Source organism: Impatiens glandulifera, chromosome 3, assembly GCF_907164915.1.
Source record: "Impatiens glandulifera chromosome 3, dImpGla2.1, whole genome shotgun sequence".
Taxonomy (NCBI): Eukaryota; Viridiplantae; Streptophyta; class Magnoliopsida; order Ericales; family Balsaminaceae; genus Impatiens; species Impatiens glandulifera.
In genome coordinates this window covers 10,810,439-10,871,582 of record NC_061864.1, presented here as the reverse complement: position 1 = coordinate 10,871,582, position 61,144 = coordinate 10,810,439, and the positions used below count along the sequence as shown (strand labels likewise).

General features: G+C 27.6%; 8 protein-coding genes across 8 annotated transcripts; 2 read left to right on the top strand and 6 right to left on the bottom strand.

Annotated features, from left to right (window-relative positions):
- The first annotated feature begins 26,630 nt into the window (after positions 1 to 26,630).
- On the top strand, positions 26,631 to 28,836 carry LOC124932219 (THO complex subunit 7A-like). Its single transcript, XM_047472837.1, has 3 exons — positions 26,631 to 26,884; positions 27,047 to 27,664; positions 28,515 to 28,836. The coding sequence occupies exons 2-3, from the start codon at positions 27,071 to 27,073 to the stop codon at positions 28,647 to 28,649; spliced, it is 729 nt and encodes a 242-aa protein (XP_047328793.1). The 5' UTR covers positions 26,631 to 26,884; positions 27,047 to 27,070; the 3' UTR covers positions 28,650 to 28,836.
- Positions 28,837 to 29,078: 242 nt separating this feature from the next.
- On the bottom strand, positions 29,079 to 31,000 carry LOC124931919. The gene is made up of 5 exons (XM_047472503.1): positions 30,750 to 31,000; positions 30,602 to 30,672; positions 29,835 to 29,940; positions 29,446 to 29,578; positions 29,079 to 29,314 (listed from the first exon to the last, which is right to left on the bottom strand). Exons 1-5 carry the CDS (start codon positions 30,824 to 30,826, stop codon positions 29,201 to 29,203), a joined length of 501 nt encoding a protein of 166 aa, XP_047328459.1. The 5' UTR covers positions 30,827 to 31,000; the 3' UTR covers positions 29,079 to 29,200.
- A 450-nt stretch (positions 31,001 to 31,450) lies between these two features.
- LOC124931925 (aspartic proteinase 36-like) lies at positions 31,451 to 34,219 on the bottom strand. The gene is made up of 10 exons (XM_047472508.1): positions 33,928 to 34,219; positions 33,655 to 33,784; positions 33,331 to 33,578; positions 33,006 to 33,230; positions 32,693 to 32,852; positions 32,546 to 32,619; positions 32,321 to 32,411; positions 32,156 to 32,231; positions 31,870 to 31,941; positions 31,451 to 31,689 (listed from the first exon to the last, which is right to left on the bottom strand). Exons 1-10 carry the CDS (start codon positions 34,182 to 34,184, stop codon positions 31,517 to 31,519), a joined length of 1,506 nt encoding a protein of 501 aa, XP_047328464.1. The 5' UTR covers positions 34,185 to 34,219; the 3' UTR covers positions 31,451 to 31,516.
- Positions 34,220 to 35,151: 932 nt separating this feature from the next.
- Positions 35,152 to 36,297, bottom strand: LOC124931456 (thioredoxin F-type, chloroplastic-like). The gene is made up of 3 exons (XM_047471920.1): positions 35,962 to 36,297; positions 35,573 to 35,672; positions 35,152 to 35,495 (listed from the first exon to the last, which is right to left on the bottom strand). The coding sequence occupies exons 1-3, from the start codon at positions 36,276 to 36,278 to the stop codon at positions 35,361 to 35,363; spliced, it is 552 nt and encodes a 183-aa protein (XP_047327876.1). The 5' UTR covers positions 36,279 to 36,297; the 3' UTR covers positions 35,152 to 35,360.
- An 840-nt stretch (positions 36,298 to 37,137) lies between these two features.
- LOC124932563 (biotin carboxyl carrier protein of acetyl-CoA carboxylase 1, chloroplastic-like) lies at positions 37,138 to 47,920 on the bottom strand. The gene is made up of 7 exons (XM_047473213.1): positions 47,681 to 47,920; positions 38,731 to 38,784; positions 38,490 to 38,647; positions 38,075 to 38,399; positions 37,883 to 37,954; positions 37,568 to 37,633; positions 37,138 to 37,458 (listed from the first exon to the last, which is right to left on the bottom strand). Exons 1-7 carry the CDS (start codon positions 47,840 to 47,842, stop codon positions 37,435 to 37,437), a joined length of 861 nt encoding a protein of 286 aa, XP_047329169.1. The 5' UTR covers positions 47,843 to 47,920; the 3' UTR covers positions 37,138 to 37,434.
- Positions 47,921 to 48,842: 922 nt separating this feature from the next.
- Positions 48,843 to 53,916, top strand: LOC124931255 (protein TRIGALACTOSYLDIACYLGLYCEROL 3, chloroplastic). The gene is made up of 11 exons (XM_047471683.1): positions 48,843 to 49,045; positions 49,130 to 49,367; positions 49,695 to 49,823; positions 50,246 to 50,341; positions 50,473 to 50,550; positions 50,641 to 50,702; positions 50,812 to 50,887; positions 52,622 to 52,729; positions 53,196 to 53,371; positions 53,450 to 53,534; positions 53,688 to 53,916. Exons 2-11 carry the CDS (start codon positions 49,143 to 49,145, stop codon positions 53,727 to 53,729), a joined length of 1,077 nt encoding a protein of 358 aa, XP_047327639.1. The 5' UTR covers positions 48,843 to 49,045; positions 49,130 to 49,142; the 3' UTR covers positions 53,730 to 53,916.
- Positions 53,917 to 54,004: 88 nt separating this feature from the next.
- Positions 54,005 to 56,307, bottom strand: LOC124931254 (cytochrome P450 CYP72A219-like). The gene is made up of 4 exons (XM_047471682.1): positions 56,046 to 56,307; positions 55,519 to 55,736; positions 54,805 to 55,446; positions 54,005 to 54,624 (listed from the first exon to the last, which is right to left on the bottom strand). The coding sequence occupies exons 1-4, from the start codon at positions 56,278 to 56,280 to the stop codon at positions 54,196 to 54,198; spliced, it is 1,524 nt and encodes a 507-aa protein (XP_047327638.1). The 5' UTR covers positions 56,281 to 56,307; the 3' UTR covers positions 54,005 to 54,195.
- A 720-nt stretch (positions 56,308 to 57,027) lies between these two features.
- On the bottom strand, positions 57,028 to 59,863 carry LOC124930965 (cytochrome P450 CYP72A219-like). The gene is made up of 4 exons (XM_047471344.1): positions 59,554 to 59,863; positions 58,442 to 58,659; positions 57,718 to 58,365; positions 57,028 to 57,631 (listed from the first exon to the last, which is right to left on the bottom strand). The coding sequence occupies exons 1-4, from the start codon at positions 59,831 to 59,833 to the stop codon at positions 57,203 to 57,205; spliced, it is 1,575 nt and encodes a 524-aa protein (XP_047327300.1). The 5' UTR covers positions 59,834 to 59,863; the 3' UTR covers positions 57,028 to 57,202.
- Between the last annotated feature and the right edge of the window lie 1,281 nt (positions 59,864 to 61,144).

Genomic DNA, 61,144 nt, shown 5'->3' with positions numbered 1-61,144 from the left:
TTCTCCTAAACTTCATGCCATCTATATTTTTCTAATATTTTGGGCAATTGTAATTTTTTTAATTTATCAATCTGCAGATTTTCTCATATATTTTGTATATTACTTTTTAATCTTTAATCACTATTGTCTCTTAAATTTGGTATTGTAACTTATAGTTCCTCCATAAATGTACAATTTAATCATATTCATATGAATCAAATACAAAATACAGTACGATAGTAATATTAATAAAGCATGTAAAATAGAAATTTAACATATATAATTATTTTATTTTATTCTTTTTTAAATAAAGGAGAGTTAGCCTGACACCCCACCGTTATGACTTCACTTAAGTATGAAAAATAAACATTTAAGAATTTAAGAATACATCTTGAAGACCGCAAAGTTCTTTTATACAAGGTGAGTGAAAGTCAAAAGATATAGTCGAATGTTTTGAGCTAATAATGCATTATTCAAAAGATAATTTAGATGATATATATGGGTGCAAAATATTTTAATAATGCATATTTTAGTATTAAATTATTAATTAATTATATATAGAGATATATAATTGAATGTTTAATAATGCACCTTCAAGGCCACACACTTTTTTTAAATATCTATATATGTATATACATTAATTTTAAATATTTGTTCAATTATCTATTATATTAATTTATTTATTTTTAAACAATTAATTATATTCAATTTATTTATTTTTCTATTTTTTTTTTGATAAATATCAATTCTTACTAAAATAATTGGTTATTAAATAATCAAAACTGTTATAAATATAAAAAATTTATATGTGTTAGTTAGATGATTTTTTAATATATTTAATTTTCAAATAATTTGTATAATAATAAAAAATATTAAATATAAATAAAACTTTAATTTTATTGATAATTTGATTCAAAATTCAATGATATCTTTTTCTAAACTAAGTTTCTTCTTCTTACTTAATGGAAGTTGTTAATTTATATGATTGATCTACATGCATTATATTTTTTTTTAAATGTTTTCAAACTTTATATACTTGATGAATTTTAAAAAATAAATAAACATTAAATTTGGATTGAATTTAATTTTACAAATTCAAAATTTTTAATAATATTATTTTTATTTAAAATATTTATATATAAATAATATTTTGTTTATATATTTATTCACGCATCATACTCGTTTAAATAAAAACAAGTGTTTCGTTTTACTTTCCATTCAATTTTGTTTTACTTTCCATTCAATTTTGTGCATTTTAATACTTAAGCTTAAACCATTATCCTTTTTAATAAGATATAATTAAGATCTTCATAATATATTGCTTATTAATAAAAGTTTAACCTTTATGAAAAAAAATGTTATTCATTTCTAGTAATGAGCACTTAATTAGAAGTGAAGAGTAATCAAATTAGAAATTTGTGGTTTTTAATTATTAAATGTAGTTTATGTGTAAATTTGTATGATCTATTGAAATATTTTTTTATTTAAATAGTAAGCAATGGTACTCCATCTAAGAAATAAAATTGATTAATGAATATAAATACTAAAACCAATGTTTGGAAAAACAAATTACACATAAAATTGATATATAAAAAGACAACACAATCAATAGGATAATTTAAAATAAGGGAAAACTCAATCATTTGTCGACCTCCTCCATCATAAGCATCAAAGTTAAATCGACCTCCATCTCAGAGCTTCAAAGTTAGATCGAGCTCTTCATCCATACTCTTTTTATTACTCTCTCCGATGACAATCTTTGTTATAGGCAAGATGTTCAAAGTTAAATCCAGCTCATCCTCTCTACTCATATTATCAATATTTGTTATATGATCATGATCCATGAACTCATGTGAATTTTGAAAAGCATTCGGAATATTCATCCTGACGATAACTTCTGTTTCAATCGACACTTATAATTTCTGAACTTTTTGGCATTTCTATGAACTGAAATTGAGATTTTTTTTTCTTGGAAAAATTGAGAGTTTCTAGATATTATTTGGTGAAAGATGTTGTAAAGTGTAGTATGATATGTGTTGACATATATATAAATATATATATATATATATATATATATATATATATATATTATGGGGATAGAATTATTTATTATTCTTATACATGGAAACCAATATATAATATTAAATATTTATTTATAAAAATAATATATATATATATATATATATATATATATATATATATATATATATATATATATATATATATATATATATATATATATATATATATATATATATATATATATGTCTATAATGTGTTTTCTCTCCATATTTATCTATTTAATGATAATTGTTTTTACAAATATGCTTTATGATTGATTAGGTATCAAATATAAATAATTAATTGATTTTATAATCTAACTAAATTTAGTTAAAGCCAATTCAAATGTGCCCAAATATTATAATATATTATTGTTGTTATTCTTATATATATGGTTCATGAGATATTTTACTATTAATAACATGTGAAATTAATTTAACATTATTTTATTATAGTAAAGGTTTGTTTTACCAATTAAGTTTATTGAATACATTAATATTTGTTAATATTTGTATTATTGAGCAATATGTTTAAGGTAAAAAAAGTAAATCAACAAAATGATAAACTTACCAAGTCCAATACAAATAAATAAAAGTTTTTCAACGTGAACAAAAAAACGTTTACAGCATTTGCGATAAATCTTGCTGCGCATACAAATCTTGCAGCATATACATCTTTGATTCCGAAAAGTTTTGCAGAATCGAATAGACATTGCAACACAAATTTGGTAACCAAAATTGCAGCCTTTTATATTATGTTACATTAACAACAAATTTGAGAGTATTTATTTATTTCAAGGCAAAAAGTAATTAGTTCGCAACACAATTAGGAACTACGTATTTTGTTATTATTTTTCAACTTTTGAGTTTAATATTTGGCCAAACTATTTTGTACAAGATCCACAGAATACATGAGCTTATTTATTTTTTTTATCGAAATAAATAATTATTAAACTTAATAATTAATAACCAATAGTTTTAAAATATATAAAGAAATATGCAATATCTTAAAAATTTATAAAAAAAATTATAATTTCAATTAAAAAAAATATAAAGAATAAATTCAAAAATTTAGTGTAACCATAATAGAAAAAAAGTGTTTATTCGGTCAAATAATTATATAATTAATTTTAATATTAAGTTAAAATAATATTTTATCTTTCAAATTTAAATCATATTTTATTTTTATTAATATACTGTTAATTTACAAATTATTATAATTAAACTAAAATTGACATATAATATAACTTAAAATATAACCTTTAAACTATAATTGACCTTATAGTTTATCAATATATATCGGATGACGAATATATGAAAAAATGGTGCAATATGGTTAGTCGATTCAGAATATGTTGTGAAAAAATGAAGACGACACATCACTTGTTTTTATATTTCAAATGAGTGTTTGCGATCTGTAGCCTACTTTGGAACATAATTGAAATTGAGTGGGTGATGACCTAGTTAATCGTCAATTGTTAGGATGTTTGGATAGAAACTGTGAGCTCGATTGGATTAAGTCGATGAGTTCCTATATTGATTATTTTTTGATTGACTAATTGACTCGAAAGAAACCGTAGAAAATTCAGTGATCGGGGTCGACTAATCCGTTTACTCCACAAAGCTATTATTACGAAGATACGAGAGATCTTTTCTAAAAAACCGGTAGAAGCGTTCGGTTAACTAATTGATCTTCTTGAAGATATTTGAGCTCGTTAATGTTTGAGTTTATGTTTTGTTTTATTTGTTGGTGAACATTTTTTGTTTATGTTTTCTTTGTTGCGTTCATTGATTAATTTCGTTGTTTTTTTGTGTGTGTTTGGTGACAAAGTAAACACTTGTGTATTTATATTGTTTTTGTCGTTATGATTAAACTACTATTATTTATATCATATTACATTAATTATTTCTAAAAAAAATTAACAGTATAATTTATTATTTTTAAATAATAATTCATATTCTATTTAAAATTTTAAAATCAATATTTTTAATTTGTTATTTTAAAAGTTTTTAATAAATTTATATATATATATATATTATTTTAAATATTTTATATGACTATATTAATTGGTTAAAACGATGTTTTAAATTAATAGTTATTCTGCTTGTAAGTAAGTGATAGTGTTTTAATGCACCAGTGGATGCGTTTGAATCAGTTAGTGATTTTCTTTATAGACAGCATAATCGACGGAGTTGAGTTCATAAATTTTTTAATCTTATATATAAGAATATAAATTCATAATTCTAATTTACTAATACTAAATAATTTAAGCTCTTTTCTGTTTATATGACTATGTTAATTAATTAGTTATATATTCTATTTTATTAATTAATTTTATTATAAATAATATTAGTTAATTAGAATTATAAAGCTATAATTATATACAATTTTTTTTATGAAATTTGAATTATCTTATCACATCGATAATTAATTTAAAATAATATATATATATATATTAAAATTTAAAATAATATATATAAATTTATTAAAAACTTTGTAAATATCACATTACAAATATATTATTTAAACTATTTATTTTATAAATTTAAATAGATTAACGAATTATTTAAAAATAATAAATTATATTATTTAAAAATTATTTTAGTTATTGTTGAAATATTATATTTTATTATATTTATTAAATAATTTTGTTATGAGTAGTTCAACTATTCTAATTCTTGATTATCATGGGAGCAATTAGATAAGGTGATTTATATTTTTAAGTTGTGTATAGATGTAGAATGAGTACATTGATCCACTCACATGTAAGCATCTGTCAATCAATAATTAAATATTATATTAAGTTTGAAATTATTTATTTTCAAATTTTAATATAACATTTGGCTAAACTATTATTTTGTAAGTAATTTTTTGAAAATAAATTAACATCTTTTAATATCTAAATGATATTAATATCTGACAAAAGAAACTGACTATATTATTATAGACCCAGAATCATTAAATCAAATATATATATATACCTCCTCTAACTCCTCTAATCTAACTTAATGTAAAAAAAATAAAAAATAAAAAATAAAATAAAATGGATACTAAGTTTCTGGGTTTGAGTATGTAAGTTTGGGTATCTCAAATTTTTTTGTTATTGGTTCATCTAAGTTACTCAAGAAATAATATATAAATGAAAAAACATTTGCATTCATCCTCAAATCATTTAAATTGAGTAAATGGGTTCGGTTGAAAAGCTTGGTAATGACTCTGCTTAGCTAACATTGGCCCAATAAATACCTGAGGAAGATGAGTGTATCCCGAATTTACATGAGATGAGCAGTATTCAAATGCAAAATTGCATCAAAATCATTCATAAACATCTTATTGCGAACCTTACATGACTTAATTTCTGAACTTTTTTCTATTCTATGAAATGAGACAGAGTTTCTAGACATTGTTTGACAAGAGAAGATATGCTAATATATGTTATGTGTTGATATTACCACCTAGTTGTTATGTCCAAAAATTAAACATTATAGTAAATTTGAAACTACTTGTTTTCAAACTATTTTTCATATTTTAATATAACATTCGGCTAATCTATTCTAAATTGCAACTAAATTAGTAACTTTTTGAAAATAAATTAATATTTTATGTATATGGATAATAAATGTATTATAAATTTCGTAAGTAAGTTCTAATACTAAATGTGATCATATTTGTACGTATTCATAAATATTTAAATGAGATCGTTATTTGACAAAAATAATAAATTTGTTTTCAAACAATAATTACTAACTATATTATAATATCAAATAAGGATTACTAACTATACTAATATAAACTAAAAATTATTAAATCTTAAAATTATTGATTTATATTTTAATTTTGTGTGTAGATTTATAATTAATTGATATGAACGAATTGAATTGATCAGTATTTTGATCAACCTGATTTTACACTCATATAATGATATCAATCAATTCAATGAATATGATAACTAATAATTATAATAAATTATAAACTACTAGTTTTCAAATTTAGTGTAACATTTGGCCAAACTATTATTTTGCAACTAAATTAATAATTATTTGAAAAAATAATATTTTTATATATGGATAATAAATGGATTGTACAACTAAGTTCTAATATTAAACGAAAGGTGATCATATATGTATTAATAATATCCTGATGAAATTGATATCCAACAAAAAAAAAAAAATAATAATAAATTGGACATATGATTTTTGAATCTATTTGGAAATGTTAATATTTTTTTCATTTTCAGACTTATATCAATATTAGTACCAATAAACATATATTAATTTTTTTTAAAGATTTGGTTAATATAAGTAGTCCCGACAAAATAGAGTTACAACACAAATTGTATGTTCTATGAGAGAGTAGTGTGAAGTTTCATTCCATACTAGCTACTAACAAGACTTTCACTTTCCAACCATCATTGGAAACTTTATCTAGGTATACAATAAAAAGAGTTTACTCACTAATTCGATCGCGATTTAATATCATGTTCTAGTTGCGCTTCTATTGTTCTCTCTTTTCATGGAATTCTTCATTGAAACTAAGTGCTAATATTAAAAGAATCTATAAATCGTGATCATATATGTATGTATCATAATATCTAGATGATATTGATATCCGACAAAAAAATAAAATAATAAATTGGTTTCTAAACAAGGATTACTAACTATTTCCCTATGACTTGTGAATTTATATAGAGATGTTAATATTTTATTCATTTTGAGACTTATATCAATATTGATACCATAAAACATATTATATTTTTTAAAGATCATATAAGTAAATTGTCCGGACACAACAAAGACACAACACAAATTGATTGTTCTATAAGAGAATATATAGTATGAAGTTTCATTCCATTCTAGGTATTAACGAAACTTTCACTTTCCAACAATCATTGAAAACTTTATCAACATATACAATAAAAAGAGTTCGCTCACTAATCTTATCACCAGGGGCGGAGCCACATGGTGGGCTCCAGCCCCACCTAAATTAAAATATTAAACTAAAACATTTTATATATGTCTTTGATATAGGATTCTTAGCCCAGTTGGCTAAGTATTTAAACTATAAATGTGAGGTCAGTTGATCAAACCTTGACTCACACTTTTAATGTTATATTTTTAAACTAATTCTTAATTAGATTATTAATATTTTATTTTATACTAACAATATTTTCTAATATAAAATTTATTTATATAAAAAATTATATATAAAATAATATAAATCATATAATAATATTATAATTAATAATACAAATTATTAATATGGATAAAATATATAAAATAATATAAATCATATAATAATATTATAATTAATAATACAAATTATTAATATGGATAAAATATAAAAATTAAAATAATAATAGTGTTTTATATTTCTTAATTTTAAACTATTTCAAAATTTTATAAGAAAATATAAATTAATATTAATAAACAAGTTAAAATAGTTACATTGGTTTGTTCGGTATTTAAATAAAGAATTTGATATCCCTGCTCAAGAACTTAACAAATCTCCTAGAATTGATGTTGATGTAAGTTCTCTTAAACTTGATCCAGCATCACGTATTCTGATATGAAAATATCATTTTAATCAAAGGGATGAAATTAGACGAGCTTATATTAAGATGGGTCATATCAACCTATTAAGGATAAGTACCCGTCGACCAAATTTGGAAATCAAAATCGACGGTTCCAAAATCATTGGTTTAAGAAATTTACTTGGTTAGAATACTCTACTTTGAAAGATGTTGCTTTTTGTTTCCCATGTTTCTTATTTGAACATAAGCAACCCCAAAAACCTACATTTACAATAGATGAATTCAAATATTAAAAGTGAGTTAATGATGGGGATATATGCTCTTTTGTTATGTATATATGATGTAATATTTCACCACATAATATGGCAGTTGAATATCTTGATAATCTAATGAATATCCTTGTCATATTCACAAAGTACTGAATGCACAGTCTTCAGATTAAAAACAAAATAACAAATTACGGTTTACAACAACTATTGAAAGCACTCGGTGACTCACTTTGCAAGCTTGTACATTGAGAGGGCATGACGAGTCTCCATCTTCTAATAATCGTGAAAATTTTATTTAAAAAAAACGAAGTATAGAAAGTTAAATCTGAGATGCAAGTTGGAATCAGCCCCAGGTAATTTTTCATTCTGGCTCCGCCCTACTTATCACGATTTAATATCATGTTCTATATTGCGCTTCTATTGTTCTCTTCCCCCATGAAATTCTCTATTGAAACACCTAAATCATTAAGTATATAATTATATATCATGTACTTTTATTATTTTTTGTTTGCAATTATTCTTTTTTATACAATGAATATTTGAATATAAAAAAAAAGAACCACTACTGCTTGATATCATTGAAGATATTCTTATAACTATAAAGCTTAGAGGGAAAAATACTTTGATATAGATTGTTGTTAATTTCACTCTTTAAATAATTTATTGATACATTTACTCAAACTACATTATACAATCATTTCAATAAACAAATGTTTCATTTTGTTTTTTCAATTAATATTATGCATTTTAATACTTAAGCTTCAATTATTATTCTTTCTCAAAAGAATATTAATTTTTTTATAATATAGTATTTATTAATACAAGTTTAAATTTTATAAAAAAAAAATGTTATTCATTGTATAGTAATCATCAAACACTTAATAATTAGAAATTAAATTATAATTAATTGGTGTTTTGATTATCAAAATTTATATTATAAAATATTAGCATTGATGTGTAAATGTATTTGATATAATAAAACAATCTCTTATTTAAACATTAAGCAACTATTCATCCAAGAAATAAAACGAAGTAATTAATAAAAATACTATTATTATTGTCCAGAAAAGAAAAACACACATAAAATTGAAATACAATAAACAACACAATCATAAATAGAAACATAAAATAAGGGGAAACACAATTCATTTGTCGTTCTTCATCTTAGAGCTTCAAAGTTAGATCCAACTTTTTCATACACGACTCATCGTCATTCTCGTTTCTCTTGAAAATCTTTGGTATAGGTTGATCTAAGTTACTCAAGAAATCATATGTAACTGGAAAAACATTTGCATTCATCCTCAAGTCATTTTTCAATTGAGTAAATGGCTGCGGTTGAAAAGCTGGGTAGTTACCTCGTGTAGTTAACATTGACCTGAAAGATAGCTGAGGAAGATGAGAGTATCGCCCAACTCTATTCCCTTGCTCATAACTGGATGAAGACGTGAGATGAGCAGTATTCAAATGCAAAATTGCATCAAAATCATTCATAAACATCTTATTGCAAACCTTACATGACTTCATTTCTGAAGACTGAAAGTTTCTAGACATTGTTGGACAAGAGAAGAGATGTTAATATATATGCTGTGTTGATATATACACATTATATATAGTACAACAATGGGGGTGTGTAGATACCATTATTTAATTGTAATTACTGTAAATTCCAATAGCATTAAAATTACATAAATATTATATTGTAAAAATAATATCACATACTATATATATTAATTATGTGAGATATGACTATTATTTTTTTTTCTCCATATTTATTTATGATATTAATACTAATTAAGATGTTTAATTGATTGATTGGATATCAAATATCATGGTAATATAAAAGATTAATTGTGCTTATAATCAAATTAAATTTAATTAAGCCAGTTCATGTATGCCCGATTACAGTATATTATTTTTAATGCTCTTTAATGATTCCTTGATATTTTACTATAAATACCATGAAATTAATTTATAATAAATATTTATTTTACCAAGTTTACTGAATTGCATTAAAATTAATTAATTTTATTTATTGAGCAATATTTTCACAAAAAGTAAAAAGAATATTATTTAGCCCTTACATTTAAGGTAAAAAATCAAAAAAAAACTTTTGGATAAAGAGTTAACGTTTTTATTTTTATTTTTTTATTTTATTTTTTCCTCGTGTAAATAATTAAGTAACGTAATAATAAAAAAATGATACATTCAATGTTTTTAATTTATTTTTTTATAATAATAAATAAGTCTTAAATATATTTCTCCATAAATTTAAAATTTAACCTATTTAATTAAATATATTTTTAATTTAAATATTTTTATAAATTTGTTTTACAGTTATTATTTTTATTTTATTTAGCAAACATTTTTTTTCAGTTTTTTTAATTAATAATATACTAAATATATATAAAATAATTATTTTTTATCAAACAATAATTGTTATTTTTAGTGTCTTAATTTATTTATTATAATAATAAATAAGTTTCAAATAACTTTTTAAAACATTTTAATGTTTCTTTTATGAAATATTTTTTATTTATTTTATTTTAATATTTTTATTTGACAATATATTTAAAAATACATAATAATTAATTTTATTAAAAAATAATATTTATTTTTATTTTTATTTAATAATAATTTAATATTATAATATTTTTTATAAAAATATTATAAATTAAAATAAAGAATATTTAGTAACTATTTAAAATATGTCAAAATATAATATTAAATATAGTTTTATAATTTTATTATTTGGATATATATATATATATATTAATAAAATTAAAAGAAAAAAAAATAGTAGGTTAAATATATTAATTTTTTATTTAAATATTTATTAAATAATTAATTTAAAATATGATTTTAATTAATAATTATTTATTATAAAATATCTTATATTATTAAAAAATAATATTAATAATGATTAAAAATAAATTATTAAAATATTTATTTTAAAAATATTAATATTAATTAGCTAATCATATTAATATGCACGTCTTCTAATCACCAATATTATTTTTTCTAAATTACCTCTCATATTATTTATTTTATATTTCTAACATTGATTTAACTTCTCAAATTTTATTAATTTTAATATATATATATATATGAGGAGTGATAATCCCTTGTTGAAAAAATGATAAAAAGGTGAGGAGAGGGAAGATAGAAAAATTTTGTTGTTTTTTTACTAATTAAATTGCACCACATCATTTCTCTCAATTCTCTCCCTCAAATTCTCTCTCTCAATTATTTCTCATATATATATATATATATATATATATATATATATATATATATATATATATATATATATATATTAATAATAATTAAATATAAAAAATATAAAGTAATTTATAATTTCTTTTTATATTTTCAATAAATTCTAAAATATGATTTCAAGTATATAATAATTCATTTTGTTTTTTATTATAATAAATAAATTTAAAATAATTTTTCAATTACTTTAAAACTTAACATATTTATTTAAATATATATTTTTTCTAGTTTAAATTATTTTTTAAATATATAGATAGATACATTAAAAATTATTTAAAGCATGTCAAAAATATTTTATACTAAAAAAATATTAAAATATTAATTAGTACATTGAATAATATTCACTATTTTTTAAAATTTTTTTACTAGGATATTATTTTGGACAAACCAACTCATTTTATTTATATATTTTAATCATCAATATTATTTTTCTGAACTTTAATATTATTAATTTTCATCTTAAACATTATCAATCTTTTAATATATATATATAATTAAATATAAAATATGATAATTAATAAAAAAAAATTAAAATTATTCGTTAATTATAAAATATTATTTCAAGTATGTAATGTATTATTTTATTTTTTTAATAATAAATAAATAAATAAAAATTTGAATCACTTTAAAACCTAACCTATTTAGTTAATTATATTTTTAAAAATATATATATATAAATAAAGTAAATATTATAAAAATATTTTTTTATATTCTATGGATTTATATATATATATATATATATATATATATATATATATAAATGATTGGGAAAGAGAATTTGAAAAAATGAATTTGAGAGAGGATGACGTGGCACAAAATTTTTCTCTCTTCTCTCTTCACTTTTATCATTTTTTTAAGCGAGTGACATATTTTCTCTCCTCACTCTTTATAAATTTTTTAGTCAATATAGTGACACGTTATTCTCTCATTATTCCCTATTGCAATTTCTCTACTTAATTTCCTATTGCAATTTCTCTACTTAATTCCCATCCTACTTAAAAGCATTTGACTATTGTTATTGATTGACATTCTTTTTTAAAAGATATTTTTTTTAGAGGAATTCTTAGTTTTTCTCACTAATATTTATATTTAGTTTACTCAAATCTGATATTAAGACATTAGGAAGAATATAACATTATATATAATATATATAATATAAAATGTTAACACTTTTAACTTCTAATAATTAAAATAATTTTATTATTATATATATATATATATATATATTTATTTGGAAGTTAATTTTATATTATATTTTTTTTATATTAATATTATACATAAAATTTTCTATTAATAATGATATAACATTATATATAATAAAAAATAATTAAATTTATTATTCTAATTTTTTAATATATTATATAAATTTATTAATAAAAATATTTTTAATTTTTTCCACTTATATATATTATTTAAATATTTATTTTAATTTATATGTATATAATATTCTGATTTAATAGGTTAAGCTTATATTTATATATAAAAATAATAAGAAAATAAAATATTTATATAAAATTAATGATGATTGAGATTATTTTTTACTCTTATTATATATTTTTTAATTAATTTTTTTTTATTAAATATATATATATATATATATATATATGTATATATATATGTATATATATATATATATATATATATATATATATATATATATGTATATATATATATATATGTATATATATATATATATGTATATATATATATATATGTATATGTATATGTATATGTGTATATGTATATGTATATGTGTATATGTATATGTATATGTGTATATGTATATGTATATGTGTATATGTATATGTATATGTATATGTGTATATGTATATGTATATGTATATGTATATGTATATGTATATGTATATGTATATGTATATGTATATGTATATGTATATGTATATGTATATGTATATGTATATGTATATATATATATTAATTATATTAATATATTAAATTAAATATTATATTATTATATGATATAAAAAATAAAAAATAAATTAATTATAAAAAAGAGAAATTATTAATATATTAATATATTTATTTATATATATATATATTAAAAAAATAATTAAAAAAATAAAAATAGGAATAGAAATTACCTTAATTTCATATTTTAAATTTTCTTAGTATTATATAAATTTATTAACAACAATAATATTTATTTTTTTCTTTTATATATATATATATATATTTTACTCTAATTAAAAATATTTTTCGCTTAATTTATTTTTCAACATATAATAATTATATAATTTTATATATTTATATATTAATTTATTTAATTATATAAATAAATATTATATCATATTTTTATTAACTAAAACAAATTAAAAATAATAATAAATAAGTTTTTGTGTTTTTTCTATCATATATATATATATATATATATATTTATTTTTTAAAAAAATTATATGTATATAGTATTATGATTTATTATGTTAAAATTTTAATTATATATAAAAATAATAAGAAATTAAAATATTTATATAAAATTAATAATAATAGAGATTATTTTTTATTTTCAATATTTTTTTTATTTTTATATATTTTCTATATTATATATTTAATTTAATATATTTATATGATTAAAATATATATATATATATATATTATCACATAAATTAATTATTAAAAATAATTAGGAAGGATAAATTATTTAAATTTGAAATTAAATATTATTATATATATAAATAAATATTTTATGTAATATTATATATTATAATATAAAAATTGTTGATGAAAAAAATTATATTATTAATGTGAATATATATATATATATATATATATATATATATATATATAAATAAAGTTAAAAGTATACAGTTTTCTTCACAATTATTTACCTCTTATTTTTTTTCTAATTTATTTATCTTCAATATTCATTACACGAGTATAACTATCCAATATTTATAGAAATTTAAAACTACTTGTTTTCAAACTATTTTTAAAATTTTAATACAACATTTGACTAATCTATTATAATATGTAGATAAGTTAATAAGTATTTTAAAAATTAATTAAAATACATGTTTTACTACATTTATAATAATAAATTATAATTTTTACTAAACTCGTAATGTATTTTTTTTTCTTATATCTAAAAAGCATTGATTTTGTGAATTTTCTAATTAAAATTGTGTTCAAATCACAAAAAATCTAACCTAGATATGGCGTTGCTCATTTTTGTAATATATTAATGAATTTTAGAGGAAAAATATTTTGATATATATTATAGTTAATTTCACTCTTTAAATAATTTATTGATACATATATTCAAACTATACTATACAATCATTTCAATAAATGAATGTTTCATTTTATTTTTTCATTTAATTTTATGCATTTTATTATTTAAGCTTCAATTATTATCTTTTTATCACTGGAATATTAAGATTTTCATAATATATTGTTCATTAATACAAGTTTAAATTTTACAAAAAAAATGCTATTCATCTTGTAATCATCAAACACTAGTATTTGATAATTAGTGTTTTAATTATCAAATATTTATAAAATATTAGTATTGTTGTAGAAGTGTTTGATCTAATAAAACAATCTTTTATTTAAACAATAAGTAATGATTCATCTAAAAATTATATCTAAATAATTAATAGAAATACTAAATGTTAAAAAAAGAAATTCAAACATCAAATCAAAATCAAAATAAAATACAATCATAATTATATAACATAGAATAAGGAGAAACACAATTTATTTACCGTTCTCTATTTTAAAGCTTTAAAGTTAAATCGAACTTTTTCATACATAACACATCACCATTACGATCTAAGTACTCAAGAAATCAAACATAAATGGAAACCATTTCCATTGATCCTCAAGCCATCTTTCAAGTGAGTAAAATAGAAGTTGAAAAGCTTGGTAATGACTTCGTTTAGCTAACATGCATGGACCCGGAAAATATCTGAGGAAGATGAGTGTATGCCCCCAATTCTATTCCCTTGCTCATAATAGGATGAAACATAAGATGAGCAGCATTTAAATGCAAAATTGCATCAATATCATTCATAAACATTTTATTGCAAACCTTAGGTGACTTAATTTCTGAACTTTTTTCTATTCCTATGAAATCAGACTGAAAGTTTCTAGACATTGTTGGACAAGAGAAGAGATGCTAATATATGCTAGGTGTGATATTACCACCTAGTTGAACTGTTCAAAAATTAAACATTATAGTAAATTTGAAACTACTTGTTTTCAAATTATTTATCAAATTTTAATATAACATTTGGCTAATCTATTATAATTTGCAACTAAGTTAGTAATTATTTAAAAATAAATTAATATTTTGTATATGGTTAATTATTAATGTATTATGATTCTGTAAGTAAGTTATGATATTAAATGTGATCATATCTGTATGTATTCATAATATCTAGATGAGATAGATATCCAACAAAAATAATAAATTTGTTTTCAAACAATGAGTACTAACTATATTATAATATCAAATAAGGATTACTAACTATACTAATATAAACTAGGAATTATTAAATTTTAAAATTATTTATTTATATTTTAATTTTGTGTATAGATATATAATTAATAGATATGAACGAGTTTGATTCGTATTTTGATCGACTAGATTTTACACTCCTATAAAGATATCAATCAATTCAATGAGTATGAGATAACTAATAATTAACTATTTTTTTTTATATATGGATTATGCAAATAAGTTCTCATATTATTAAGGTAAGGCTAAATTTGCCCGTTCTGCTATAAACCGTGATCATATATTATGTAGCTATAAATCGTGATCATATATTATGTATTCATAATATCTAGATGAAATTGATATCCGACAAAAGAAAATAATTAATTGGTTTCCAAACAAAGATTACTAACTATTTCCCTATGATTTGTGATTTTATTTGGAAATGTTAATATTTTATTCATTTTGAGACTTATATCAATATTGGTACCAATAAATAAATATATCTATATATATATATATTTTTAAAGATCAGGTTAATATAAGAACTCTCCTGACACTAGGGTTGTAAATGAATCAAATACTTTTGATTCGATTCGGTATTCGTATTCGAATTTTGATATTCGTATTCGTAATTTTGTGATTCGAATTCGAATAAAAATATTCGATTCGATTCGACTAATAAACGAATACTAATACAAAATCAAGATATTCGATTCGATATTCGCTAATATTCGATTAAATATTCGATTACTATTTTATTAATTTTAATTTTATAAATATTATTTATTCTAAAACCTAGTACATATATACATTTCTTAGGTTGAAAACTTGAAACTTACATTTAGTCATTCTACTGCTAATCACTCAAAACCTATGTTTTAAAAAAAATCGAATCGAATACTCGAATCGAATCGAATACTCGAATCGAATCGAATAATACGAATATCAATTTCAAATCGAATACGAATCACATTAATTATTCGAAAAAAATTCGAATACGAATACGAATATTCGAATAGTTTCACGAATACGAATCGAATACAGTAATATTCGCTTCGATTCGATTCGTTTACAACCCTACCTGACACAACAAAGACACAACAAAAATTGTTTGTTCTATAAGAGAGTAGTATGAAGTTTCATTCCATACTAGCTACTAAGGAGGCTTTCATTTTTCAACAATCTTTGTAAACTTTATCTACATATACAATAAAAAGAGTTTGCTCACTAATCCGATCGCGATTTAATATCATGGAATTCTCCATTGAAACTCCTAAATCATTAAGTATATAATTATTTATCATGTACCCTTATTATTTTTGCTTGCAATTATTCTTTTTAGTACAATGAATATTTGCCGAAAAAAAACAACTTCTCAATCTCATCGAAGATATTCTTATAACTATAAAGCTGAGAGGAAAAAAATACTCTCATATATATTGTTGTTAATTTCACTCTTTAAATAATTTATTGATACATTTACTCAAACTACACTATACAAATACAATCATTTCAATAAACAAATGTTTCGTTTTGTTTTTTCAATTAATATTATGCATTTTATTACTTAAGCTTCAATTATTATCCTTTCTCACAAGGATATTAAATTTTTTTATAATATATTATTTATTAATACAAGTTTAAATTTTATCAAAATAATGTTATTCATTGTCTAGTAATCATCAAACAATTAATAATTAGAAGTTTAATTATAATTAACTGGTGTTTTAATAATCAAAATTTAAATTATAAAATATTAGCATTGATGTGTAGAAGTGTTTGATATAATAAAACAATCTATTGTTTAAACAATAATCAATTATTCATCCAAGAAATAAAACTAAGTAATTAATAAAAAATACTATTATTATTGTTCAGAAAAGAAAAACACACATAAAATTGAAATACAATAAACAACACAATCATAAATAGAAACATAAAATAAGGGGAAACACAATTCATTTGTCGTTCTCCATCTTAGAGCTTCAAAGTTAGATCCAACTTTTTCATACACGACTCATCATCATTCTCGTTTCTCTTGAAAATCTTTGGTATAGGTTGATCTAAGTTACTCAAGAAATCATATGTAACTGGAAAAACATGTGCATTCATCCTCAAGTCATCTTTCAATTGAGTAAATGGTTGCGGTTGAAAAGCTGGGTAGTTACCTCGTGTAGTTAACATTGGCCTGAAAGATAGCTGAGGAAGATGAGAGTATCGCCCAACTCTATTCCCTTGCTCATAATTGGATGAAGACGTGAGATGAGCAGTATTCAAATGCAAAATTGCATCAAAATCATTCATAAACATCTTATTGCAAACCTTACATGACTTCATTTCTCCATATTTATTTAATTATGATATTAATACTAATTAAGATGTTTAATTGATTGATTATATATTAAATATCATGTTAATATAAAAGATTAATTGTGTTTATAATCAAATTAAATTTAATTAAGCCAGTTCATGTTTGCCAGAATATAGTATATTATTTTTAATGCTTTTTAATAATTCTTTGATATTTTACTATTAATACCATGAAAATAATTTATAATAAATATTTTTTTACCAAGTTTACTGAATTGCATTAAAATTAATTAAGTTTATTTATTGAGCCTTTACATTTAAGGTAAAAAAATTAATAAAAAAAAACTTTTGAATAACGTTCTATATTTTTTTAGTTTTTGTTTTTTAATTTTTTATTTATTTTCTCTTCATGTAAAAAATTAAATAAAAATATTTGATAATTAAGTATCAAACAATAAATTTTAAAGTTAACATATTTAATTAAATATATTTTTAATTTACATATTTTTATAAATCTGTTTTACAGTTATTATTTTTATTTAATTTTGTAAATATTTTTTTATCTGTCTTTTTAATTAATAATATATTAAATATTTATAAAATAATTATTTTTTATTAAACAATAACATTAATTATTAGTTTTAGGGTTTTTATTTATTTATTATAATAATAAATAACTTTCAAATATGCATATCTTTTAATCACCAATATTATTTTTTTCAAAATTACCTCTCATATTATTTATTTTGTACTTTATTTCAAACATTTTTTTTACATCTCAAACATTATTAAATTTAATATATATATATATATATATTAATAATTAAATATTAAAAAATAAATTGTAATTTATAATTTTTTTTTATATTTTTAATATATTCTAAAATATTATTTCTAGTATATTATATTTTGTTGTGTTTTTTATTATAATAAATAAATCTAAAATAATTTCTCAATTACTTTAAAACTTAACATATTTAGTTCTATATATATAATTAAAAAGAAAATGTGATAATTAATATTTTTTAAATTCTTCGTTAATTATAAAATATTATTTCAAGCATATAATGTCTTATTTTGTTTTTTTAATAATAAATTAATTAAAAAAAATTCTCGATTACTTTAAAACTTAACATATTTAGTTAAATATATTTTTATTTTTTTTATAATATATATTTTTAATATATATATATATATATAGGAATATTATAAATTAAAATAATATATATTTTTATATTTTATGAATTTTTGTATATATATATATGTAAATAATTAATAATTATAATATTATAAAAAGATACATTATTAAAATTTCTTACACCTCACTCTATATATTTAATAATTTAATGATGCATTATCTATATATATATATATAATAATGCTTAATTTTTAAAGTGTCCGGATTGCCGGGTCGAGAGCTGTGGTTAATTTGGATACTTGGGTCGGATTGTGGGTTGACCCGCCTTTAAATTTAAAACGATTAAAAATAAAATTAAAAATGATAGAGGTATGTTTTGAACTTACAACCTAACAATACAAGTACAACTGTTTAACCAACTAGGCTACTAAGACTTTATATTTTAAAATCAACACCAAATTTGATAAACGCGGGACGTTTTAACATTAATATAAGTTCAACATTTTAACTAACTAATCTATACATATATAATGATGCTTAATTTTTAAAGTGTCCAGATTGCCGGGTCGAGAGCTGTGGTTAATTTGGATACTTGGGTCGGATTGTGGGTTGACCCGTTTTTAAATTTAAAACAGTTAAAAATAAAATAAAAAATGTTAAAAGTATGTTTTGAACTTACAACCTAACAAAATAAGTACAACTCTTTAACCAACTAGGCTACAAAGACTTTATATTTTAAATTCAACACCATATTTGATAAACGGGGGACGTTTTAATATTAATATAAGTTCAACTTTTTAATTAAGTAATATATATATATATATATATATATATATATATAATGATGCTTAATTTTTAAAGTGTCCGGATTGCCGGGTCGAGAGCTGTGGTTAATTTGGATACTTGGGTCGAATTGTGGGTTGACCCGCCTTTAAATTTAAAACGGTTAAAAATAAAATTAAAAATGCTATAGAGGTATGTTTCGAACTTGCAACCTAACAAAACAAGTACAACTCTTTAACTAACTAGACTACAAAAACTTTATATTTTAATTTCAACATCAAATTTGATAAATGCGGGACGTTTTAATATTAATATAAGTTCAACTTTTTAACTAACTAATATATATTGATGTTGAGTAAATGGATACTTGGTTCGAATTGTGGGTTGACCCACACATAAACTTAAAACGGTTAAAAATAAAATTAAAAATGTTATCCGTAATTTTTTTCACGGTTTTTTATATTATTACTCGTGCAAATGCACGGACTAAATGCTAGTTAATATAATCATTCTCAATTCTCAACATAATTAGAAGTATTTGACTATTTATTGATATTTCTTTTGTGGGAGGAACCCTTAGATTTCTCACTAATGTTTACTCATTATTCAAACCGACACTAAAATAGATTCAAACCTGGTTTTTTTTCATATTAACACTTTAAAAGCTAGATAACTTATAATTGTTAAAATAGTTTTATAATTTTGTGTATATGTATATATTTTGTAAGTTAAATTTTTAATAACTATATATTTTATAAATTTTACATATTCATATAAACAAATAAAATAAAAATAATTATATCTCTTATACTTATATTAAATACAAATCTATTTATTTAAAAGATATAACATTATATATAATAAAAATAATTATATTTATTATCTTAATTTTTTTAATATATTATATAAATTTATTAATAATTTTTTTCTACTTATATATATATATATATTCTAAATAAAAATATTTCTTACCTCATTTATTTTTCAATATAATAAAGTTACATATTTATTTATTTAATTTTATATATAAATATTTTTATCATAATATATATATATATATATATATATATATATATCTTATTTTAATTAAAAATATTCCTCTCTTAATTTATTTTTCAACATATAATTATAATTTTATATATTTATTTATTTAATTTTATATAAAAATATGTATATCATATTTTTTATTAACTAAAACAAATTAAAAGTAATACTAAATAATTTTTTTTTATTTTTTCTATTATATATATATATATAGGAGTGATAAGGAGAAGAAATACACATCATTAAGTAAAATGATAAGGGTTAAAATGATAAGGGTGAAGAGAGAATAGAGAAAAAATTATTATTCATCCCTCTTAAATTTCTTTTTCTCAATCATTTTTCATATAAATATTTTTTTTAAGTTATATGTATATAATATTATGATTTAATAGGTTAAATTTTAATTTTATATAAAAGTAATAAGAAAATAAAATATTTAAATTAAATGAATGATGACGGAGATTATTTTTTAATTTTAATTTTCTTACTAATTAATTTTTACTTTATTTTTATATATATTATATATATATAATGTAATATTTAATTCAATATATTTATATGGTAAGAATATATATATATATATATATATATATTATGTGAGATAAATTAATTATTAAAAAAAATTATGAAGGAGAAATTACTTATATTTTAAATTAAATATTATATATATATATATAAATATTATGTAATATTATATATTTTAATATAAAAATTGTTGATGAAATTAAATTATATTATTAGTTTGAAAATATATATATATATATATCACATCTTCTTTTTATTAATTTATTTATCTTATATTACACCTATAGTTGAACTGTACAATAATTATAGAAATTTGAAACTACTTGTTTCCAAACTATTTTTCAAATTTTGATATAACATTTGACTAATCTATTATAATTTACAGATAAGTTAGTAACTATTTAAAAATATTAATAATAAATAAATTATGAATTATGTAAGTAAGTTATGTTATTAAATGTGATTGTACTATTTATAATATCTAATATTCATAATATCTAGATGAGTTTTGATATCCGACAAAAATAATAAATTTATTTTCAAACAATGATTACTAACTATATTAATATAAAAAAATATTACTAATTATAAACAAAGAATCATTAAATCTTAAAATTATTGAGAAGCCGACATATTAAGCACACATTATTTTTTAATATATTTGATTTATTTTTCCTTCACAAGTGTTATACTTTTGTCGTGTTAGTTCGATGTTACCCATTCAGTTAGTGCCTATATCTAAAAATGCATCGCCACCCTATACAAAAAGAAAAAAATTAACAAATAGGGAGGGTGGTGATTCACTTTTGTATATAGATGTCATTTTATGAGTGGAATACATGTACTACCTGTATGGTTAGCATCGAAATAATCTTTTTGTCGTTATGTTTAAACGATTATACATTTCATAATATAATTGTCTTATCATTAAAAATAATAATAATTTTTTTTTTCTATTGTGATTTATATTTTTAAGTTTTGTAGAAATATATTAAAGAGTTCATTATTCACTCATATGAAAATATAAATTAATAGGAATTATATGCAGGTAAATTAATCAATAACTAAACATTATAATAAGTTTGGAATTATTTATTTTTAAATTTTAATATAGCATCTGTCTAAACTATTATTTTGTAACTAATTAGTTAGTAATTATTTGAAAACAAATTAATATTTTTATATATTGATAATAAAGAATTATGTAGTAAGTTTTGTCATCTTATTTTTTTTATATATTTATAATATCTAGATGAGACAATATTCGATAACAAAAAATAATTGTTTTCAAAGAAGGTTACTGACTATATTACTATAAACTAAGAACCATTAAATCAAATAAAATTTGGCTTACATTTTAATTTATATATATATTAATACCAACTAGTTGAAATGTCCAATAATTAAACATTATAGTAAATTTGAAACTAATTTTTCAAATTATTTTTCAAATTTTAATATAATATTTGACTAATCTATTATAATTTGCAACTAAGCTAGTAACTATTTGAAAACAAATTAATATTTTTGTATATGTATAATAGATTGATTATGGATTCTGTAAGTAAGTTCTTAGAGTAAACGTGATCATATATGTAAGTATTGATAATATATCCAATCAACAAATAATAAATTTGTTTTTTTACAAAGATTACTTATATTAATAACAAATAAGGATTACTTATATTAATAACAAATAAGGATTACTAAGAATTATTAAATCACTTAAGATTATTGATTTATATTTTAGTTTTGTTTATAGATATATTAATCAATATGACTCGTTCCGTAAATTGATTAGTTCCGTAAATTGATTAATGTGATTTTAAACTCATATAGAGATATAAATCAATGAGTGAGTATACGATTAAATAACTAATAATTAAACATTATAATAAATTTGAAATACTAGTTTTCAAATTATTTTTTCAAATTTTAATATAACATTTGGTCAAATTATTATTTTGCAACTAAGTTAGTAACTATTTGAAAATAAATTAATATTTTTGTATATAGATAATAAATGTATTATGAATTCTATAAGTATGTTCTGATATTAAATATGATCATATCTGTATGTATCCATAATATCCAGATGAGATCGATATCCGAAAAAAAAATAATTTGTTTTCAAACAATGATTACTAATTATATTATAACATAGATAAGGAATACTATATAACTATACTAATATATAAACTAGGAATTATTAAATTTTAAATAATATATAACTATACTAATATATAAATTAGGAATTATTAAATTTTAAAATTATTTATTTATATTTTAATTTTGTGTATAAATATATAATTAAGTGATATGAACGAGTTGGTCATTATTTTGATCAACTTGATTTTACACTCATATAAAGATAAATCAATTCAATGAGTATGACTCATATAAAGATATCAATCAATTCAAATGAGTATGAGATAACTAATAATTAATAATTAAATAAATTTGAAACTAAAATAATATTTTTTTATTTATGGATAATAAATGGATTATGCAAATAAGTTTTGATATTAAACGAAAGGCCAAATTAGCCTAATTCTATAAGTCGTCATCATATGTATGTATTTATAATATCTAGATGAAATTGATATTGAAACAAAAAATAAATAATAATAAATTGGTTTCTAAACAAGGATTATTAACTATTTCCCTGTGATTTTATTTGGAGATGTATGTTAATATTTATTCATTTTGAGACTTATATCAAATTAATTTTTTTAAAGATCAGATATAAGTCTCCGACACAACAGAGACACAACTGAGACCCAACACAAATTGTTTATTCTATAAGAGAGTAGTATGAAATTTCATTCCATACTAGCTACTAATTAACCGAGACTTTCACTTTCTAACGATCATTGGAAATTTTATCTACATATACAATAAAAAAGCGTTCGCTCACTATTTCGATTGCGATTTAATATCATTTCTAGTTGTGCTTCTATCGTTCTCTCTCCATGGAACCATTGAAACTCCTCAATCATTAAGTATATAATTATTTATCATGTGAACCATAACTACTCCATCTCATGGAAGATATTCTTATATATATAAAGCTTAGAAGAAAAAAAAAATACTTTGATATATATTGTTGTTAATTTCACTATTTAAATAATTTATTGATATATTTACTCAAACTACACTATACAATCATTTCATTAAACAAAATGTTTTGTTTTGTTTTTTCAATTAATATTATGCATTTTATTATGTAAGCTTAAATTATTATCCTTCCTTACAAGGATATTAAATTTTTTATAATATATTATTTATTAATACAAGTTTAAATTTTATAAAAATAATGTAATTCATTGTCTAGTAATCATCAAACAATTAATAATTAGAAGTTAAATTAGAATTAATTGATATTTTAATTATCAAAATTTAAATTATAAAATATTAGAATTGATATGTAAATGTGTTTGATATAATAAAACAATCTCTTGTTTAACCAATAAGCAATTATTCATCCAAGAAATAAAAGTAAGTAATTAATAAAAAATACTATTATTATTGTTTCAGAAAAGAAAAACACACATAAAATTGAAATACAATAAACAACACAATCATAAATAACAATCATAAATAGAAACATAAAATAAGGGGAAACACAATTCATTTGTCGTTCTCCATCTCAGAGCTTCAAAGTTAAATCCAACTTTTCCATACACGACTCATCATAATTCTCGTTTCTCTTGAAAATCTTTGGTACAGGTTGATCTAACTTACTCAAGAAATCATATGTAACTGGAAAAACATTTGCATTCATCCTCAAGTCATCTTTCAATTGAGTAAATGGTTGCGGTTGAAAAACTGGGTAATTACTTCGTGTAGTTAACAGTGGCCCAAGAGATAGCTGAGGAAGATGAGAGTATCGCCCAACTCTATTCCCTTGCTCATAATTGGATGAAGACGTGAGATGAGTAGTAGTCAAATGCAAAATTGCATCAAAATCATTCATAAACATCTTATTGCAAACCTTACATGACTTCATTTCTGAAGACTGAAAGTTTCTAGACATTGTTGGACAAGAGAAGAGATGTTAATATATACGCTATGTGTTGATATATACACATATATATAGTACAACAATGGGGGTGTGTAGATACTATTATTTAATTGTAATTACTGTAAATTTCAATAGCATTAAAATTACATAAATATTATATTATAAAAATAATATCACATACTATATATATTAATTATGTGAGATTTGACTATTATTTTTTTTCTCCATATTTATTTATGATATTAATACTAATTAAGATGTTTATATATTTGATTGATTAGATATCAAATATCATGGTAATATAAAAGATTAATTGTGTTTATAATCAAATTAAATTTAATTAAGCCAGTTCATCATGTATGCCCGAATATAGTATATTATTTTTAATGTTCTTTAATGATTCTTTGATATTTTACTATTAATACCATGAAATTAATTTAAAATAATATTTGTTTTACCAAGTTTACTGAATTGCATTAAAATTAATTATTTTTTTATTGATCAATATTTACACCAAAAAGTAAAAAGAATATTATTGAGCCTTTACATTTAAGGTAAAAAAATCAATAAAAAAAAACTTTTGAATATGAATGAGAAATTGATCTTGAGTGAACTTGGACAATAAATTATTAATAAAATTTTAAATTAGATCTCATTTTATTCTCTATATGCATAAGAGTGAATTTGTTAGGAATTAATATTTTTCATTCTTTCAATTAAATTAAAATATAATACTTTTTCATTTTATTAAAATTAAAATTAAAATTAAAATTAAAATTAAAATTAAAATTAAAATTAAAATTAAAATTAAAATTAAAATTAAAATTAAAATTAAAATTAAAATTAAAATTAAAATTAAAATTAAAATTAAAATTAAAATTAAAATTAAAATTAAAATTAAAATTAAAATTAAAATTAAAATTAAAATTAAAATTAAAATTAAAATTAAAATTAAAATTAAAATTAAAATTAAAATTAAAATTAAAATTAAAATTAAAATTAAAATTAAAATTAAAATTAAAATTAAAATTAAAATTAAAATTAAAATTAAAATTAAAATTAAAATTAAAATTAAAATTAAAATTAAAATTAAAATTAAAATTAAAATTAAAATTAAAATTAAAATTAAAATTAAAATTAAAATTAAAATTAAAATTAAAATTAAAATTAAAATTAAAATTAAAATTAGTCGGTTCACTAAACTGCCATTCTCAGTTTGCCTCAGACCGACAAACATTGGCCGACAACCTTTTAATGTCGGACGTCCGATCGCAATTTCGCGACCTCGTTTCTATTGTTCTCTCCTTCGTCCTCCCATGGATTTCTCCGATTGAAACCCTAACAAATCTTTATCTACGTTTTGAAATCCAGTCTGTGGCGGAAATTCATGAACTTGAAGGAACCCTAGATTGAGAATCTGTATTCTCCTCCTGGGTGTTTTGCGCGTTAAGGCACTTAGAGATCTCCTAAAGACGAGTGTCTGTACAAGGTGATGGTCATTTCTCATATGTTTAATTACCGCAGAATCTCCATAGATTATACTAATTGATATTTAAGTTCGTCATTTTGATTGTTCTAGAATTTATAAGTTCGATAAAGTTCATGAACATAGATAGAGATGCTGATTTGTATGTAATCTCTTATTTCATAGGATTGGGTCACAATAGCTGTCAAGATGTTGGCGAAAACTAGAAAAGTTGCAGCTAAGGGAGAAGCAATGGTCTCACATTATGCTTTTGCTCCGCTTGAAGACGATATCATAATAAAACATCGGCTTCTAACACGAACTACCACCACTAGGGGTGAACCTCCATTGAAGAAGCTTCAAAAGAAGTTCACTTCTTTTGTTCTTGAGATCGAAAAGGACACGAATAACAATCTTGATTGTGAAAAACTTGCAAAAGCTTTCTTGCAGGAATTAGCATCATTTGAGCTCCCACTGCTCAAGAGCAAAGCAGTTGTGGATTCTAACTTGAGGGAGAAGGAGAACTTTAACGAGTTAGAAGACGAGATAAACAGACAGATTCTTCAGGCGCAGGCTGATATAAAAGATCTGAAGGAAGAACTAGAAGTGGCTAAAATCGAAAGGAAGCACAAAGAAGAGTGTGAATCAATCAGGAAATTGATTGCTTTACAACCACCAAGGTCGGATACCCAAAAGATAATAACTGAATTAGAGAAGGAGATTGTAAGGATGGAAGCTGAGAATGTTGCTAGTTCAAGGACCTTGGAACTCCGCAAGAAACAGTTTGCTCTTCTATTACAAGTGGTATGCAATAGCTTCTCAAGTGAAAGCATTATTTCTTTAGATTCATAGTCTTTATGAAAGATCGATCCTAAGAGTTGTTTTTATGTTACAAATGGACTATAGATATTAGATATGGTCATATGGATTATTCTCGAGTGGCTTGTTGTTTTTCAAGTTCAAATGAAATCATTCTCAGCGTGTGAATTCAAATCCAGTCTAGGTCCTCTAGGAAATCCTTAACCATTTCTAGATAAACAGACCGAACTTTTTTGGAAAGTGGTATTTTGTCACCATTACAATCACAATCACTTTTGAAAATTGGCAAAATTGCCAATGTAAGAAGTGAAAGTCACTTTATATGCATTTAGTATGAAAAATGTAGTTTGACTTTTTTTAGTGCGAAAAGTTGTAAATTTTATAATCCAGATCAAGGCCAAAGCCAACATCTGAAGACAGTCTTTGAACTTTGAAGAAAGGGATATGTACTGTTCACCCATAGAACTTGTTGAATTGGCTCAAGTTTGTTAATCATGATATGAATCTTGCTTGTGTTTAAACTTGAGATAAGACTTGTCTTGATGATGGCTTAGCCTGAAATTCTTGAATCTTGACCAAGGGCTATTTGATGATGGCTTAGCCTGATAATTTTGGGGAATCAATTGGATTCCTCCCGTCAAAGACTTCTTTCCTTGGATGTTGGGAGTTCCAACTGTAAAAAAGGGAAGTCTCTTACAAAAGTAAGAAACATCTCTAAGATATTCTCAAATTTTTCTACGAATTCATTGGGTTTTGGTTCAAAAGGCAGTTTGTACTCAATTTAGTGTCCGAAGGCAATTGAAAATAGTATCTGAAAATTATTTATCTCTTGCAGGTGGATGAGCTTCAGAACACAATTGAGGACGAACAAAAGTGTATGATTGAAGATTTAAACCGGATAGCAAATGACGAAATTGAGAGCGCGGGAAAGGATGCTGCAGGTGATTATGAAGCAATGGTGGTTGATTAGTTAAATTATGTTTTTGCACTTGTAGGAAAATGTTATCTTACTAAGCAAACAGTCGAGAGCATGGGAAGGGAAGGGAAGGGAAGGATGTTGCAGGTGATAATGAAGCAATGAATCAACAGTGGTTGATTAGTTAAATAATGTTTTTGCACTTGTAGAAAAATATTATCTTACTAAACAATGTTTGTTTAGTCATTTGGATTTCTAATTTGACAATGGTTTGACTTGTTTATGCAGCTTTCTGTCTCTTAAAAATTATTTGAAAACATCTGATACAGTTTCAAATCTGGGTTTGAACAAAAAAACATCTAAAAATTTATTTAGAGCAAATAAAATTGTAATTGGACTATGCATATAATATATTTAAAAATCATTGCACAATAATACATATAATAATAATAATATATCCTGATTCAAATGGATATATCCTGATTCAAAGGGCCAAATCACATATAATAATGTTTGTAGGTAAAACTTCTCTATCTACACCAAGTGTTATATAATAGCCTGAACTCGAGATTTACATCATTTGGGCTGAGCGACGTTCTTAGTGTTTATAATGATGATAGCGGGGGATTGAACCTCACAATAAGGATCTTGAAAATCGGCAAACACAATATGTAAAGTGCAATCACGATGAATGGAGATGCCACAAGCCAACCCAATAACTGCACAGTTCAATGAAATCTCATTATTAATGACTGCTTGCAAGTTAACAGTATAAAAGAAAGATCATCACTACATGTGATTAGATACGATTCCAAACAGATAACACAGACAAACATAAGATCGAGCTTACCGCATGGTAAATACTTTCTAGGACTTCACGTGAAGCATGTCCAGTCAAGATTTTTTTTAAAGCATCCGTAGTCAAGGGAAAATGATCTCCACCAGAGATAGCTTCACCGAGCCGTAAGAAGGGAACCATCAGACTAGGAAACAAAAATATATATATAAGGTGATTATTAGATAATGGAAATTTGGTTAACAAACAAAGGACACCAAAAGATATTGAAAGCCATCCAACAACAGTTTATAGTTTATCCTTGCAATGGGAGTTTAATCCAAATATAAAATCATTAAAGGTAACAAGCGACCTTACGATTTCTACGTATGAGTTCATTCCATGACAGACACAATCAGTCAAAGAATACAAGTGGCTGTGGTAAATGGAGGATAATATTTTACCTCAGTTCTATTGGAGTTGCAACAAAGTTAGATAGCATCACTGTTGGTGCATGACAAAAAGATCCAAGCAATGCTATAGCCATCCCACAGAGAAAGAAGGTGACACCTGTATCTCCGAAACCCCACAATTTTATGAATAGTCGAACTACATAGGCTAGAACAATTTCAATACAAAATTATCATTCTCAAATCTGAAAATAGTTTTCATATTTCTTATGAAGATTAGTGTATCAATCCAAGAGCTGCAATATCCAGGAAATGGTACCAACAAAGATTCTAATGTTTTCAGCAATTGAAACATCTTAAAAACACTAAATATGAACAATTGTGTACATTCTGAATAAAGATGTTGGTCTACCAATATCAATATTCCGAAACGGTAATTTACTTGGACCAATCAAACATAAAAAGTAACACATAATCAGAAGAAACACACCATAGTCTTCCATAAAATTCACAAGCAATGGTCTAGAAATTGATAGCTCCTTGAGATTCATCCATTTCTTCTACTTAGGGGAGCCTAATTAAAAACTTTGTTACTCATCTGGATCATGAAAATTACCATTTAGGGAGATCCAAGATTCAAGACTGGGTTTTTCCAATCATCAATAAGAATCCAATAGAGAAAGACAATAAAATCTTTCAAATCAAACTGATTGAGGAAGCAGAAATTCCTAGAAATCAATCTACCCTTTAAACAAAATTACATACTAAATCCAGCAGCAGCAGCAAGAAGACAGAATAGTTATCGAAAAATTAAAGCATACCACATATAGGAAATACTCCTAAAACAAAGCCAAGAGCGGTAGAGAATGCCAATTGCTTCGGCTCAGCACCCCTGCATAACAGAGTAAGTACCACCAGCAATCATATCCTTACATCGCAAGATCAAAAGTATAGAGATAGAGAACGTACTTTCTCAAGATGACACCAAGCGGGTCGACTACTTTTTTCTGGAACCAGAGACCAATTGCATTGAAAACATTCGTCATTTCAATTGATAATACAGATCCTTGGGTTATGTGGTTTCAAATGATTCCAATTTGCATCAACAATTTCTCCTATACAGATCTGGTAGAGCTATTATACCCAAAGAAGAATCATTTATTTCACACGATTTGAGTTGCTAATATGAGTATATCTTTCCTTTTCCCTCTCTCAAAAGTCAGCATATATCTGAAACTGACTCTATCCTTGTTTTATATGAATTATTTATATTCAATCTAAGTAAATAAATAATTGTTACATAGTAATAATCTGTATATATATCAAATCAATAACTAACTAAAATATTATATCTTGTTTTTATGCATATGATTATTTTAAAATAATTTGAGAAATAAATTATTTAGGTTAAATATCAAGACTTTACCATCACCCATAAGTTATTTTGTTCCATTTCAACACATCCAAGAAGATATAATACAAAAAAAACTTCAACTTTTTGCAATATATTATAAAACTGATTGACATTTGGTGTCATTTAATATATATATATATATATATATATATATATATATATATATATATATATATATATAGTACAATTTAATTTACATAATGAAAATATAAAAGCAAGAAAATAACAAACAAATTGAATTTTTGTTTCTATGTCCTATAACTAACTGTTGGTTATCTAAAAAAATTCCATCATACCATCAACAATCTATTTGGGCTGCTTTCTACACCAGCAGCTCATTGTAATCGAAATTGTGCACTAAGAACGCGACTAATGAAAACGATAACATCATAACAAGCCATCCGGAAGCTACAACATCACCCGAAGAGAGAATATGGTAGCCAACGTCGTAAATACCACCTGTCTCCTCGTCCTTTATCTTTATCGGCTGTGAACCTGAAAAATTACATGAACGAGCTGGTCTTCAGTTTTTTGAAAACTGATATTTTGTCGGAAATCCCATGCACATTTTACAATCTTATTGAAAAATCGTTCAAAACTAAAAATTGAAGTAATTTTTTTTTTCATTTGGTGTAGATATTATGATCCAAATTATTTTCAAAATTGTATACTTACAGTTATAGTCTGTCCACCCAATAGTTTGGTTCTCAAGATCATACAAAACAAGTTTATTTGCAAGTACCATATCTGCATTTAAACAAGAAGATCATCATTATTCATTATCATACAACTATTACCATTTTTCTATTTCATTGAATAACTTAGCCATCAACCCTGTTTGTTGAATTTTCTTGTATATGATTATATTTCCCTACTTTTTCTGAGTTCATAAACTTTTTTTTCATTTTTTTAGATTGCAAAGAAAATTCATAAGGAGTTAAGTTATATGTTTTAAGCAAACCTCCCAGAAGTAACATCTCCTGCCCATCCTTGTTTTCGATACCGCTATTCATCCAACCGAAACACCAGGTGTCATCCTATATGAATCCAATGCAATAGTAGTGTATAGAAATTAATAAGACCATTAACATGCTCATCAATTAGAACCCGTATTGGCTTCACTTACGCGAACTCGGAACAAGTAGTCTCTTGGATAAACTGTCATAGTAAGTTCTTGGTCGAAAGTGAGTTTGACAGGTGGGAATCCTTCGTCTACACTGTAGACAAAAGGTAAAAAAAAAAAAAAAAAAAAAAACTCTTACATAATTGATTGAAAAACAAAATTGTTGATAAAAAAGTTGTCAACTTTGCAATCCCAAGCAGTACAATGAAAGAAGGGAAGTGAACTTACTCTGTACTGTATGTAAAACATGTGAATTGATCATCTACATGCATGAACTTCAAATCGGATTTTCCATCCAATATCTAGTTACAAAAGAAATAAATTAAATTTAAAACTGTAAATATGATGATAAACTTTATCAGAACCATATAATACCTGAGCCATTAATGGATTGAAGATCTCATCTGGAAGATATGCCAAAGTAGTACCACTATCAACAATCGCCCCTCTATCTGGGCTACCGAATAGACTATGTGTAAGCTTTATGGGAGTCTTGTCTACCTCAATTCCCTTCAACTTTACATTGTAATGTTGCCTATGTTAAGATTTGAGACAACCAGCACAATAATGGCAATTAGTCTTTTCGAATACATTCAATTTCATTAAAGAAACCTCGAGAATGCCAAATCTTGTTTGGAATTATTAAAAATAAGAACAAGCTGAGAAAAATGAGAGCATGCATGCATACTGGTTAGGAATTATTGGAGTAGAATTGACTTTGGGCTGCACCACTTCTCCAATAGCAAAAATCCCACCTCCTAGATCACCATCCAAACAATGTGCAAAAATCTTTTTAACCTTTCCAGCCAATGAAAGCTGAGAAATCATTGAAGAGTTGGATTGTCCAAAACCAACTATCCCATCAAGAGCTTCTGAAGTCGAACCAAGCTGCCCAGATTGTTTACTTGCACACCTATCTTGGACCATAAAAACTTACATCATAATTGATCTCAAACATATATAGAGTCTAACAATACAAACAATGTCTGTTTCTTATAAAAACAAAATCTCACCCGAATGAAACACTACCATTCAAAATTGTGGTTTGAAGATTTCCAGATGGCTTATCCAACTGTACAATATCCTTCACAAAATATCCAGCGGTTGAACTCCCATCTCCATATGTAACAGTATATGGACAGCTTGATCCAACTTTACACTCACCAAGAGCATCTCCAAAAACCACACTGCAGAATTCTTGATCACATGTGACTTCTTTTGAAGTTGATGAGCTGGTTGGATCATATAGCCTTAGTTCTACCTGTAAATTGACTAAATTCCTAAAAACATGCAAATATTCTTCTTAATACATGATGAAGAAAACGAGGAGATCATACACCAAGATCACTTGTCTTTGGACATTTAGTGCAGCCGGCACAATTCACCCACAAAATATCACTTCCTGTGTCAACTTGCACATAGTAGCTCTGCGATGGAGACCCAATTCCAATTCTTGTGTAATACAGCCTATTTCATAATTAACAAACAATGATCGATAAATGAACATCCCAGCCTTGGATTCTTAATGGGTTTAATTAATTAGTACTAACATGAATTAATTATTATGATTGATTCAATAAGAGAGGAAGAAGAAGAAGAAAGTGACGAACGCTGTTGCTGTGGGACTTCCATCGCCACCCAAAGGGATATCAGCGGCCAAGACTCTGCCTTGGTGACGACGAACATCATGGGCTTTGAACGAACTCAAACGCCTCTCGCGATCACCACCACCAGCGCCAAATTTGTGCTGAACTCTGAAGACCGCGTTGGCGTTAACGAAATTGGGAGAACCCAGAAACAATTCTAGCACCAAAAGAGACAGACCAACCACCGCTAATCTCGTCTCTCTTCTGAGATCCATCACCATTGCATATCACCACCTATCTGATTATATATATATATATATATATTGTAATAACTAACTCTTGTAGAGTTTAGAAGAAGAAATGTGTATGAAATTCCTATGAAAAAAAGAAGAAAAAAAAAACTGCAATGGTGAAATGAAGAAGACAATAGATATCTGGGTCCTCCTTGTTGTTCGTATGCTTTCGAATATGGGTAGCCAAATCTAAAGCGAGATTTGGGAGAGACGTAAAACGAGACAGAGAAACAGAGATAGATAGTATGAGGAGTGGAGGCAAAGTCGGGTTATGAGACCTTTTCCATTTTTAACTGCTAACAGAATTGTTGTATTTGAATAACAGTTACAAGAAAACAACCCACCAAAGTGAATCCGATAAAAAAAAGTCAACCTAAGATATCAAAATGTAACCGCGAAAACACTTTGAAAGCCAACACGATCCTAATTTTTCACCTTGTAAGATCTTTCATTCAAGGATTTTTCAATTCAACTACTCTCTCATGGTAACAATATATAATCTTAAAATTTTAAAGAGAATCTAAACCAACTTTATTTGAACATTTAGTTTGTTATAATCCAATTAAATTTGAAGTAATTAATTAATTTTGTTACTTTTAGCATTTCTAGTCACGAATACGTGCTTTCATGTTATGTAACATGTTGCAATCAAGTGTATAACTATAAGTTTATATATTTTAGTTTATTGTTTTAATTCAGAGATCACTTTGAAAAGTTCTCAACCATGATGATAATGGGTACTCATATCTGAAATTTCAATAGTTTATTAATTCATTTATAAGTTTGTGAGCTGGTTACAGAATTCATTTGGATGATCTAAGAATTCTTTTAACATTTATATATATAACTTTAATTTAGAAAACTAACTTCAACTTTAAGAATTGAAATTGAAAAGTTTATTAAGAATTGTAAAGAGGCATAGGCAAGAGTAAGTTAAACTGTAAGAATCCCCCGATTTCATCGCAAAACCAGATAGATATAATAAAGGTACATACATTTACATAATATGAGACTGTCTGTTATGAGATTTATTAACACAGCCATCATACATACATACATATACATAATCAATCATGGTGAAAAAAAAAAGAGAGAAGGAGATTATGAACAGATTACATATATAATAATACAGTTACAAATCCAAAGAAGCAGGAAGTACCGAGATTAGCTTGATCGGATGATCTCAATTGCAGCAACTAAATCATCGAGTTTGGCGCCAGTCACTTCTTTGACAACCTTATTGTTCTTGAGAATCTTGAACGTTGGAACTACCTTTATTCCAAGTTCTTTGGCCAATGGCTACATGGAAATCATAGTGCATAACTTATTTGTAAGTTATGAAAAAGAAAGAAAAAAAAGTAGAATAAAGAAGAGACCTTGTTTTCCTGGTTACAGTCAAGTTTCATGAACACAACATCTTGATACTTCTCAGACAACTCTATAAATTTAGGTGCAATAATCTTGCAAGGCCCGCACCTGCAAAGAAAGAATAATTTATTTGTCAATATAAAAAGGCTAATAGCTAGCAATGTAGATTCTTGGATCAAATTGAAATACTCTTCTCATGAATAAGGTATTAATACAAAGATGAAACATATGCAATGGATAGAATTACTTAAAATGCAAAATAAATACGACCCTCTTCTATTCAACTTATTATTAAAGACGTGTTTTTAAGTGTGAATCAAATTCGAGAATTAGTCAAAGGTAAAATATCCCACATGATTGAAATCTGGATAATGATATGGAGAAATATTAAGTTTACCATTGAGTGTACATATCAAGAACAACAGTCTTATCGCCGGCGGCTTCAACTAGAGGCCAGAAAGTGTCCTTATTGACCTCTGTGATCTGGCCTACTACTACAGAAGGAACAGATGTCTCAGTGCTCGATCGAACCTTCACGATCCGTCCGGCATATCTAAGACCGATGACTTCTCTGGAAGCGTTGGTGTACTGGCTCGTTGATATCATCGATAGAGGCCGCTGATCGATGATATACCTGTTTCTCCAGCACCATGGTTGGGGGGAGTGAAGGGAACAGTGTGAAGTACTAAGAGGGAGTCGAAAGTGAAGAGCCATTGACGGAGGTAGGGAGAGAGATATTTGTGGTGGTGGTGGTGGTGGTGGAGGAGGAATATATAATATGTTTGAAGAATTTATGGAGGAAAATGCATTTCAGATAATTGGACTAAGACAGGGAAGACGGACTCAGTGAGAGTGTGGCTTCGGATTTATCAATTTATTTATTTATTTATTTTTTTAATTTAGAAAAAGCGGCGTTATTACTGAAAAAATGAATTTATAAATTAAAAAAAAAACTAACGGTAACAATTATGAATTAATCAAATTGAGTTTTTACGTTTTCATAATTTCTTGTACCTTGGATTGAAATAAATATTTTTTAACTCAATGTAAAAGATGGACATGATTTTTATTTATTATTATTATTATTCTTTTTAAATTTGATTTTGTTTTTTCTTTATTAAACTTATTTTAATATTTTTATTTAATTAAAATTATAATATTTTTTTAAAAAGTTAAATAGTTGTTATACAAATAAACTTAGATAATTTATTAAAATTTTATTTCTCAGAATAATTTTCAGTTAAATTTTTATTCTTTAGAATATTTAATTATATATATATATACTAATTCTTTTCATTTTTGTTGAAGATTTTATTTCAGATTTTATAAAGAGAAACATTTATGATGAACTTTGAAAGGAAAAACTGATCGAACAAATACATTTCTAATTAGGATAAGCCTTATTATTATTTTTTTTTATTTTTTTTTTAATTTTTTATTTATTTAAAAGTGTATTAATATATAATAATAAATAAATAATTTAAATAAAAATATTTTAATATTTTAATTAATGAATTGAGTGATACGATGAATAGAAGTAATATGATAATTTTGATTATTCAGATAGTCAAAATAATAATAAAAATAATTCTAACTATTTTCAGATTGTTTCTACCATAAAATAACACAAACATGGATTGACTCCATAAAAAAAAGAACTTAATAATCCTAACAACAATAGGCAATCATAACAAGAACAGTCAAATTAGAAGTTTTAGACTTCCTCCTACATTATCTCACTATTCTGTCTTTAATAATGTTTTTTCTCAATCCAACTTCTAAAATGCTAATAAATAAACGGACTCTCTCCCGACATTATCAACTACCGAAATCCTTAACAGCTGCTCTAACCGCTTCTCTTTAGTCGATTCTAAGGTTCAATCACAAACAGAGGCTGGAGAATATAACCAAGACCAAGTCGGTTAGTGGTAAGATATATAAGAGTACATGTACTAGCATTTTTTAAAGAACATCATATAGTTTAAGTCACTAGAGATACTTACAGCATCAACACTTATGGGCTTGCCATCTTCAGCAATGATTTCAACTAATGTTCCAGATTGATCTGCCTGAGAAGAAGAATTTTGATGTTGTTCAGGCTCTATTCCAGACCTTAAATGATTGATGTTTGGTTCGGGTGGAATAGGAAATGGGGGTCCAATTTCAAATCTTTTGTTTGTTTGATGACTTAGAATAAGGAATTAGAAAAATTTCTCCAAACATAAGAATTGAATTTCAATTATAGTTCCAATTATACACATCCAAACATAGCCAATAACTCAAACTAAGCATGTAAAACCAAAAATCGTAAGTCTTACCTCTATTTCATTCATGAGCTTCATGGCCTCAATGATGCAGATGACCTGTCCCTTTTGAACTTTGTCTCCAATCTATAGTGAATCAGAACAGCCAAAAAAATTGTACTCCACTATTTAGATGGTATCAAATAAAAAACTTTCACAGCTCAAAAGTCAAAACCAATATAAACTATTAAGCCATTCTAGTCACACCTTAACAAAAGGTGGTTCACCAGGTCCTGGACTACGGTAAAATGTTCCAGCCATCGGGCATTTGAGAGGAGGAAATGATGACTTGGCAGATTTTGCAGCAGGTGATGGAACCGGGGTTGAAGAAGGTGTAGCTGCAGAAGGTGATGGTGTTGCTGGAGGTGGAGGAGCATGGTAAGTTGGTGCTACAGCAGCAGGTGTAGGTGAATGCATCATAACAACAGGAGCAGAAGATGCTGATTGTGGCAGGGCCTCCTTTTTGCGGATTAAGAGTTCGCAGCCATATTGTTTTAACTGCAACTCCACAATATCCCTGGAGTCAACTAGCCTGCAAAATGAGAATAAATACATCAATTCTTTAATTCGTCGTAAATGGGTGAAACCCAATCCAACCGTCAAATACATTGAGGCCACATACTTAACTAGATTTGCAACTTGACCAATAAATTCCGATATAGATTCCTCTGAAGCCAAAGCTGGAGGTGAAGGTGTGCTTGAGGAATTGTCATCCTTTGCTTCTGTTCCCAATTCTGCTTTGATCAAAGGTGATACGTTTGAGGATCCATCAAGTGCAGCCTTACAAGCAACAAATGGCTTTAAAAGCATGTCCATGGAGGAAACTCAGGGAAAGATAAGAGAAACTGTATAAAGATGTTTACCTTATTTGCTTGGGATTTTCCTACAATACATCCGTTCCAACTGGAATGTAAGCCCTGCGGATGCATTTAAAACTTCATAATCACATACCTCATTTTGAGGTAGCTTTTGTTGTTGTTGACATGAGATGATAATTCTAGGGAGAGATTAAAGAGGAGTTACTACATCCTATAGAAAATATACATATATAAATCCAATTATCAACTCATGGAAAACAAAAAGGGGGAAATTAATAAATAGATTTACTTGGTGATATCTGTTTAAGAAGAACCAAGCAATGAAATCTGGGGGAACCAAAAAGAAAAATGTATGACTTCTAAAACAACAAATGTGAAAGTGATAAGAGATCAATATTTAGCATTGAAGGGCCAATCGAACAGGAACACGGGGCTACAAGATTATCACAATTAGAATATGATAATACGGTTAATTTAGATAATTAGTACTTTAAGAGAATTATTTACAGATAAGCATATTTAGAATTAGAGTTCTTCTAAAAGATTTATAAAGTTGTTAATATATATATACACTATGTAAAATACTAAGTCTATGTTGTTTCTCATCTCAAATTCTCTATTGGTCTCATCACTATTCTCTCCTATATTTTGTCTATTACTCAAAATGGATTCTACCCTAGGAATTGACATCTATAAGAAAGCTTCCAACATCATCGGAAAGTGTCGGATGATATATGATAAAGGATGTCATCTAATTACCACAATTAATGGTCTAAACATATTTTACCCATGTGATGTGTGCACGAGACTATATTAAGCCTTATAACCAATTCTTGAAAAAGAAGCCAATCAATTCCCTAGTGAAGGTTTATTAGATGCAGATCTGAACAATACATGTTGATGTGTGAATTGAGACAACTCTGAGTCAGCTCTGATAGTATCAAAAAGATGAGAGTCCTATGTGTTTCTCCTCTAGTTGATGCACATAAGCCCAATTAGATCCTCTTGACTTCGACTACTAGAACGAATGGACAAAATAGGGGCAGTAAAAATTGTTTAATTGAAAAAATTGTGATATTGTTTAGTTAACAAAATAGGACAACTTTTTCTTTTGAATTACCATTACTTCTTCTCGAAAAATCATGAGTACAAGAAATATCATCTTTTTTCAACTAAGCAATTTTGATTGTTCCCTATTGTCCATTCATCCTACCAATCTAAGGCAAGAGGAACAACACGCGGAGCTCTCATCTTTTCCGATAGTACAAAATCTGACCTGATTTACGCATCCACATGTATCTTCTTTAACAATATTTTGATTATATCAATTATTCTTGAAGATCCTACACCTACATTATCCATATTGATCTCACTTTAGAAATTCACTCTTGATGCCTGTTTAATGAAATCATTTTCATTTATTGATTTTTTAAATCTTATTATAAAATATCATGTAACCCCAGTAGGGTAACTCAAGTGTCAAGAGCCGGTGTCGTCTAAAAGACCAAAGGTCACATGTTCGATTCTCATTTAAATTAAAATAAATGGGGTCAGTCCGCGTGATTATAGGGACAGACAAAGATCAGACGATACTGGTTTCCATCAGGATGACCATGATTATCGTGAACCAATGCACCAACCTCCGACAAGGCTTTCGAAGATAGACTTTCCGAAGTTTAATGGAGAAGGAGTTGACTACTAGATCTATAGAGTGTAAATGTTTTTTCAAGTGGATCACAAAACTGAAAAACTCAAAATTGGAATACACTTGTGCACATTTACATGGAAGGGCTCGACGCTGGTTCAGCTCACATCTACAACAACTAGCAGGAAGGGCAATGATGTGGAACGAACTGAAGCAATTGGTCTTGAAAGAATTCGGTCCAAACGAAATTGACGATTCTTGAAAGAATTCGGTCCAAACGAATTTAACTATCGATTGAATGATTGGACTTCATCTCTTAAAATTTAGGTAAGAAATACTTGAATGTAATTTATAAGCTACCACGCTTGAACAGAAGAACACTCCATTAAAAGATAATTGAATAGAATGAAGAAAGAAATAACTAATCTGATTCGAATCCAAAAGTCAAATTCACTATCTGAAGTGATGAGAATGACAAAATTACATTAGACAACTAATCAGTAACTTATAATTCTAGTTCAAGTATATCATTAATAGGGAAACTGATCATGGAGCTCTGCATATGAAGGTATGTCGTTTGGACTGAATTCCTTTCAAGACAACTTTTGAGTTTGTTCCAATTCATTCCACTTCTTCAGTCTATGTAACGGATACGGGTATCGTATCATACGATACAACGTATGATACAACAATACAATTTATTTTGAAAATATATGATGCGATACGCTTATGGTACACAAATTATTAAAAAAATATTATATATGTAAATTTAATAATGAAATAAATAAAGATAGAAAATTATATTTATTTTCAAAATATCCATTCCAATTTAAAAAAAAAACATAGTTATTCATCATTAAATTATGATAAATCATCGTATGGTCTCATCAATAAATTATATTTTTATTCAGATTAATGTAGCTTTTGTATTACTTATCTTAATTATTTAAGACATATTAACTATAAAGTCTACTATACTAATAAGAAATATTAATTATTTAATAAAACAAACGGTACCAAGAGAGATCGTGAATATGAATATGCATTTCTATATTTATTTATTTCAATATTAAATTTATATAAAAATTATATATATAATATTTTTATAATTTGTTAATAATTTGCGTATTATAAACGTATCGTATCCTATATTTTTAAAAATTGTCACTCTATTTCAACGACACAAGACGAGACAGATTACCTAAAGATTACCTAACTGAAGACCTTACTGACGCGAGACTTCCATCTTTCTTCATTTGTTTAAGATGTATCGCCATACGATACTCGTATCTGTATCCCTGCAACATAGGTATTGATAGAAGAAGCTCCATTACCCCATGTCAACACAAAAACAGGAAACTTTTGACTCCGGAACTGATTCATCTTCCCAAGTGACATCATCCTCCGACGAATTAGACCATCAAATAAAAAATTGACCACTTACTCATTCCAGAACTGCCCCCAGTTCTATTGGTACAATTTCCAATACTAGAATATGAGGGGGTAGCAATTGAATATCCCATCTTCTTCTTTAATTGGAATAAATAAATAAACATGATGCATTTTTGCGTTGGTGGTATATCCAATTTGTAAACCACCTTGCCTACCTTTTCTGAATTCGAAAAGGACCATAAAATTTTGAGCTAAGTTTATGAGTTTTTCCCTCTATATGCCTACGTGGCTTCAACTTCATAAATACCTGGTCATTGACTTGAAAAACAAAATCTACCCGTTTATCAACTCGTTGTTTCATTCGGTGTTGAGCTAGTTGTAAATGAAAACGAAGTAATTTAATTGCCTCCTTCTTTTACTTCATTCGGTGTTGAGCTTGTTGTAGATGAAAACAAGTAACTTGTAGATGAAAACGAAGTAACTTAATTGCCTCCTTCCTAGCTTATAAACTCGGTCTCCAGCTAAATATGAATAATGTACAGGAGGCGACTGTCCATACACGATTTCATAAGGAGAAGAGAATGCAATTTCCTAACCCTAAAATAAGTTGACGGGTAAACGTAATCAGAGGTCAACAGGAACCCTAGAATAAGTTGACGGGTAAACGTAATAAGAGATCGACAATTATTTTTTATTTAAGTATATAATTATAAATAAGGCAGTTAGCCAAAAAAATAGGATAGTTAACTGAATAGGAAACGAATAATTATTCATATGAAAATAAATAATTATTTATATGACATATAGCTAAAAATGTGAAATTGACTGAGAAATGAATTATGCAGTTAGAAGGTATATAAAGAAGAGATCTCGATCTGCAGAGAATAAATGAATAAGAGAGAAGTTAAGAATTAATAGGGGAGAGATAGAACCCTAACTATTAGGGTGAATACAATTGGGAAGAATAAAAAAGATAGAGAAGTTGATCTTTAGAGATTTCTCCAATAATGTCTTGTGTGTTCTCTGTAGATTCGGATCTCGTGTCAGTATTTATCTTTCTTGTCTCTTTCATTAGGCTGAGTTTTTTGAAGTACTGATCCAGATCCCATAAGAAGTTGTAGATCTCCTTTGCGGTCCTCTCACCTAAATACGATTTAGGCCTTAAAACGTCTATCCTTGTCGGATTATGACTATTTAAGCGCACGTCCGCACTTTTGCGCAGTCGCCTTTTTAAGTATCATCACTTCAATGGTCTGTAACTTGGCGACCATTCTTTTAAGCTTCTCATTCAAAGTATTGATCTAAAAAAGGAGGGTATGCTCCATTATCTGAGCTTGCTTTTGACATTTTGACAATTCCTCATTCAAGGCACCTTGCATCATTTTTCGGAGCTCGTCAATCTCCTTCTAAGGCTCGGCGATGCGTTCTCTAAGTCCCTGAAATTATCTTGTCCGTAAATATAGTGAGTTTTACCTTCTTTAACATGACGTTAATGTCAGTAATAACATCTCTTGGAGAAATTTCTCCACTATATCCACGTTGTCAGTAACTCGATTTCTTCATCATTCTGCTTTGATACCAATTGTCACGGACTTTCCACCAATAATCCGTACGACACCAGTTACAATCTTCGCAAAACAAGTAACTAGTCAGCCTTATTTAAAGTAACACTTATGTTTGTTTCAATAAACATAAAAACTTTAGAGAGAGAATTGTGAACTTTTACAACGAATAATATTATATTACTCAAATAATTTATGATTACAAAGTAATACCTTTAAGGTATTTATAGGACTCACTCATCTACTACATTAATTACATAATAGTCAACTACCTCATTAATAATATATTAGTAACTACCTTATTAATAATATACTAGTAACTGATATACTAGCCGACTACATCATTAATGTTTACTACCCAACTACCACATTAATGGTTCATTACTCTAAGGCATGCCTTCTCCCAATGCCTCTAAAATATTCCTATAGTTTGATCTATGTAGACGATTGAGCCTCCCATCAGACTATGAAGATAAGGGCACCGTGTCATTCTTCCTCACTCATTCCGGCGACGTCTCCCTTGTAGATCTTGATGATATCTTTAATAAATTCACATGAAATATAGACTTACGGAGCCCTATGAAGAACAAACTATTCGCATCAATTGATAAGCAAGAACACCTTCATGATGAGGCTCAATTGGGGTTGTTACACCTCCTTAGTGTCGTTAAAACAAAATTTAAGAAGGCAAAGTCCAAGAAGAAAGAACGACTGCTCGTGAAACAAAAGTAAGAAACCACATTGTTAAAACTTTGTTGGACACGGGAGCCAACAACAACTTTCTAGAGATAAAAGAGGTGAGAAGACTGAGAATCAGGTATACTAAAGAGCAGGGGTGGCTTAAAGCAGTCAACTCAGCACCAAGTGCAACTTATGGAGTCTCTCGCAATGTAATGTCAACTTGGGGGAGTGGACTGATCTTATGAATTTTTCCATCGTTGACATGGACGACTACAAAATAATCCTCGACATAGAGTTCTTAGACAAGGTAAATCTTTCTACTCCCTTCTGCTAATACTATATACATTCTACAGCAAGGTAATACTTGCACAATACGTTTAACAGGGAGGGCAAGATAAGAATTAAATAGCTCTCTGCCATGAAACTTTGAATAGATGTGAAAAAAGTCCACCCAACATCCTTTGATAGTTGTTACATTGAAAGAAGATGAGAAAACTGCGTCCCAAGAGGAGACACCCCAGAAGAATATTCTAGAGAAATTTCAGGATGTAATGCCCACTCAATTACCAAAGAAGAGTTAGTCAAAGATACTAAACCATCAGCGGCAGTCCATTATCACATGGAACCTCCCAAATTGGAGGAGCTGAAGAGGCAACCGAATGAGTTGCTCTTCAAAAAAGAAAGTGCGAAATTGTCAAGGCCGCTAAAAGAATGAAGAAATAAGAGAACAAGAAAAGAAGACACTTGGAGTTTGGAGGAGACCAAGTGATGTTAAAACTTCTCATCCATCGAGAGATACGATTTTCCAAAGTTCACAAGATGCTTCTGAGACGATACGAAGACTCTTTCTTTGGGAAGAAACATGTTGGAAAACTAGCATATCGCTTAAAACTTTTGTCGCATTTGAATAAATTTCCCATATTTCACGTGAGTTTAATAAAGATATCATCCAGACCTACAATGAGGACGCGACGATGGCGTTGCCGGAATGAGTATGGGAGAATGTTACGGTGCTCTTATCTTCTTAGCCCGAGGGAGGCTCAATTTTCTTCGTAGACTTAACTCAAGAAATATTCTAAAAACATTAGGAGAAAACATGCCCTAGAGTAATGTATCATTAATATGATAGTTGGGTAGTAAAACATTAATGAGGTAGTTGACTAATATACCATTAATGAGGTAGTTGGTTATTATACCATTAATGAGATAGTTGACTAGTATGTAATTAATGTAGTAGACGGGTGAGTCCTATAATATCTATAATAACTCAAAGGTATTACTTTGTAATCATTCAGTATTTGAGTAATACAATAATATTCGTTATAAGAGTTCACATTCTTTCTCTAGAGTTTTTGTGTTTATTGAAACAAACAGAGTGTTACTTCAAGTAAAGATTGACTAGTTACTCGTTTTGCGAAAATCGTAACTAATGTCGCAGAAATTGTTGGTGGAAAAACTTAGCCCGTGACAGTTGGTATCAAAGCAGAATGACGAAGAGATCGAATGAAAGTGTAACTACTAGCAACGTAGATGGAGTGGAGAAACTTCTCCAAGAGATTGAAGATAAACTTAAGAACCTGAGCCAGTTTAAACGGGAGGATCCAAAACTAACAAAGAAAGGGGGAGATCAAGAGATGTTATTATTGACATTATCGTCAAGTTAAAGAAGGTAGAACTCACCATATTTACGGAGAGGATAATTTCGGGGACATAGAGGAACGCATCGCCGAGCTCGAGAAGGAGAGAGACGAGCTCCAAAAAAGAATGCAAGGTGTCTTGAATGATGGACTGTCCAAATGTCAAGAACAAAACTTAGATCATAGAGCAAACCCTTCTTTTTGAGATCAGTACCTTGAATGAGAAGTTTGAGGGAATGGTTGACAAGTTACAGACCACTGAAGAGGAAGGGATGATATTTAAGAAGGCGGTTGCTCAAGAGTGTGAACGTGCGCCTATATGAGTTCCTAATCCGACAAGAATAAACGTTCCAAAGCCTAAAGCGTATTTAGGTGAGAGGAACGCAAAAGAGATCGACAATTTCTTATGAGATCTGGATCAATATTTCGAAACACTCGGCCTAGTGAAATATGCGAGAAAGATAGATACTGCCACGACATAACTAGAAGACACCGCAATGCTGTGGTGGAGTCGAATGAGTAGTGACATAGAAAGAGGTATATGTTCTATCAATACCTGGGGTGAATTCAAAGAGTAACTCAAAAGACAATTTTATCCTGAAAACGTCATTCGAGAAGCTATGGGCAAGTTGCAGCGGCTCTTACAAAGAGGGAGTATCAAGGAGTATGTCAAGGAGTTCATCGCTACTCTCCTTGAGATCCCTAACTACTCGGACGATGAAGTCTTGTTTGCCTTCACTGACGGTCTACAAATGTGGGCAAAACTAGAGTTGGAACGGTGTGGTGTCCTAGATCTAAACACCGCTATTGTCGTGGCTGAATCTAGCCTCATCATGAAGGCGTTCATGCTCCTCCATCAATGCAGATAATTTGTTTTTATAAGGCACTCTCTTTCTTTGTGCGACCCTTCGCAAAAGAAGCAATTTATCCGGGGTCTCTCCAATTCCAATTTTCTCTTATTAGAAGGCATGCCATGGAGTTTGAACACCTAATCAAGAAATAGTAGTGCCACTATACTAACTGTCCTAAACTCATAAAATGTGCTTTAGATAAAAAAAAAGTCAACTACCATCAAGATGACTGAATGACCTCGAGATTTAGGTTATCCTTCTATGAAGTTCATTGAGATGTCACTCCAAATAAATTTAGGTAGCATACTTTTAGCGGTTGTAATAACCCTTTTTTTCCTTGATGTTTCCATTTCTATTTTTGACATTCATTACAACTAAAAATATATTCTCGAACATCTATTTTCATACCCATTCCCTATTTATGTCTTAACTTCTAAGTAACATTGGCATGTCTAATTTCTGATAAGTAACCATAACCCGAAAGAAAATCTTGAAACTCCTTTTGGGTCTACTTCAAGCTTGAGAATAATATTGTTTAAGTTTCCATCTACTCAAGATTTAACAATCTTCCTCACTAATACTGATGTCAATTCAGATATAGCTGAACATGAACCTTCTGAAGATAATTTGGACAATGCATCAGCGGCCACATTCTTTCCAAAACCTACCAATTTATAAAGTTATTTCTCTTGACTTTGATACTTTATTTTTTGCTCTAACAGATGGTGATTGTTTTATGGAACACATTGATTGAAAGAAATGAACACGTCAGAGAGAGATGCAGGAATAATGGGGAGTAAAGCAAAGAAAATTGTACGACTTCACACAAGCAAAAACGGTTGCGCTCTTAAATGATTTATTTTATGAGGCAAGTTTGTTGCTTGTTAGTAGTGTTCATTTCATTCATTATCATGTTGCTCCAGGGTTTCGTATGAAAAACACATGAATTATGTAAATCACATTTGGCAAATCTCAATAAACATGAACATTAAATAAGAAAAAGAGCTCGCATCTATGTTAGTTAGTTAGTAGAGAACCATATAAAGAGATAGTGATGAGAGTGGGAGGAGCTGGAAGTCATGGAAGAACTAACGTATATCATTCAAGCTAGCAAACAATCAGGATCAAATAAAGAAGAATGAGACAGAACTACACACCGATCTGACGAATCAACAGTAAATTAGGAACGAAAAGACAGTCAATATACAGATAAAGATTTCGCATTACCTTGGAAGAGAACCGGAGCCCGGACATGGAAGAAAGGCGGAATGAGACTTTGCGTTGAGTGTGATTGCGTTGCCGGTGAGACAGGGACAAGCATGAAGATGACGGAGGGAAGTCCTTAGCTGCAGAGGTGGCTGAGGCTGTTGGAGGAAGACATGACGCCATTGCTCAGAGGATAGGGATGCAGCAGCAGCTCAGGCAGAATTGCCAAACGCGCCCACAACGAAAACCAAACTTGTGAGATAGCCCTTGACCTAAGATAAATTTAACACTAAAAAGAGTAGTCATATAAATGTATCCCTAAATCTTTTATAAAATTTAATTTATACCCTAAAGAAGATAAGCCCTTGTATTTATCTATTTAATTTGGAGCTTTTTATTGGGTAAATTCTCAATTCAATTTATCTCCTCTATTAAACCTCATAATTTGGGTTTTTTACTATTTTATTAACTTATTATATACGTGATATTTATAAATAAATAAATAAATAAAAATTTATTACAAAAATTTAATTACTGAATTTTAGCAAAATTAAAATTTTGACGACGGATTCTCTGAAATTCAGTAGACAGAACCCTTAATTTATAGAAAATCGGTTGTTAAATTTGTGACATTTATTTATTTATTTACATTTATAAATGTCATATATATAATTAATTAATTACGTTTAAAATCATTTAAGATAAAATCTTGTTTTTATAACTGTAATATTAAGGAAATTTAAATTATAATTGTTTTAAATAAAATGCCTGAAATCCAATTTGTCCCCAATTTGACAATTCCACCACTCTAAATTTTGATATATATATATATATATATATATATATATATATATATATATATATATATATATATATATATATATATTTTAACGTTGGATTCTGTTTCTTTTTCATAGTGCAACTAATCTCAGCGGGTTAAATACATAACTCATAACACTCAACTTATTTAACTTTAGGTACTGTGTGGTGCTGACGGACTCGAATCCAATATAACAGGAATAGGTTTTGGATATCCATTTTTTCGCTAGGCTAAAAAAAGAGAAAATTAAATATATTTATTATTTGATACTTTATAAAGTTTGTGGGTTTATCTAATATTTGTATTGAAAAACGAGGACTTATTTTTAGTTTTCGTATTGTCCTTTCTAGGTGCTCTTCTGGATTCTCTAGCTCACCGTAATCGGTGGTCGGTACCCAGCACACCGGCAGGCGCCGACAGTCCTCTAGCTGATGGGTTTCCATTTCATTGATCCAATCCAATCCAATCGTCTCTTAACGTAGACGATCGCTGCAATTCTTTTACTGTCCGGTTCTCCGTCCGAGCTAGAATTTCCCAAATTCCACTATTTTCAGGCTGCTTATCTTTTCACGTCTGTATTTTCTCCTCTCTATCTCTCTTCAGTGGCTTTAGGTCTCCATTTTTTTTATCCTTCCAGAAGGCGGAAGGATTTCTTAGGAGGCTATGGCGTCGTTGTCCCATTCTACATGTTTCCCGTTAAACATGTTTAATACATCTCCCAGTTCCTCTTCTTCGACCTCCATCACATTCCTCGCTTCTCGGCGAAGATATGGTTATGGGTCCAATTCTTTTTCTCTTGACCTGAAGCAGGGGAATATCCCTTGTTCATGTATTGCGCCTTCAAAGGACCTCAGGACCAATGATGAGAATCCCTCCTCTAGATTCGGAGTATGTTCTTTGCTGTTTGAATTTTGTTTCTTTCTCAGCTTTCTTACATTCACTCTGGAAATTACTCAATATGTAGTTTCAAATTCGAATCATGTAATCCAAGTTTGAATAATTTCGTTAGTAGCTGTATCTCACTTCTATTATATCAAATGGGTAAATCTAAGATCGAGTCAAGTCCTGGATAGTATAGCTACTTTTTCAGCATTCAAATAGTTTCTTAATGGGTGATTTTTACTCTCTTACAACTACTTATGGGAGTATAGAGGATGTATTACACATTTGATACTGAATAGACAGTTGATTTATCATCGTTTCTGTAATCTGCAGCATTCACATAATTTGGAGGATCTGACTGCTGGTTGGGATTTGGAAGATGAGTCCGATGTTCTAATTGAATGCAGAGATGTTTACAAGTCATTTGGAGAGAAACATATATTGAGAGGTGTGAGTTTCAAGGTACACTTTTTTTTGTGTTCTTTGTTATTAATTTTTGTTGTGTTGTTCTCAAAAATCAAAATGGCTAATAATGCTACATCTTAGTTTGGATCTGGTTGAGAAACCACCAATTCTTGAATGGATATACGTTTTGGTGTGAAAGGCGTGGCTAGTTGTGATCCACCGAAAATAACACCATGCAGGCCCACGTTCCAACATTCCGATTGTCATGAAATTTGGCAATTTATAGATCTCTTCAAAACGATTTCTTTAGCCCTTCTTTTGGCTGTATGGATCTGGGTTTGTCTATGGTACTGATTAAGTGCACATACATCCGTCTTCAAACAAAATCCCATCCGGATGGGAAAATCGACTCAAATAGTGTTTCTAAATGAAGGTAATATGGAGTTTTTAGCTTCTTATATATGTTATGATCTATGTAGATTAAGCATGGAGAAGCTGTTGGAATAATTGGGCCTTCTGGAACTGGAAAATCTACCATTTTGAAAATAATGGCTGGGCTTCTTGCTCCTGATAAGGTAATCTCATTGCCAGCTCATTATCATGTCTAATTGTGTGAGTTTGTTGAATTTTACCATTCAATAAAAAGGGCATTCTACAGGCTTTCTTATTTTTATCTCTTTGATATGGAGTTTGCTTTACATGTTAGGGAGAGGTATTCATTCGAGGAAGAAGAAGAGACGGCTTGATTAGTGATGAGGAGATAGGTGGCCTAAGAATTGGCTTGGTAAACATACCTTTTTACTTGCACATTTCTCTTTACTATATTGTACTTTTATCTGTTTTTGTCATCCATCTTTATCTCTATATATGACAGGTATTTCAGAGCGCAGCTCTTTTTGATTCGTTGACTGTTCGAGAAAATGTTGGTTTCTGTTTGTAAGACATTTGAGACGTTTATATCAAGTGTTTATCTTCTAAAAATCTGCAATGTTTGATTGTGTACTTCACCTTGAATATCTTTCATCTGTTTGTTTATGTTGCACAGATATGAGAACTCTAGCATGTCTATGGATGAAATCAATGCTCTTGTAATAGAAACTTTGGCTGCTGTTGGGTTGAAGGTATGTTTGCAATTCTAATTACCTTACCAGGGCGATTTTCAATCAAGAAGCGTAGTTAGAATGAAATTGCATGTGGGCTTTTTTTAATTTCAAATTCTATTTATCCCAATTTTGAAATATGTACTGGTATACTTCATCTTTCCTATTTATTTCCGATATTCTTTTATCTGGTTACATTTTATTTGTCATAGACTACTGTTACTTTGATTTCAGTGATTTCTGTAGTACAATCTTTGATAATTTTTACACTAAAAATGTTCAAATCACACTTTTCATACCAAAGGCAAACAAATTCAATTTCACTTTTACCTTGACAATTTTCAAATGTAATTGTAACAACTCAACCAAGTTTCACACCAAGTTTTGTACACGTGACATGTAAGTTCTTCATTTGAAATACTCAACCATTAAGCCAAATTAGCCCCATTCTCGTAAACTAAATCTTTGTTAAAAGAAATGCTTATGTTGTTTTGCAAACCACAACATTTGTTGAAAAAACTGTAATATTTTCTCAAAACAGAACATTAGATTATATGTTGTTTTGAAAACCAGAACATTTGTTAAGGGGTCTGTGAATATGAGTCAGACTCTAGTTCCTGGAATAGATTACATGTGTGTATACATGTTCCATAGCTCTAATTGGTTGCATTAAGTGCACACATTTGCTTCCATGGGCTTTCCATAGAGAACACAACAAAAATGATAAACATTTTCAGTTGAACTGTAATTGATGAAAACCATATGATAATTGGGATGGCTACTCATGTGTATATGCATGTTCTCAACCTCAAGATCCTACGAAAATGCAATCAATCATACTTCCACTCATTCAAAAAGGAAGAAAGAAGCCCGCATTGATTGAAAACCTGCTTCTTGTGGGTTAGATCTTGCTGATAATTAGTAATCTCATAGGCAACTCGTCGACCTGAGATTGTTATAAATATCAATTCCTAGGGTTGAATTGATAAATTTGGGTGAGACTGTAGAGAAGTAGATTTGAAACTAGAGAATAACTTCCATTGATATGATAATAGCATGTTTATGATTTACAAGAGCTTGTATGATCTTGGATATTTAAAAAAAAAAACTTGTTTGATGTAAACGTGGTTTATTTGGATAATCCTTAGTATTTAATATTTTAAAATGTTATAAAAAAAAAATAAGGGTTTAGTTGATGATTTAATGATGGGATTAGAAAAAATGATGTTTGATGAAATAGGGAGTTATTTGAAAATAATCCCAAATATCCAACCTCAAACAACTCCAAGATATTTCTTTATATAGTAGAAGCTATTCTAATTCTATCCAAATTCTACAACGATCTTATTTAATATAATTATCTAATAATCATAATTATCTTAATCTAAATTGTTTTAATTATCCTGCCCCGTCTTTTGGTTGGCCTTCAAAGCCTTACCGTTTATCTTGTGTCAACATGCTGCGTCGAATCTGAAATAACTGGGTGATATCATATAGTTTTGCCAAGTTCTTCAGCTCTTACTCAGAGCTGTCTTTTTTATTAAATAAGTAGTTAGTAGGAATACTGTTGGCTAAATTCAATTACCTTGTTTGGTTGAATATGTACTAAAAAAATCTACAATTTGAACACTTCCAGAAGGCATATGTAAAAAGGAAAGTGTTTTGAGAAGGTGAATAGTAGCATGTTTATACTTGTTACCATCATCATATTTCTCTAATTCAAGACAAGAAAATGTTGCCTGATATTTTTGGCAGGGAGTTGAGGATAGATTACCTTCTGAGTTGTCGGGTGGAATGAAGAAAAGAGTTGCTTTAGCTCGATCCATCATTTTTGATACATCAAAAGACGTACTCGAGCCTGAGGTATGTGGTTTAGTTAAAATATTTATTGATTTTTCTCTCTATATATATGTATTTAATAGGTATTTCAAGGCATTCATTGTTTGTCTGAATAGGATGGGTAAATGTTTTTTTTTGTGAGTTGGTTTGGTAAATTTGCGTTTATCAATTATTTTTTAGGTAAATCCTGAATTTGAGTGCCAAATTTTACCAAAACTTTACTTGATGCTAAACACTTCATTTGCTGAAAAATATCTCAAATTTGAGTTTCTGGTTTTATTGTGCAATCTTGAGGCAGCATCTGCTTTGTTGACATTGAGATTAATTAGAAATCTGGATCTAGATGAGAAATCACCTATTAATGTATCTGGATTTGAATCTGGGCAGGACTAAGTTCAGATACACCATGTTTCCAAACTTGATCTCAATTAGTCTGAATGAGTGTTCCAAATTATTCCATTTATTTGAATTCCACATGTTATGTGGGCAGGTTCTCTTGTATGATGAGCCAACAGCTGGGCTAGATCCAATCGCATCAACTGTGGTTGAAGATCTCATCCGGTCTGTTCATTTTAAAGGTGATAGCATGCCAAAGAACCCCGGGAAGATTGCATCTTACATTGTTGTCACTCACCAACATAGCACCATAAAAAGAGCTGTTGATAGGTAAATTGTTGTTCATGGTGTATCAACAATTTGAGAATTGGTTTCAAACTTATATCATTTTTTATGGGATACTTCTAGGTTACTGTTCCTTCACGAGGGAAAGGTAGTGTGGCAAGGAATGACTAACGAATTCATGTCATCGACAAATCCAATTGTCCAACAGGTAATCCATCTTTGTATAACTAACTGGAGCCATTATGAAAATTCTCAAGAACATCTGATTTCTTTCTCTACCAAAGTTCGATTATTTGATGATGATGCACGTTGGTTCGTTTAATTAATCTCTGCTAATTCTCATCATTTCTCAACTTTTTAGTTTGCATCGGGCAGCTTGGATGGACCAATCAATTACCTATGAAGTCAAATGCTTGTCATTGCTTTAAGGTGGGAAATGTCTATTTACAAATTCATGGAATTATTAGGTGTCATTTGTTAAAAGAGTAAGAGATTGGCTTGAACACTAACATGTCATTTACAAATGATTGTTTTCTGTTATAATTTTATATACAAAAACACTAATAATTATCATGTGGGAACTATCTCCATTCTTTGTTCATGATTTCATAACATGACTTTATATAGAAACACCTTTCTTTGTATCGAATCTTATCCTGACCGTGTTTCTTATCTAGATCCAGAAACAAAAGTGTTTCCAAATTCCCCCCAAAGGTGTTAACAAGCCCAGCGTTCATTAATCAGTTTATTATCTCAAGACATTTATATAGTAAAAGCTGTCTGAAAATGTAGTGACAGTCTAACATGATATATAGAGCTATTATTACATCTATCTGAGGTGAGTAGGTCGGAAGCAAGATCATGCTCCTCTAGAGTTTACGGAGAATCAAGTGAGCGCCAAACTGCGGTTGAACGAGCACAGCAGGAGAGGGTGCATGTGCATAAGATGGTGAAAGTTCAAAACAGAAGCGTTGCAAAATCAAAACCAACGCCATCTTTGCCTCTAGCAGTGCGAAGTTTTGCCCGATGCATAACCTAGGCCCCCAACCAAATGGAAAAAAGGAGACTTGGCTCTTTGTTGCCTTTGATACCCCTTCTGAGAACCTTTCTGGATTAAATTCTTTGGCATCATCCCCCCAAATCTCTTTGTCATAGTGGAGGAGGTAGGTTGGTATACATATCTTCACTCCTTTTGGTAAGACAGTTGATGATCCTAATTCTGTGTCGTTGTGGATGATCCGTGTTACTGAAACTAGAGGAGGGTAGAGTCGTAGAACCTCATATAGTATAGCAGTTACCTGATGACAAATTAGAACACGAGTGTTGTTAAAATAACTCTTTTTTTTCTCTCTTTTTTGTTTTTGACAATAGGGTTTTTATCTGAAGTAGGTTATGACAACATCCCACTGAAATACCCTCACTTCAGTAAAGGTGTTTTCAGTGATTGAAAGTGTTGTTACGTTAAGAAAATGACTTACAATTTTAAGGTGGTTTAGTCCATTAAAATCAGGAGTGCCATTCTTGCCGAAAGCTTCTAGAATCTCATTTCTGGCTCTTATTTGCCAATCTTGATGCTTGCTCAATAGAACCATTGTCCATACAAGTAAAATGGCAGTGGTTTCCTGCCCTGCCAAGTAAAATAGTTTACTTTCCTCAATCACATCTTGAATGCTCATTCCCTTTACACTCTTTTCACCGTTTTCTTTTTCTTGTTCAATTTCTTTAAAGTTGGACTCCAACAATATGGCCAATAGATCATTATGGTTGTCTTCACCATCCTTGATAGCTTCCAATCTCTTTTCTATCATACCCATGAGTAAACAATCCACTTCTTTTGCTATTTGCTTCATCCTCCTGTTCAACTTCGTTGGCAGAAACCTATATCCAGGAATATGACTGAAAGCCAAAGCTTGAATGAAAAGTTCAATTTGCTCTTTCTGTAGCTGGAATATCTTTCGCCCTTCCTTATAACTGCTTCCAAACGCTGTTCGAGAAATCACTTCTGCCGATAATGTCTTGATATGCGGCCATACATCGATTTCTTCTTCAGACTCTTCGACGATCTCCTCCCACGCACTAGTCATCTCGATGCAGCTTTCATAAAATGCTGAAAGCATATTCTGTTCACAAAAAATGTTGATACTTTAATAATAGAAGATTACAAAATGAAGAAACACCATATATATATATACCTTTAATTTATCCAAATGGAAAGCAGGATTAATGATTTTTCTGTGCTTGGTCCATTTATCAAGATTATAACTTGCTATTCCTGTAGCCACCAACTTGACAATCGGTTCTTGATTGGCCTTTTGAAAGATGAAATTCTTTGACATAATCTCTTTTATAAGCTCAGGCTCCATTATGATTACATGTGGCACTGGCCCAAACCACATGAAAGATTTCTTTCCTGTAAAACACCACATCGGTCATATTTTTCTGTCATTATTTAATAATATATATATATATATTGAACCGACCCAAGTATAAGAAATGAAAAACTCAAAACTTATCTTCACGTAAAACGATATATAATAAGATAATCTTATAGTGGGGTAGTAAATATATCTTGAAAAAGTTCATTCGGTGCTCGCCACATGATGAATACTAATTAACTAAATAAAAAATGAAAATGGTAAGATTCTTTTACTATATTCAATTTTATAATTGCATGGATATAATAATAATAAAATGAAGAGTGCCGTGGCGGCGAACATACCGTGGCGGTTGACGGTGTGGTGTACGAAGGGGTCGACACGAGAGATGACGGCATCTTGGTCGGAGAGAGATATGGGGGCTGAGTGAGCTTGTGTTTTCATGGCTAAGATCTGGTTCAGGTCGCCGTTTATGGGTTTGTAAGGATTCCCATGGAATCCTTGATTTCTCAGAAGCCTTTCAAGTCTTTTGGGACCAAACCAGACCCATTCCAACACTCGCCATGCCAACATGATCATTATTATTATTATTAAACTACTACTACTAATTATTATAGCTGCCAACATGACCAAACCAACTGATTCTAACTTCACGTTCATCTCCGGTCGTCGATTTACGGGAGGCAGAAAGAGAGAAGAGAGGACAACCCAAACTGTCAGAGTAATTTTGACAAACAAACAAATATATAGCTCACAGCTATCCTTTCTATCAGAATTTCATTTTTTTAATAATAATATTTTGGCTGAACTGTGCTTAATTGGGATTTAGAACCATTTTTTTTTTAACAATTTCACATTTTCCATTTTTTTATGGTAAAAATTATACAAAATTAGGTTGTCTCTTAATAGTTTTAAAATATTTAACGTTATATTTATAAATAAAATATCTATATTACTAATTTTCGTTAATTAATTAGTGATATAAATATTTTATTTATAAAGGATACATAGATATGTTTGAATAGTTAAAGTTAAAATTTCGTATAATTTTATTAATAGGAAACTCATAAATAGTTAAATTTAAAGGCCACAGAGTTTATCAATAATATGTCAAATATGTTGTTTAAATTATGAGAAAGCGAACAAAAATAAGTTTCTTTGTATAAACAATAAGGTAAGGGAGAAACTTCTATACGTAAACAAAAAAAATGATGCATAGTTTGTCACCTTGTTATATTTTAATAGGAAAACAATTTTTTTTTTCTTTTGCTTGTATGAAATGCTTAATTCTTAATTAGATATTGTTAAGTTCATAAATCAATCATCCTACACAATATTTTAGCCTCTTCTTATTCACTATCAAGCAATTCAATATGTGTAGTAAATTCCTTTCTTTGGCTTATAGTTTATTTATGACAACATACATTCTCTCTTTAATTTATGAAAACAAAAACAACATTGTTTCAAAGATGTTTCAAGAAAGGCGAGATGACACACAAAACTAGATTTTACGGAGAATCAAATGAGCACCAAATTGTGGTTGAACGAGTATAGCAGGACAAGGTGCATGTGCATAAGATGGAGAAAGCTCCAAACTAAACCGTTGCAAAATCATAACCAACGCCATCTTTGCCTCTAGTAGTGCGAAGTTTTGCCCGATACAAATCCTAGGCCCCCAACCAAATGGGAAATACGACACTTGGCTCTTTGTTGCCTTTGACACTCCTTCGACGAACCTTTCTGGATTAAACTCATTGACATCATCACCCCAAATCTCTTTGTCATGGTGTAGAAGATAAATTGGTATAGAAACCGTCACTCCTTTTGGTAAGACCGTTGATGGTCCTAACTTGGTGTCTTCGAGGAGGACCCGTGTTATTGAAACTAGAGGAGGGTAGAGTCGAAGAACCTCATATAGTATAGCAGTTACCTAATTTAAAAAACAAAAAGGTCACAAAACATTAATGGAACCAACATTAGTTAATTAGATTTAGCAACATGATCAATAGGACTTACGATTTTAAGGTGGCTTAGCCCGTTAAAATCAGGCGTGCCATTGTTACCAAAAGCTTGTAGAATCTCGTCTCTAGCTCTTATTTGCCAATCTTGATGCTTGCTCAATAAAACCATTGTCCAAACAAGCAAACTGGCAGTTGTTTCCTGCCCTGCCAAGTAAAATAGTTTGCTTTCCCCAATCACATCTTGAATGTTCATTCCCCCTTTTACATTAGTACTCTTTTCACCCTTTTCTTTCAATTGATCAATTTCTTTCAAGTTGGACTCCAACAATATGGCCAGTAGATCATTATTGTTGCCTTTACCATCCTTGATGGCTTCCAATCTCTTATCTATCAGACCCATGAGTAAATCATTCATTTCTTTTGCTATTTGCTTCATTCTCCTGTTCACCTTTGTTGGCAGAAACCTATATCCTGGAATATGAAAGAAAGCCAAAGCTTGAAGGAGTTCAATTTGTTCTCTCTGAAGCTGAAAGATCTTTCTTCCTTCCTCATAACTGCTTCCAAACGCTGTTCGCGATATCACATCTGCTGATAACGTCTTGATTTGAGGCCATACATCGATTTCTTCTCCAAACTCCTTGATGCTCTTCTCCCATGCATTAGTCATCTCGCTGCAGCTTTCATAAAATGCTGAAAGCATGTTCTGTTCATAAAACAGATAGATAGATTAGAGTTATTTGATTGTTTATGTATTTGGATTACAAAATTAAAGAAAATACCTTTAATTTCTCCAAATGAAAAGCAGGATTAACTATTCTTCTGTGTTTGGTCCATTTATCATGATTATAAGTTGCTGTTCCGGTGGCTACCAACATGGCAAGTGGATGTTGTTTGGGCTTTTGAAAGATGAAATGCTTTGACATTATCTCTTTTATAAGCTCGGGTTCCGTTATGATTACATGTGGAGCTGGCCCAAACCACATGAAAGATTTCTTTCCTGAATACATAAATCAATGATTATAAGGTAATGATTATAAGGTGTTAATAATGGATAATAATTTTATTTATTTATTTGAAATAGTACGATAATAACAACTCACCCTAGTATAAGTGACAAAAGTTAGTATTTAAGACATCAAACATTATAATTTCGATTCTCACTTAAAATGCCTTTAAGTTGAAGGAATTAAGAGAAAATATGATTTAAAATCTACCCGTCACTTAACATTTTGGGTCGCCCGGGTAGCCCCATAAGTTTGATCTGCCCCTTAAATAAGTGGGTGACTTACAAGGTAAACAAATAACAATCCTAGAGAAATAAAAATTATGTGTTATTGTCTTATGGATGGGTGGGGGAATCGATTTTATTAGTTGATCGGTACGTACTTTGTCCTGAAGTTGAGGAATTACAAAATATTATCAAATTAAGTTAGTCATATCATATGTATCAAAATTAATAGTTTAAGAGGTCCTGGCCTGAATCAAAATTGAGACTTTAAAGGATTTTCTAATACAATTATGATGATATGAGATCCAACATGTCATCTTTTTTTGTTAATGGCAGACAAGTTACTTTAACTTTAATTATTTGCCATCTTTACCAAGGTTGATTTATAATATCGTAATTTTTTAACAATTAAATTATTTAAAATATCAAAGTATTCTTATTTTAATTTTATAAACCCATAAAAAAAACTTTTAAAAATGAATAGATCAAACAAGTTCAATAAAAAAAGGTTCTTCTCTTTGACTATTCTCTTATACAACAAACAAGTTGTATAATTAAAAATATTGGGACAGGTGTAAGGTATTATTAATTTGTTAAGGATAAATATAATAAAATACTAATTATTTTATTAAATAACAAACAAGGCGGTGGTGGCATACGTACCGTGGCGGTTGACAGTGTGGAGTCCGAAGGGGTCGACCCGAGTGATGACGTCATGGTGGTCGGAGAGAGAGATGGGGGCTGAGTGAGCTTGTTTATTCATGGCTAAGAGCTGGTTCAGGTCGCCGTTGACGGGTTTGTACGGATTTCCATGGAATCCTTGATTTCTCAGAAGCCTTTCGAGTCTCTTGGGACCAAACCAGACCCATTCCAACACTCGCCATAACAAAAGAAGGATGATGATCAATAAACAACTGCTAAAACCTAGAACTTCCCACTTCATGCTTATCTCCGTCGTCGTTCGTTTATGGTCTACAGGAAAATTTGATATATATATATATACTAACTTTTTTAATAGTCCAGATTTCAGAAATATCTCTCTCATATATCTCTAATTTTAATATATATATATATAGACTAACTTTTTTTTAATAGTACAGATTCCAGAAATATATCTCTCATATATCTCTAATTTTAATATATATATAGATTAACTTTTTTAATAGTCCAGATTCCAGAAATATCTCTCTCATATATCTCTAATTTTAATATATATATATATATAGACTAACTTTTTTTAATAGTCCAGATTCCAGAAATATCTCTCTCATATCTCTAATTTTAATATATATATAGAGACTAACTTTTTTAATAGTCCAGATTCCAGAAATATCTCTCTCATATATCTCTAATTTTAATATGGGAAGAATACCAATTTTACACACCAAGTTGTAAGAAGGTGTCAAATTTACTTATTAAGTATCAAAATTCTATTTATACCTATTAACTTGTAAAAAAGTGTCAAATTTATTTGAAATAACGGAAATATTAAACACAGTCAAAATTTTTGCCACATGTAATATCCACATATTTTTTATTTATTTTTATATTGTCATTACTTTGATTATTTTTTCATTTACACAAAACATTAAAAATTGTTCTTATCCATTCTTTCTCTCTCTTATCCCACGATTATCCATTTTTTTTCTTAATTTCCCTCTTCATTTCCTCTCTAATATGCATAGGGAGTGCATAAATAAGTCCCTTCCTAAAATGAAATTGAGGCCATATCTTTGTAATAAGATCATTCAACCTCTATTCCTAATTTAATTCAAATGGAGATATAAACCTAATCTCTTTATATTATAAATCAAAAATAATTTATATTAAATTGAGTCTTTATAACTATCTACAAAACTGTAAAATTAATAATTGAACTACAACAAGTTCAACTAAAATGACATTACATGATTCAAAATGAATTATGTGTGACAAAAATTTACTGTGAATTTAATATAATCTATTAATTTTGAATCATGTAATTTCATTTTAGTTGAACCTGTTGTAGTTCAATTCTTAATTTTATATATTTTTTGGTTTGGTTAGATATAAAGACTCAACTTAATATAATTTATTTTTGGTTTATAATATAAAGAGATTGTGTTTATCTCTTTCCATTTGAATTAAAAGTGGATAAAATAATATACGATAATATGATAATATGATGTGTAGAGAGATAGAGGTCAATAAACCTCAATTTCATTAATTAGTTTCATTTTAGGAAAAATAATCAATCGATCCCTATGGAGATGGA

Coding starts and splice junctions, on each gene's coding strand:
- LOC124931254 (XM_047471682.1), bottom strand. CDS start 56,280: ATGATCATGTTGGCATGGCGAGTGTTGGAATGGGTCTGGTTTGGTCCC. Junction 55,737..56,045: donor CCACACCGTCAACCGCCACG/GTATGTTCGCCG, acceptor GGTGTTTTACAG/GAAAGAAATCTTTCATGTGG. Junction 54,625..54,804: donor GACTAAACCACCTTAAAATT/GTAAGTCATTTT, acceptor ATTTGTCATCAG/GTAACTGCTATACTATATGA.
- LOC124930965 (XM_047471344.1), bottom strand. CDS start 59,833: ATGAAGTGGGAAGTTCTAGGTTTTAGCAGTTGTTTATTGATCATCATC. Junction 58,660..59,553: donor CCACACTGTCAACCGCCACG/GTACGTATGCCA, acceptor TTATGTATTCAG/GAAAGAAATCTTTCATGTGG. Junction 58,366..58,441: donor TTCATTTGGAGAAATTAAAG/GTATTTTCTTTA, acceptor TTTTATGAACAG/AACATGCTTTCAGCATTTTA.
- LOC124932563 (XM_047473213.1), bottom strand. CDS start 47,842: ATGGCGTCATGTCTTCCTCCAACAGCCTCAGCCACCTCTGCAGCTAAG. Junction 38,785..47,680: donor GGCTCCGGTTCTCTTCCAAG/GTAATGCGAAAT, acceptor ATGCATCCGCAG/GGCTTACATTCCAGTTGGAA. Junction 38,400..38,489: donor CAAGTTGCAAATCTAGTTAA/GTATGTGGCCTC, acceptor CTCATTTTGCAG/GCTAGTTGACTCCAGGGATA.
- LOC124931919 (XM_047472503.1), bottom strand. CDS start 30,826: ATGACGAATGTTTTCAATGCAATTGGTCTCTGGTTCCAGAAAAAAGTA. Junction 30,673..30,749: donor CTTGGTGTCATCTTGAGAAA/GTACGTTCTCTA, acceptor TCTGTTATGCAG/GGGTGCTGAGCCGAAGCAAT. Junction 29,315..29,445: donor TAGAAAGTATTTACCATGCG/GTAAGCTCGATC, acceptor TGAACTGTGCAG/TTATTGGGTTGGCTTGTGGC.
- LOC124931925 (XM_047472508.1), bottom strand. CDS start 34,184: ATGGTGATGGATCTCAGAAGAGAGACGAGATTAGCGGTGGTTGGTCTG. Junction 33,231..33,330: donor AATGGTAGTGTTTCATTCGG/GTGAGATTTTGT, acceptor GGTCCAAGATAG/GTGTGCAAGTAAACAATCTG. Junction 32,853..33,005: donor ACTCCAATAATTCCTAACCA/GTATGCATGCAT, acceptor ATCTTAACATAG/GCAACATTACAATGTAAAGT.
- LOC124931255 (XM_047471683.1), top strand. CDS start 49,143: ATGGCGTCGTTGTCCCATTCTACATGTTTCCCGTTAAACATGTTTAAT. Junction 49,368..49,694: donor ATCCCTCCTCTAGATTCGGA/GTATGTTCTTTG, acceptor TGTAATCTGCAG/CATTCACATAATTTGGAGGA. Junction 50,703..50,811: donor GAAAATGTTGGTTTCTGTTT/GTAAGACATTTG, acceptor TATGTTGCACAG/ATATGAGAACTCTAGCATGT.
- LOC124931456 (XM_047471920.1), bottom strand. CDS start 36,278: ATGGCTCTTCACTTTCGACTCCCTCTTAGTACTTCACACTGTTCCCTT. Junction 35,673..35,961: donor CTTGATATGTACACTCAATG/GTAAACTTAATA, acceptor CTTTCTTTGCAG/GTGCGGGCCTTGCAAGATTA. Junction 35,496..35,572: donor ACTGTAACCAGGAAAACAAG/GTCTCTTCTTTA, acceptor ATTTCCATGTAG/CCATTGGCCAAAGAACTTGG.
- LOC124932219 (XM_047472837.1), top strand. CDS start 27,071: ATGTTGGCGAAAACTAGAAAAGTTGCAGCTAAGGGAGAAGCAATGGTC. Junction 27,665..28,514: donor TTGCTCTTCTATTACAAGTG/GTATGCAATAGC, acceptor TATCTCTTGCAG/GTGGATGAGCTTCAGAACAC.